This window comes from Melozone crissalis, unplaced genomic scaffold (assembly GCF_028551555.1).
Source record: "Melozone crissalis strain CALT ecotype California unplaced genomic scaffold, PUWL_Pcris_2 ptg000123l_1, whole genome shotgun sequence".
Lineage (NCBI taxonomy): Eukaryota > Metazoa > Chordata > Aves > Passeriformes > Passerellidae > Melozone > Melozone crissalis.
Window position 1 is genome coordinate 187,273 of NW_026535899.1, and position 72,089 is coordinate 259,361.

The 72,089-nt window shown below is 43.6% G+C and overlaps 1 protein-coding gene across 1 annotated transcript; it reads right to left on the reverse strand.

Moving 5' to 3' along the window:
* Positions 1–23,146: 23,146 nt before the first annotated feature.
* On the reverse strand, positions 23,147–36,438 carry LOC128948352 (kinetochore protein NDC80 homolog). Its single transcript, XM_054293035.1, has 16 exons — positions 36,338–36,438; positions 35,763–35,849; positions 34,885–35,008; positions 34,585–34,757; positions 33,290–33,392; positions 32,381–32,470; positions 31,019–31,112; positions 29,791–29,897; positions 28,832–28,976; positions 28,329–28,534; positions 26,990–27,142; positions 26,628–26,717; positions 25,743–25,835; positions 24,117–24,247; positions 23,639–23,741; positions 23,147–23,284 (listed from the first exon to the last, which is right to left on the reverse strand). Exons 1-16 carry the CDS (start codon positions 36,436–36,438, stop codon positions 23,147–23,149), a joined length of 1,938 nt encoding a protein of 645 aa, XP_054149010.1.
* Between the last annotated feature and the right edge of the window lie 35,651 nt (positions 36,439–72,089).

The following is a 72,089-nucleotide window of genomic DNA, read 5'->3' on the forward strand; positions in this document are numbered from 1 at the left end:
TGTGGGGCAATTGTGGGGAAAATATAAGGAAAATTACAGGGAATTATGGGGAAAATATGGGGAAATTCGGGGAAATGATGGGGAAAATTTGGGGAAAATTCGGGGGAATGATGGGGAAAATTTGGGGAAAATATAAGGAAAATTCAAGGGACTTATGGGGGAAATTTGGGGGAATTATGGGGAAATTTTGGGGAATTATGGGGAAAATACGGGGAAAATTTGGGGAAATTATGGGGAAAGTACAGGAAAAATAGAGGGAATATTGGGGGAAAATCATGGAAAAATATGGGAAGAGTTGGGGAAAATTAGAGGAAAAATCGTGGAAAATCTGGGGGAAATTATGGGGAAAATTTTGGGAAAATTTGGGGAAATTATGGAGAAAATTCGGGGAAATTACGGGGAAAATTTTGGGAAAATTCGGGGGAATTATGGGGAAAATTCGGGGAAATTATGGGGAAAATGTTGGGAAATTATGGGGAAAATTCGGGGAAAATTTGGGGAAAATACGGGGGAATTATGGGGAAAATTCGGGGCAATTATGGGGAAAATTGGGGAAAATTCGGGGAAAATTTGGGGAAAATTCAGGGAAATGATGGGGAAAATTCGGGGGAATTATGGGAAAATTTGGGGATAATTTGAGGAAAATATGGGGGAAATTCAGAGAAAATTACGGGAAAAATTGGGGGGAAATTCAGGGAAAATGCTGGGAAATTCAGGGAAAATATGGGGAGCATTTGGGGAAAATACAAGAAAATTACGGGTAAATTATGGGAAAAATGTGGAGAAAATGGTGGGAAAATTTGGGGGAAAAGTCGGGGAAATTATGGGGAAAATACTGGAAAAAATTGGGGAAAATCCGGGGAAAATTCAGGGAAAATGACAGGGGAAATGTGGGGGAAAATGGGCAGAAAAATCGGGAAAATGTGGGGAAAATACAGGAAAAATCGGGGGAATATGGGGGAAAATTTGGGGAAAATTTGGGGGAAAAGAGAGGGAAATTATGGGGATAATTTGGGGAAAATTCGGGGGAAAAGAGAGGGAAATTATGGGGAAAATGCGGGGAAATTTGGGGAAATTATGGAAAAAATATGGGGAAATTCAGGGGAATTATGGGGAAAATTGGGGGAAAAATCATGGAAAAATATGGGAAGAAGCGTGGAAAATCTGGGGAAATTATGGGGATAATTTGGGGAAATTCAGGGAAAATTTGGGGGAAAATTGGAGAAAATTTGGGGGAAAAGTGGGCAAAAATGGGGGAAAATAAAGGGAAAAATTTGGGAAAAATTCAGGGAAAATGTAGGGAAAATATGGCGAAAATTCAAGGAAATTATGGGGAAAATTTTGGAGAAAATTTGAGGAAATTATGGGGAAAATTCAGGGAAAATTCAAGTTAATTATGGGGAAAATTTGGGGAAAATTACGAGTAAATAAAATGATGGGGGAAATTTGGGGAAAATGTGGGGGAAAATTTGCGGAAAACACTGGGAAAATCTGGGGAAATTTGGTGGAATAGTCAGGGAAAATATGGGGAAATTCTGGGAGAAATACCAGAAAAATTCAGGGGAAAAATATGGGGAAAAAATTGGGGAAAATACAAGAAAAATATGGGGGAAGTTGGAGAAAATTTGGGAAATTCAGGGAAAAATTCAGGGAAAATTTGAGGAAATTATGGGGATAATTTGGGGAAAAATTCAGGGGAAAATTCTGGGAAATTTGGGGAAATTATGGGAAAGTACAGGAAAAATAGGGGGAATATTGGGGAAAATTAGGGGGAAAATCATGGAAAATCTGAAGAAATTATGGGAAAAATAAGGGGAAAATTTGGGGAAATTCAGGGGAATTATGGGGGAAAATGGGGGGAAAGGTGGGAAAATTCATGGAAAATACAGGAAAAATTGGGGGAAATTGGGGAAAAATCGGGAAAACCTCGGGGAAAGTCAGGGGAAAATACAGGGAAAATTCAGGGAAAATATGGGAAAAAATGGGGGTAAACACAGGAAAATTCAGGCAAAAATTCAGGGGGAAAAAAAGGGGAAATTCAAGAGAAAATACAGGAAAATTTGAGAAAAATTTGGGGAAACTACACAAAACTTTGGGGAAAAATATGGGAAATTCAGGGGAAAATACAGGAAAATTCAGGGAAAATTTGGGGAAAATTAGGGAAAAATCAGGGGAAAATTTGGGGAAAACTGAGAAAATTACAAGCAAAAATCAGGCAAAAATCAGGGGAAATTCTGGGAAAATATGGGAGAAATACAGGGAAAATTCAGGGAAAAATAGGGGGTAAATATGGGGGAAAATTGGGGAAAATTCAGGGAAAATATGGGAAAAATATGGGGAACATTTTGGGAAAATACAGGGAAATTACAGGGAAAAATTGAGAAAATTACGGGCTAAAATCGGGGAAAAATATAGGGGAAATTATGGGGAAAATCTGGGGAAAAGTCGGGAAAATCATGGGAAAAGTATAGGGAAAATTTGGGGAAATTATAAAAAAATTGGGGAAAAATTCAGGGGAAAAACTGGGGGAAAATCGGGGCAAAACATGGGAAAATTTGGGGAAATTATGGGAAAAATGCAGGAAAATTAGGGGAAGCATTCAGGGAAAAGTCAGGGAAATATACGGGAAAATTATATTAATACTTGGGGAAAAATTGGGAAAATATGGGAAAAATACAGGGAAAAATCAGGAAAATACTGGGAAAATTCAAGGGAAAATACAGGGAAAATATGGGGAAATTCTGGAAGAATCGTGGAAAATTCAGGGAAAAATATGGGAAAAATACCAGGAAAAATCCAGGGAAAAAATCAGGGAAAAATAGGGGAAAATATGGGGGAAAATCACAGAAAATTTGAGAAAATAACAGGGGAAATTTGGGGATAATTTGGGGAAATTATGGGGAAAAATTGGGGAAATTCGGGGAAAAGTTGAGAAAATTACGAGCAAAAATCAGGGGAAATTCTGGGAAAAATATGGGAAAAATACAGGGAAAATTCAGGGGAAATTATGGGGAAAATATGGGGAAAAAGCAGAGAAAAATGGGGGAAATTTGGGGAAAATTTGAGGAAACTATGGGGAAAAATCGGGGAAATTCTGGGAAGAATCTGGGAAAAACAGGGGAAAATTATGGGCAAAAGATGGGGAAAAATATGGGGGAAAGTTGGGGAAATTCTGGGGAAAAATTGGGAAAAATACGGGGGAAATTCAGGGAAAATATGGGGAACATTTGGGGAAAACACAAGAAAATTATGGGAAAAATGTGGAAAACATCGGGGGAAAATTTGGGGAAAAATATGGGAAAATTCAGGGAAAACTTGGGGAAAATTCAGGAAAAATCTGGGGAAATTACAGGAAAATTACGGGAAAATTAAGTGGAAAAATTTGGGGAAACATGTGGGGAAAATATGGGGAAAATTGGGGGAAAAATCCAGGAAAATTATGGGATTTGGGATCAGGGATTACCTTGGATTTGGGATGGGAATTTTGGGAATTTAGGGAATTTAGGGAATTTGGAATTTCTCACCTTGGCCCTGCTGATCTCGTGTGCCCCCAGAGCGATGGCGTCGTTGGCCGCGGCCTTGCCAACCACGGCACCCACGGAGGTGAAAATCGCTGCCCACTGCCCACTGATTTTGGCCCACCTTGGGCGCCGTGGTTGCAATCACCAAAACACCAAAAAATTGGGAATTTGGGATGGCATCCACAGAGGTTTGGGGGTTTGGGGTCAGGGGAGTAGCTGCAATTCCCCAAAAAACTGAGAAATCCTCAAAAATCGCCAAAAAAATCCCCAGAACATTCACAAAAAAAAATCTGAAAAATCCCCAGAAATGCCCCAGAAAATTCCTAAAAAGTCCCTGAAGATTCCCACAAAAATTCCCACAAAAATCCCAGAAAATCCCCCCCCAAAAAAAAACCCAAATCCTCAGAAAACTCCGAAATATTCCAAAAAATTCTAAAAAAATCACTGCAAAATCTGCAGAAAACGCTGAAATATTCCCAACAAATCCTTAAAATTCCCCAAAAAATCCCCCGAAAATTCCCCCCAAATTCCCAAAAAATCCCCAAACATACCCCCAGTTACCCAGCAAATTCCCTAAAAATCTTAAAATCCTTCAAAATGCCCAGAAAAATCACAAGAATTCCTTTAAAAATCCCCCAAATCTCCATAATTCCCCCAAAATCCCCAAAAATCCTGGAAAATTCCAGAAAAGGGAAAACAAACAAAAAAATCCCCCCCAAATCCCAAAAATTCCCTAAAAATGAAAACCAATTTTTTTTAAATCCCAGAAAATGCCCCAAAAATCCCAGAAAATTCCCCAAAAAATGCCAAAAAGTCCCAAAAAAATCCCCAAAATTTCCCAACATCCCAACCTTGCAATGCACCCTCAGCACTCCAGGAGCTCCTCAGGATTGGTGGCTCCAAGGCCGCTCAGGGCCTCCCAAAAATCCCCAAAATCCCCAGAAAATTGCCAAAAATCCCCAGAAAATTCCCCCAAAATCCCAAAAATTCCCCAAATTTCCCAAGAATTCCCAAAAATCCCCAGACAATCCCCAGACAATCAGGAATTCCCACCCTGTGGTGCAGCCTCAGGAGCTCTGAGGGCTCAATGGCTCCACGGCCGCTCAGGGCCTCCCAGAAATCCCAAAATACCCAAAAAAATTCCCCCCAAAAAATTCAAAAAATCCCCAAAATCCCCCGAATTCCAGAAAACTCCCCAAACATCCCCAAAATGCCCAGAATTCCTAAAAAATTCCCAGAAAATCCCCCAAAATCCCCACCCTGAGATGCCCCCTCAGGCTCTCCCCGCAGTGCTCCAGGAGCTCTGAGGGCTCGGCGGCTCTGAGGCCACTCAGGCCCTCACAGAAATGCCCAAAAAATCCCCAAAAATTCCTTCTGCCTTCAAACTCAGCCTTGGAGAGTGGGCTGTACCTGGCCTCCTCCCCTTGCCTGGGACAGTGTTAGTGTCTTTGCTTTCCTTATCAGACAGGAGTTGTCCACTGGTGTCTGATAAAAGTGTCTGCAAAATTGAACGTTTTTCTTTGCAATGGTAGTCCTCTTTGTGTTCTGTAGTAAAGGACAAGAGCTTGTCCTCTGCTTCTTGCTGGTACTTAAGTGAATCTGGAGGAGGTTCTTAGGTGTTGCAGCTGAGGGTGGAACTTAATCTACCACCAGGCCACAGACCCCAATAGAGTCACCGATTCCATTTCAGCTCTCAGTGCAGGTGTAGAATGCATAATACATGTAATGTCATGTGGTTTTAAAATATGCAATTGACCTTTGAATATCATGTAGTGCTCATGTTAGGCAATTGCAAACATGAGAGATTAACAAATGGGGAGAAATTATTATTCTTTTTCTTAATCTAAAGTTTTACATTACTGTGCTTGTGGAACTCTGAAAACATAAAGATAAATCACATTAAGAAAAAGAACAATTCAGTTTCTCAAAATATGTCAGAGAGCCTTTGAAGAGCAAGAAGGATGTAAGTAGATAAGCATACATTCTGAAGTAGCAGAAGTACTTTTGTCTGCTACTGAGGTTATCTTGTTTGCTTCACGCGAACAATTCTCAGGTACGTTCCACATTTGTCAGAGTCATGTTTACAGAGCCCTTTTCTCAGAGTGCTTAATCTTCTATTTATAATGCTTCCATCAATTAAAAGAAAGGAGTCCTTGAAGTGTAGTCTACAGCTATTTGCTGTATGGAAGGAATAGTATATTTTATATGCATTTTTAGAAATCAGTTGACTCAGAAAATCTAATGTGATCAGAATCCAAATAAATAAGAACAAGTCAGCACCTAATTTCCTTTTCAGTTTGGTGTGTTCCTATATATCAGTTTCCCCCTGTAATTTCCAGTGATGAATCAATGAGAATAAATTCTATATATTTTATATTAGAGCAAATTGGTGATAATGGTAAGTGAGGTCTCATGGCTGCCTTGTGCAGTAGCCTTATGCTTTCCTGTCTGTACTAGAAATAGCTAATACATTTTAAATAATATTTAGCCTTTTCATAGCTGCAACATATTGGTAGCTCATAATGATTAATTAGTTGGCTCAACTCTATTTCCTGTCACAATGATGAACTCCTATACTGTAGCAGAAGTCCTTGCTGTTAATCTGTCCCTTCAATATTGCCCATCATACTTTAAGGCCTATATCCCGTAATCCAAGGGTTCCTGTTATTTCTGGCTGATACACTGATCCTCCTCTATATTTCACAAGACTTTCCTGCTCTGTATTATGAGTGAGGTGTTTAAAAATTTAAATCCCAGCAGTGCAATTAAAAAGATTTATGAAAATGCAGGATTAAAATCCCCTCCTCACAGAAATGTGCTGGATTATCTTCTGGATGGCATGGCTCACAGACTTAGAGATTCACATTTCTTTAATGAAAATAATTTTTGAAGTTACTTTTATAGGAAGAGATTTCAGGCTGCTTTTTGTTTTTACTCTCTCTAGCTGGACAAGATTTTATACAAATTCATATCCTTCTACTTGCCTCCATTTCTGAGCCAGCCATTGATCCTCTACTTGTTAGGGAATCATATGACCTTCATGTTGACTATTAATTTTCCTCACCTCAATAACCTCAGTAAGATTAGATTGCCACGTTCAGCTATGGCAACTGAAAAGAAGATATTTTGGTTATCATATCATGCTGGTTTCAGCTGGAGTACAGTTAATTAACTTCACAGTGGCTGCTGTGGAGCTGCATTTTGGATGTGTGCTGAATGGAAGGTTGATAACATCAAGATGTTTTTGTTATTGCTGGGTAGGGCTCACACAGAGCCAAAGCCTTTTCTGCCTTTCTGCCGCACTGGTGAGAAGGTGGGGGAGCATGGGAGGTTGGGTGGGGGCACAGACACGACAGGCGAGCCCAACTGACTAAAGGGATATTCCAGGCCATGTGGCACCACGCTTGGTGTATAAAGTATATAACTGTTCTTTCTGTAACTAACATGAACGTGGTAGAAAACACAGCAAGTTCAAGATTATGTATTAACATTTCTGTATTTTTAGGGGCTTAGATTTGGGGTTTTGCTTTTACATGAGGAGTTATTCCAAAGCTAAATTCAAATATCTGGTGTAGTAACACTTCAATGACATTTCTTATTGCTTCTCTCGATTTATCCATAGGAGGCAAATATTTTCTTTTGTTATTTAACTTCTTGTGGGAAGTTAAATATCTACAGAATATGTTAAAGAGGCTCTAAATGCAGTTTGACTGAGTTAAATGGTTTCTATTAGATCCCTTGCCATTATCTGTATCTCTTTGTCACTGATAATCTTCCACTTGTTTTAAGAGAAGTATTTTAGCATTTCATTGCAGAATGGAAAGTACAGGCACAACTGTATTTTTCCATTTTATTTATTTTTTTATATTTTGTCTTGATAAGACACAGGTAATTACTTAGACTAAGCCTCTTTCCATAGAAAGTCACTGTAGTATGACCCTATTAGAAGATGAAATAGGGCGGACTAAAAAAGAGAATTTTTTCTTGCTAGAAAATTTTTAGGGACTAGGTTGAACAGTGGAATTGTGTTTTGAACCATAAGCAAAATTAGCATATTGAAAAATCTATCTAGCCAAGTCTGGGAAATACTAGCAAGCATTGCTTGCTCCATAGTGAAAATTTAAAACTAATATGCCATTATGCATCAAATATATTAAAAGAAAGAACCCAAAAACTGTGAAATGCACAGGCTTCACCTTGACTATTTGTACAGGATATTGGAAGGAAAAAAAAAAAAGGTTGAAAGAAATCTTGGATGAAAAAGTGGAAAGGAAGTTAAAAACTGAGACTGCTGAAAAATGTTGCTGTTTTTCTTTTTTAATTAAGCTAAAGAACAGACATTAAAGTAAAACTTAAGAGAAACTATTATTTTACCAAAGAATCCTTACAAAATCTTTACAAGCTTTATAAAAACTCCTGTTTGTCCTTATCAACCCACCAATTCTAGAGTTTCTTAATTTTAATGCCTTAGACCAAGACATTAAATGAGTACGTACATAGTTAGATATGTTTCTGGGAGATCAAATCCAGTATTTGGATGATCAGATCAAAGACATGGTACAATATAATCAGTTGTGTGAAAGGAGATGGAAAATTAAATTATGTGGCTTAAACACTACTTTCCAAAACTTGGGTTTCTCTTATATTTTACTAGATCATTTTATATAAAATTCTTTAAGGAAGACCAATGATACAGTTGTTGTCAAAGTTCTTCTATACCTTAAATTATCTCAAACAGTTTGTTTTCTTGATCTATCAGACAGATTATCCACAAATCTTATTTTTCTTTTGTCAGTCTAAAATCTTTATCTGATTTTTCTTTGCCTCAGCAGACTTGCCACTTACTATGGGCTGCTTCATAGGAACAGATTCTCTCCTGGACAAATTGACTGTGATTCTGCAACTAGTTTCCTCCCATCTTGTACGTTAGTTTTATGTAACAATAAAGCAGCACTTATTATCTGTGTATTGTTTTTCACCTAGAGAGCTTTTAGAACATATAAGGATCCTGAAAGTTTCATGAAGCGTAAGATTTTACTGACATTCTATGGTTAATTTTGTTATTTAATCATATATTATGCATTAATTTTTATTAGTGCCTCTTTACTGACATTCAGAGGCTATGTCTGCAAAATTTACAAACCACTAGTATAGAAGTTCATAAGAGTTATTGTGAGATTTCTTCTTAAAATCCATAGCTACAGCATCATTGCCAGATGTAGACAAGTTTGCCAAGAATTTGAGCATTAATCAGCATTTTTTGTGGGTGGATGTAAAACACAAAAGGATGTTGTAGGCAAAACCAGAAAAATCACATTTTTCTCTGAACAGCTGTATAATAGCCACTTTCAAAAGCTAAATAGTAAACACAGAAGGAAAGAGTTTCACACCATAGAATGTAAGACAAAACATTTCTGGCTTCCATATTGTGGGAGTTATTATAGAGCAAAAAAAGCTATGTAAAAATTGCCTGTGTGCTTGGACAGCTGACTCTTCAAGAAATAAGTTAGAAATCAAAATCATTTTCGGAGCCATGTTAGTTGCCAACCATTTAGGCATTTGGAACTAATTAAGGAGTACACACAAATACTTTATAATCACTAGCTTGTCATGTGTCTATTTTGTAAAAGATTTCTTGTAATAAATGTTTTGTTCTGTGTGTAAAAATTTGAGTTGTTTTTAAATCCTGAAGTCATATTTACCTTAACGTTGATATATCATTCCTATGTATATGTAATGTGCGACCATAATTCAGAGTTGATAGGTAAGGATATCTTTTATTAACCAGTTATTATTACTGAAAAACACTGACAAGCTTCTGAGTAGAGAAGTTTTCTTCATAGCTGAAAGAGAAAAAGCATATTTGAAGCACAAAAAAAAAAAAAAAAGAAAAAAATTGCATAGAGTATCAGAAGCGCCAAATCTTTGAGAAGATAACTGGCACTTACAGTTAGGGGAGGTATTAATGAAGACTGGGAGAAAAGAAATGAGGCATATGTGTCCTTGGAGCAAAACAGATGCAAATTCTGATTCAGTAGCTGAACATGGATGGGTGTCAAGGACATTTTTCACTGTGGAAATACTTTTAAGTTTTAAAAGAGTTGTTGAATACCCATGTAAGGAATACATTCTAAACCCCATCTCAGTAAGACAGCTGTGGTAAGGTGTTTTGCCTGGTGAAACACCTCTCACCCTCAAAAAAAAAACAACCTAGCATTCCTAATTGTATCTCTGTCTTTAACATCTGAAGCTTTTGCCAGATGCAAGTTGCTGTTACAGGTTTTGGTTTTGATTTTCTGAAAATAAAACATTCAATACCAAAAAATTGTACGTTACGAATTGAACATTAAAAAGCTATATTAAATAAAGTTTTATTGTCCTATTGACAAAGAACATGAAAAAATTGCTTCTTCTTGGTCCTGCTTTTTTGTCAATGATTTTTTGACCTCCTGGTCCATTATTGCCTGATACAACTCTCTTGTGACTTTTGGAGATGACTTCTTTATCATCTACTGAGTATTGCTAGTAGCATGCTGAATGTCCTCAAGAAATACAAACCCCATCAATAAGGAATTTCAATGTCTTTTAATTCTTGTTATTTATTAATAATCACAATATTTAATTTCTTTTTGTTACCGAATTATTTTGTTATTTTTGAAATGTCTCAAAAATTGACCATGGTATATCCACAGAATTATATAATAATAGAATCATTGAGGTTGGAAAATACTGTGATGTCCAACTGTTAACCCAGTACCATCACCATGTTCACCACTAAACCATGTCCTCAAGTGCCATAGCCACAGGTTTTGAACACTTCCATGGTTGGCAACTCCACCGCTTCCTTGGGAAGTCTGTTCCAGTGCTTTACAACACTTTCTGTGGAGAGATTTTTCCTAATATCTAATCCAAACCTTCCCTGGAGCAACTTGAGGCCGGTTCCCTGGGTTCATATTGACTATAAAGGCATCTGATTTTCTTCTTGTAAAGCAAAAAGGCAATGAGAAAAAAAAATTATAGTGAAGCAAACAATATATGATGTTGATGAAACAGGAAATGTGAGTTTCCTTTGTCCTTCTCCTGCATGCTCCACTACTGGAACTTGATTTCTTTCACATCAGTGAATAGGTATTATGCCATTGCCCTTTTAATGTCCTGTAAGAGATCAACAATCAGTGCATGTGAGGCTGTGTTAGTATGTCATTGCACTGTGTCTGCCAGTAGTGAGACACTCACAGCAAATGCATAATACTTACTTTCAAGTATCAGTTCCGGTTAATTTTGATTTTCATGGATTGATCTCCTTCAACATGAAAGACGGAAGTCAGTAGCTAAGGTGTGCCAGACCAGGATTCAGATCTACTCAGTCAAGCAAGGATAAAAATGAACGATGGTGTCAAACAGAGAATTTCTACGTGCTACTTCCTGACTGTGTGATTTACCCAAGAATTGTAAAATTTAGTTCTTGGCTACTTTATTTCAGATTTCCACAGTTCAAGTGAGACTGCAATTTCTGTTCTGAAATAAATGGGTGGGATTTTGGTTTTGCTTAACCTGACAAATTTTATCCAGGATATTTGGAGCTTTAGCTTGACCTATGTGACAAAGCTTGTTAGGTGTGAAGAATCTTACCTGGATACTACCAAATCTCACTGGAAAAATTGGGCAGCAGCTTAGCAGTGCTTTAAAGATGGAAGTGCATTCTTAAAGAGATGGATTGGTCTCCAAGTGATTTGGAGGATCATATTCTTTTCAGAGAAAATTCATTGCTGTTGAATTACTTCTCAGCTGTATTCAGAGCTTTGACAGGCCATAAACAAACTTCAGTTTCTCCCTGGCTAGCCTGAGTGTCTGTGGTAGAGTCCTAATGGGTAAAAGAAGGAAAAGGGAAGGGAACTAGAGTGCAAAATCCCTCCATAGCTTGTTAAGATTAGCATACTTTGCAATTTAGGTTTGGAAGGAAATTCCTTTTAAAAACAGGTACATAATTTCTATACCTTTTCTTCACAGTAGAGAACCATGGAATTTCTTTATAATTCTGCTCTTGAAATTAATAGGAAATAAACTAGGTCAGTATTCAACAAATTAGGGAATTGTTGTACAAATATTGACTTATGTGCTGTGCTCACAGGATTGTTTCTCTTATTTGTTGTTTTGAGTGTCCAAGTGAAGATATAACATCAAATTTTTTTGAAAGAAGCAGAGTATTGTTCTTAAAAGGACTGGTTTGATTCCTGTGTAACTTGCAAAGTGTGTTAGCAAGAATATAAGAATCTGGTACTGACTTTTCAAAAATTGAAAATTTGTAGAAGTATACTAATTTTTATTTTCTTCTTTAGTTCTAATATTTTTGTATTTTAATATCTTGTCATAAACCATACCTATCATTCAATATATACTGCAGTGATAAAAAATGAATCATTTACTAAACATGCCTGTGTAAGTGGCATGAATTATCTGTTGGCCTGACCGCATTGTATTAGTACTGAAAAATTGAATTTATCTGTTTATTTATTTTGTATTTTCAGGTACAGATTGAAGAGCTGGATTATCATTACTTTCTGCCTTTGTTCTTTGATGGGCTTTGTGAAACGGAATTTCCATATGAATTTTTTGCTCGTCAAGGAGTCCATGACCTGCTGGAGCATGGTGGAAGCAGGATTCTTCCTGTTGTTCCTCAGCTCATTATCCCAATAAAAAGTAAGTGAACATGTAGGAGAAAAGTCCATAAATTGTATTTATCTTATGTAAATTTTTGAAAAGTTGCTAATTAAGCTGTAAAACATGACAGCCTGAACATCACATGAGAAATTACTGCAAATGTCAGTAAATTTCAATATATAAGGCCAGAAAGCTTATGCCTTCAATCACCTGATATGTGCAGTATTTCAGAATAGACTCTCTGGTTAATGTTTCTCTTATTACAGGGTTGCTCTTGGTCTTTGGAAACGTGAAGTGACATTTCCTTAGCTGATTTTCTATATTTACAATGTAAATCTGCTACTGTACAGACCAGTTCATCTAAAATGGCAGGAGAAGTCATCAGGTGGCATCTTAAAAATATTACTTTTGAAGGTTTTATTTTGTCAAACATAGTTTTTTTGCATAAAGAAGAATTGTAAAAACCAATGAATTATTTTAACACAAATTTAATACCACTAAACTTCAAGTGTATTATCACTAAAATTTATTTTCTTGAACCACCTAGTCTTTTAGATATACTGTTTTGTCCTTTCATTTCTTTAGGTCAGTACCTTGAAGAGATATTATTCTGAACCATCATCATTGTCTAGTTAGTTATGGTGATTCTTAAATCTGCATGCTACACTTATATGAATATATGCTCATTTTTGTTAAACTTGGCTTCTTTTTTATGATTAATCATTAATGGTATCATTGCTGCTCTTTTTCCTGTCCATGAGACAGTTCAGCATTAAATACAGTTTTGTAAAACAGGAGCTGAATATAGTTTGGAGCCTGATAATACTGAAATAATAGTGTGGGAAGGGTCAGAATTATGGTTTTTTCATTCAATTTTTTCTCAATTTAAAAAGATTGATTATAGGTGTCGCTATCTCTATCTTACCATAGTTTTGAAAATGTCAAAAGGATTATATAATCAGAATGCTTACTCTGTGACACTTGAGAAAGGTTATGAAAGCAATGTTACCATTTTTTCACTCTGAAGGGGAAACATGTAAGGAGAGGAATGATATCACTTCTTCAGAACTGTATTGCCAACATCACCCACATGTATTTGCAGTAGTATCATGTTTTTTGAAAGGTGAAATTTCTTTGGAAAAGGCTGCAGGTTTGTGACAGCATCTCCTCAGTTGGGATTTAAAAATCTTTCTAAAAACAGAATCTAGCTTAGATTTAATTACCTGGAAGCTTTAACTGTTACATAGCATTTAGAATTAGAAAGAGTTTTCTAGTTAAGGATATTTTTATGGGTTTGATATGTAGTGTTAAGTCATAATTTATGGTGCTGGAACACATTCAAGAATCTGCTAGCTAAATTTAATTGTTGTTTCTGCTTTATTTTATTCTAAAGTGCTTATTTTTTATTTTAAAAATGCTTCTCTATCAGTTTTAATATGTGGAGAGTCTAAGTGTTATCAATGATAAAGGCTTCTTCCTAATTAAAGCCATACTAATAGTAAAAGAAGACACCACCCGCCACCTCCAGGAGTCTGAAAATGTGTACTTTTAAGAGTTTTTTTAATTTGCTATGACTGTGTAATACAGCAGTGTAGTCGTAGCTATACATTTCTGTGACTCAGCATCCACAATAAACTCAGCTCTGTTTTACACAGATTACCGTCTCTAAAGTGTCCCACTGGGTGAGTTATTTCTGATTAACCAGTCTTCTTCTAGACCACTACCATCTTTTTACCGTGAAGAGTGAATCAATTGATTGTTAGGAAAGTTAATATATATGATCTAGGGCAAAAGGCTAAAAGGAGGTCAGAAAAACAACTCTACAGATAGAATGCTTTTAAAAGCAGTTTTCTCTCCTGCATAGACGTCAAAGGAATACGTTAGTAAAGACCTAAATGTTCTCAAAAGCCTTTAAATTAAATATTAGAATTCTGTATTATATTTTAATGATTTAAGGAGGAATTTGTCTTCCAGCCATCCTTGCTTAAAGAGCACACATTTGAACACTATATCATTAAAAATGAAAATAATATTATTTAATCCATCTGTGGGTTATTCTAAGCCCAAATCCTTTCATTTTTTTTCTTGTTAACCAAGCAGTGACTTAAAAAATGACAGGCAATTGAATTGAACAGGCATGGATTCCCTTCTAAAATACCTGAAACATGATTAAAATAATGAAGAAGAATGCATTCAGTTAAAAAAGAATTCCTTTTTTTTGTTTGTCACACTGGAAGGAACTTTTTTACTAGAAGGAATATTTTTACTGGGAATTCAGAGGAAGAAAAAAATCCCTCAGGTTGGAGGCATTAATTTCTGAGAGAGAAAAATGTTCAAAATACATTTTGAGTTCTCAAAATATAAATTAAGAATATATTGTATCACGCACTGGAAAAACATTATAAAATAGTTTATAAACGCAGTCATTGCATGACATAAAACTCAGAAGAAACAAATTACCTGTTTATGTCAAACTTGTAAGGAATCCAACTAAAAATAAATACAGCACAAACACAGAAAAACAGGATTACTTAAGATATAGGACTTTTTGCTCCCTTTCACAGAAGATATAGGCAAACCCATTGGCTGAGTTATTTCAGCTTCAGCAAAGATATATAAATTGAGATATATGGCAAATAGCAAAGTACTTTGCAGCAGTACCATGAAAGTTCTGACGCACAATAAACAGGCAGATATCTCCTTTGCCAGGAAGATCCGTATTGCTCTTTTCACATTACACACAGGTAAAAAAGCGGAGGAAGGAGGCTAATTTTGCCCCACATTGCAGATTGGATTGGTGGCAGAGGGCTGAACAGAACCCGGGCACAGCCCCCTGGGCTGGCAAACAGAAATGTCTGTAGGTTACATGAGGGTTCCTTTATTTGTAGGAAACAGAGGAGTCTGTCTAGCCTTTCGATGTTCTTCTCTGTGGTCATTATGGGAGTGTAAAATTCCCTCTGATGTTCATTTTTGGGAAAAATTATTACTTTTAATATTACATTTCCCATAACAAATGGATCGGAAAAGCCTGAAGTCCTTTTGCTGGCTTTTGTTAGGCTTCTGCAGCTCTCAGATTCCTGACTTCAGGGCTCCCAAATGTTCTCTGCGTGAGACACACGCGTAGACATAAACACTGAGGGAGCCAGAAGTTTCTGCACCTCTGTCTGCTGTTTCTGTGAGTGACATCAGCGGCATGCAGCGCAGTGCGTGGAAGCGCCTCCCCTGCTTTCAGAGGCAGCAAGCATGCTGCCATTCGCATTTGCTTTGCTTGCAATGTAGTTGTAGGAGTCTTCAACCCCTGCATGCTTAAAATCACCAATTGTTCCAGCTCCCACACTCTGATTTTTGCTAATGCAATTGTTTATGGAGCAACTTGGTGGTATTTGCATCTAGATGTGTAAAAACAACAACAACAAAAAATAGCTAAGGAACCCAACAGTAAAATAAACCAAAATTATTTTTAAAGTAGCATTACTTTTAAAATCAAATCATTTCAATAGTCTAATTTATAAATGCACTCCAATATATGAAGGAACAGTACATCAGAGCGCATTCATTGGAATGAATGGCTAGAAACGATCAATAGGAAGATCATCATATGGTTTTGCTAATGAAGATAATATTGTGAAATTAAACACTTGAGTATCTTGGGTCACTCACTTGCCAAAATCTTCTCTGTTCTGTGCTGTGAATCCTAAAACAGATATGTAGACAATCTGAACTTAGGCCTAAAGCTAGAAAAGCTCTCATCTTTGCACTTGTAACTTAGAAGGAAGTATTGTTTCTACACAGTTCCAGTCAGCAGACCGGTTCTTTTGATTGAGTCCAGAAAGAATAATCACCGTCCTAAGGAACACTGAAGTTTTCCTTCTTGAGACTTTTACCATGTTGTTAAACATAGCTTCTGTGATACAGTAAATCAAGGATACCTTAAACTTTGTTTAAAATATTTAATTAAGGTAATAGATATTTTTGTGAGTCAGATTTAGAGAATTGAATAGAGCACTCCTCTCTGTGTTACCTAGAGTCCTTTTTAATGTTTAATAAAATTCCAAATAAAACTGATTTCTCTTTTCTTATTGTTCACATTCTGTTTGCACTTGATTTCCATTTTCTTATTGTTCATTCTATCTGCATGAAAAATGTTGTCTTGGATTACAGTGTAGTTAATTCCTATTTAATGTCAAATCAGTGTCACTTTTGCATTTAGATATGTAAAGCTGGATGTGTTGCTAGCAGCTGTTCTAAGCATATTCGTAGTTCTCATATATTCACAGTATTTAGGAGTACTTAATGACTGTTAAATGCTTCCTTTCACAAAGTTCTGCAATGTTTTTATGGAATAAATATGGTTTTCTGGTCTGTTGTCATTTCCTTTCTCCAAATCATATAAGTTGATTTCTCTCACCTACAAAAAGTAAGTTAATACACTAACCTATTGTAATTTTCCTCCTGGCTGACTGTTCTTGAGAACCAGTACTGGTTATTAAGGTCACAAACTGAAAGATAAAAGCAAACAAGCCGGCTTTTATAGACTTAAAATGCTTTTAAAGAAATCAAAGATCTCTGATTTTTTTTTAAATTGTTCTGATATTCAAATACTAAAGCATTTCCCCTGCAGGTTTCATCAGCCAGTGCGAGTAGTTGCAATTAGGTTTATGTTCGATTCTTCTGCCCAAAACTGGTCATTCCAGGTATTTTCAACTGTTTTAGGAAGTAGCTCCTTTATTATCCTCTTTGCTCTTTTATATGAGGAGAAACCGTGTTCCTTATTCAATAAAGATAAATCTCATCCATGTTTGGAAAGTGAAATCTGTAATTAACATTTCTGACTTTTAAAGTTGGAGTTAGAGGTATTTATTCCTGAATTCATAAATGTATTATATTTAGCATTTATTAGTAATGAATTTCATCTGCAATTTTATCACCCAGTTTTTCTCTACAGTTCTTCAGAGTCAGCCCTTGTCTTTGGCATCTGGAATAACTTGATATTATCAGCATCTTTGTTATCATCAGTGAAGATTCTTCCAAATCACATTTGGATCTCGTGAAAAGGATGAAATTCAGCACAGATTCCTGCAAGGCCTTACTAGCGATATTCTTCCTCTGCCCACGGTTTCTAACTCTAAGTCAGTATTTATTTCCACGGATGCCATGGAGGTTCAGTGAGGGACCCTATTAAATTCCTTTTGAAAGTCTAAGAAAACTGTTTTAGCACATTCTTCTTCTTCAATGATCTAGAGAACATTTAGAATTCTAGATTGGGATTTGCAGTACAGATGCCTATACTTTGATTCTGCAGACCTTTTTTCTAAATGGCATCACATTTCAGTGATAGCAGACCTGTTTTCATCAGGACAGTCGATACTCAGTGCAGTTTTAGTATCTTAGCACAGAAAAAGGAATGTACACCTAGGAATGGATAGAAACTCTAGACTGGCATAGCCAATGAGCAGGTTTTTGGGACTCTCTTCTAAGTCCCAATGCTATATAATTAAACTGGGTCCACAAATGTTAATAGAATTCAAGCTTTATAGGAGCTGATGTAGTAAAATGCTACAATTGGAAGCACAGCTAAAGCTGAAAGAAGCCACTGACTGACTTTTCCTTCCCTATTTTGCTATATCATGTTTTTTGAAAGCATCAGTGTTTCGCTATGTATCTTAGCATTTTCTGTGCCTTAGATTGGCTTTACAAAAAAAGGTCTTTGATGACAAAACTGGCATAAAGTTTTCATGTCTTACCCCCTATTTATCCTTCCCATGGTTTCACTGTAACACATCATTCTTTCAGTTGTACAGAAAGAAATTTTTGTACATCTGCATTATTTGGATCAGGCTCTTTCTGGACTTCTAAAAGGTACGGAACACAAGGTTCTTATTCTGGTTTTTATTCACTCTTGATTGAAATGCTGTGTTTTGTAACAGTCTTCATTACTGTTCTCTAAGTTTAGCATAATACTATTCTGTAAGTACAGTTAGTTAAGTATTATGCACTTTGAAGATTTTGAACAAAATTTTCTAAACGTATGTATCACTTTAGTCACTTGCATTTTGAGAACATTTGATGTTAGGACTTCTTTGACCCTAACTCTGTGAATTTAAAATAGCACCTTAGTTAACAGGATTAAGTAGATCACAACAGTCAAGCATTTTCATCCTGAGTGCTTTTTACCTCACAGGACGGTATCTTGTTCTGCTTCAGGCAAAGAGTTGTCCTAAACTGTTGCCTCATTTACCAATTGAGTGAGAGATATGAATGCAAAATAAATTGGTTTTAATGTTTGCTTGCAAGACCTAAATGGAAAACGGAAATGTTGGTGCACTTCTAAGCATAGATTCACGTGGTACTTGAAAAAGAAGTTGAAGAGAAGAATTACATTATCAACATAACTTTTAACATAACGACCAAAATCTAGAGTTAGTAGTTGAGAAGAGACAGAAGTTTAGGCAAACTGATTCGATTCTGTAAAGCTCAGGATATCAATGTGCTATCTGGGAGAAAATGTTGTGATTTGCTCTGTTCTCTTCAGTGGAACTACATTGTGTCATGATAAAGATCCACTGTGCATTGGGAGAAATGCTGTCATGTTTCCTGACCTATAGAATCTATCCATTTTATCTGTCAGACGAGAACTGTGGCTTCTATTATAGACAATGTCTGGGACTGAGATAGGATTTTCCAAACTGCCGCATAAAAATAAAAGATATCAACTTATATAATTCCTAGGTCTTTGAGAGGTAAGGAGTTACTCAAGAAAAAGATTTGAATGTTTTAAAATAATTATTTCTATTGCTTTATATGTAAACATCTAGCTAAATGGATAAGCAAACAAGTGGCGTGTATCTTAAGGAAAGCTTTTGCTCTTAATGGAAATTAACAAAAGAAACACTAAATTTACATCAGTTTACATGAATTACCGATAAAATTTGTCTGAAATTAAAAATATAGTGAATTAACATTGATGCCTTGTGAAGGCTGACCTAGAACAGAGGCTAGACAGCATTAAAGTCTTCGCTGAAGTCAATGAATTGGTATCTTATGTTGTCTCATTGGCAACAAGCTTTAATAAACAGCACCATGGTGTTTTGAATATGCTTTCAAATTTCATAACTATCTCTTACTTTGGCTTTGAATAGTAGAAATAGCACAAACTCAGCTTTTAAATCAGATATTAAGCTGATATCATTGTAAAATTTTCTTTAATTAAGAAAGTTATTATGAACTTCAGAAAATATTTGTTTGGAAAAGCTATAGCAGTACGAAATAACGTATGTTTGAATGAAAAATACTTCATTATATACTTCAATTGAGCTATTATTTAAGCTGGAGGATTTCTTGGAAAAGTATATCCTAAATCAGAAGCAAAATCTTTAGTTCATACCATTAAAGTAGAAAACATCAAAACTACCAAGCAACAGAGTGAATTTATTGGGTTGGAGTTTTTTGCTGCTTAAGAGAATGTTACAGTAGTTAAAGGACCAAAGAAAAAGATGTACCGATGAGGGAGGAAAGTCCTCTCAAAATCCTTCAGGGAGCAGAAAGGTATCTTTAACTGAGAAGCAAACCAGTTGTGCACTTTGCAGTTATTGTGAAGATCCATGTCTTCACAATAACAGATCCAGCAGACTTCTAGGCCAAGAGGCAACAGCCTAGAATGCTTTCTAAAATTGAATACTTTGAATATTATGCGTCTTTCCTTCATTTGGGCTATGTAGCTGTAGTGTACCAAGATTCCTAAATGGTCTGCTTTAATCCTGTGTAAGGATACTTTCTTCAATTTATGTTAACCTCTAGATGCCACTGATATTTTCCCATGTATTGGAATATACTTTTTTCATATACTGCATTCATATTTCCTTCCTTCCTTTTATTCTTGTGGGAGAATGGATTGTAGTGATGGTAGTACACGTAAAATCATTACCAGATTTTAAGAATATAAACAGGTATTTGAAAGTGGTGTATCTTTGGGGCAGGGACTGCCTCTAATTGAATGTTTATAAAGTGCCTAATATAATCAAGCCAGGAGCTGGTTGGCTGCTATGTGGTGATGTGGTGGCTGCAGACCTTTTGGGCACAGTGTTCATGTAATGATAGACTTTTCAATTATCAGAGAAGGAAGGAGATAGGTCAGCAGACCTGCAGCCTTAGACTTACAGAGGGCAGACTTTGGCCTGTTCAGGAGTACATTTGACAGATCCATCTTTGGGATCTTTCTAAGCTGGGCTAATGAAGGCCCACTTACAATTCCCAACAGAGTATAGTTTAATTAAATTTGTCCATTGGAGGACTCCTCCCCCTCCCTTTACATTTTAGAAATTAATTCTGCTTTCTGCCTGTTGTTCTTTTTGCATCGCAGATGCACTGAACCTTCGTAACCGACAGGTCCTCTGCACCACGCTGAAAGTCATCCAGCACCTGGTTGGTGGTGTCAGCTGAAGTGGTGGGGGAGGCCTTGGTGCCCTATTATCGGCAAATTCTCCCAGTCCTAAACATCTTTAAGCGCATGAATGGTGAGTTATGCTAACAGACACCGTGTCTTTCAACTCCTAAGGCAAAAAGGGGCTTGAGGCAGGGTTAATTAACAATGTAGTTAAGATTTATTACTGCATATAAACTCAAATCCATTTGGAGCTCTAAATAATGTAAACTCTCCCTCTTACTATTCCCTAAGGATGCACTGAAATTAACAATTTCATTTATTACTCCTTGCACATACAGTTTATTTAACACAGTACAGAAGCAGTGAAGCAGTTCTATATTCTTCCAATAATTAAATTGTAAACTTTGTAACAGCCTTTTGAATACATTAATAAATTGCAAACCTTTTTTCCTCCCTCCAACACGTTAGTTTAGTCCAGCTGTTTTAGTCCACCTGGCTGCAAATGGTGAGGGAGAATTCCTGGGAAAAATGGGAATTACAAACTGGGAGAACTGGGAATTGGGAGAATTCAAACTGGGAATGGGGCTGGAGAGATCCTGGCTGCAAATGGTGAAAATTCCAGGGAAAAATGGGAATTCTGAACTGGGATAAATGGGAATTGTGAGAATTCAAACTGGGAATGGGGCTGGAGAGATCCTGGCTGCAAATGGTGAGAGGGAATTCCAGGGAAAAATGGGAATTGTGGGATGGGAAATTGGGAATTCAAACTGGAAATGGAACTGGGATTGGGGCTGGAGAGATCCTGGCTGCAAATGGTGAGAGGGAATTCCAGGGAAAAATGGGAATTGTGGGATGGGAAATTGGGAATTGAAACTGGAAATGGAACTGGGATTGGGGCTGGAGAGATCCTGGCTGCAAATGGGGAGAGAGAATTCCAGGGAAAAATGGGAATTGTGAGCTGGGAGAACTGGGAAAAGTGGAAATTCTGAACTGGGAAACTGGGAACTGTGAGCTGAGAAAAGTGGGAATGGAACTGGGAAACTGGAGTGGGAAATTGGGAAAAGAGGGAATGGACCTGGAAATGGAAATGGGAAACTGGGAATGGGACTGGGAGTGGAACTGGGGGAACTGGAACTGAGAATGGGAAACTGGGAATGGAATTGGGAATGGGAAATGGGGAATGGGAATTCAAACTGGGAAACTCGGAAAAGGAAACTGAGAAATGAACTGGGAATGGGAAACTGGGAATGGGAAATTGGGAATGGGGCTGAGACACTGGGAGTGGAACTGGGAATGGGGCTGGAGAGATCCTGGCTGCTCATGGTGAGAGAGAATTCCAGGGAAAAATGGGAATTCCCAACTGGGAAACTGGGACTGGGACTGGGAAAAGTGGGAATTCAAACTGGGAAATTGGGAATGGAGCTGGGGAAACTGGGAATGGGAAGCTGGGAATGGGAATGGAAATGGGAAATTGGATTTTTGCTGGGATCAGGGTTATGGGATTTATACAGTCAGGGTTTATGGGATCATTCCCATCCCAGGTCTGTTCCACGAGGCCCTGGCCCAGCACCGTGAGGAGCTGCAGCTCCCGCAGGGCTCGGGGTTGTGGGATATCAGGGCTATGGGGTTTGTAGGATCAGGGCTATGGGAATTTTGGGAATGTTGGGAAGGGGTTTGAAGGGGATTGGGAAGGGATTTGAGGAGACTGGGATTGGAATTTTGGGAATTTGGAAGTGGATTTGGGGGATTTGGGGATTCTAGGGATGGATTTGGGGAGTTTTGGAGAGGAGTTTGGGTGGGAATTTGGGAATCCAAAATTCCGATCCCAGAATTCCCAAAATTCCAATCCCAAATTCCCAGCCCCATCCCCAGCCCCTCTCCCTGCCCTGGCGTCTCTCGGACCCCTCAGAGCAGCAAATTCCTCTCAATTTCTCCCAATTTTAACAATTTTTTCCATTTTTTCTCACTTTTTCCTATTTTTACCAATTTTTCCCTTTTCCCCCCAATTTCTCCCAATTTTTTCCCCATTTTCCCAGCCCCAGCTGCAGCACCTCTCCCTGGGCCGCTCCCAGGGGGACCCCTCAGAGCAGCAAATTTCCCCCAATTTCTTCTCTTTTTTTCCCCAATTTCTTCCAATTTTCCCCAATTTTTTTTTCCCAATTTTTCCCCACTTTTCCCCATTTTTAACCAATTTCCCCCTTTTTTCACCATTTTCTCCCCATTTTCCCAGCTCCATCTCCAGCCCCTCTCCCTGCTCTGGCGTCTCTCGGACCCCTCAGAGCAGCAAATTGCTCACAATTTCTCACAATTTTAACCAAATTTCTCCCATTTTTTTTTGGTTTTTCCCCCAATTTTCTCCCAAAATTCCCAATTTTCCCCATCTTTAACCAATTTCCCTGTTTTTTCCCCCAGCACCAGCTGCAGTACCTGTCCCTGGCCCGCTCCCTCAGTGACCCTGTGGAGCAGGAAATTGCTCAAATTTCTCCCAATTTCTCCAAATTACCCTAAAATAGCAAAAAAATGCACTAAAATGGGGCTAAAATGGCAAACAATGGCACTGAATGGGACCAAAACCTTATCTTCATCTTTCTAGTGATAAGACACTTTCAGCCTTCTTTTTATAAGTGTCTAGGATGCTGGTCAGGTTTGACAATAGACCTTCAGGCATGAATTCTTCATCGTCTCTTTCTATTCTTGCATTCTGTTCTTCAAGGTATTTCTAGAAAAGAGGTACAGAGAGCTTTATTAGCTCTGTCATGGCCTGTATTTTACTGATTCTGCTAAAGCATTTTAAGCAGTCATTGCACAGGTTAACTGATTTCAGTTAAACACCTTCCTGAAAGACGCCTCTCAGAAGCAGGTTTAACCTGACAGGATGTTACTGCTGACACTTAACAACCAATTCTGATTATTTACACCAAAGGTTTTGTCAGAAAATTTAACTAGAATCCGCAGGCTTAGTAGCAGCTAAATAACTGATACTTCCTTAGAAAGAGTAAGCTCTAATTTCCAAGTGTTTAACTGCAAAATGTCTCTAGAGAGATTTAATTCTGAATATCAAATTTTAGCTTACCACTATAGATTCTATATGAGTAGCAACTGTTTCTACAAGACGACTCAAGTTAGAATCAATTTTTCTGTTCTCTTCTGTTGTTCTTTGCAAAACAACTTGATATCTAAAAGGTAAAGATACTCAGAAGGTCATGTCCATAATTGGAGAATTCCTGACATTTACAACAATCACTTCAAGTCTGATTTATCATCACGTTTAGCCATACTTTTTTTTCCATTAGTATTAATTTGAACCAAGTTACAATATATTAATGCTCAACTTAAAGAAAAACCCTTACGTGGAAAACAGGAGTTCTGATACAGCAGACAAATATTTTAGCAAAATACTGTTGAGGAGAAACATCTTTCAGTTGTTAACTTGTGAAATTAACACACTGAGATGGATACCTGATGAAACAACTGTATGTTACATTCCAGAAAATATCTTTATCCTTAAAAACCAAAATAAACAAGGCAGACATGGAAGTTAGGAGCCTTACTCTCTTTCGATATCATGCAATTCAGTTGCAGCTTCACTGAGCCCATCATAGACACCACTCTCAAGTAATTGTTTATGCTTCTTAAACAATTCCCATTCATTTGCATATTTCTTGTCTTCTTCTTCTATCTCCTGTTGTCATAAGGAAGGAGAAGAAAAAAAAATGGCCTCTCTCAAGTATAATTCGGATCTTTTTTTCTTTCTGTTACCTGATTATATCCTAATACTTGAATTCAAAATTCACACAAATAGTTCCAAGTTCAGAACTGAAAAAAGCCCCAAGGATATCCCTCCCAAACCTAAAGTTTCTGTATCATCCCCATCCCAGAATAAGCCTAACCATCTCTTTATTCCTTTAACCACATTTAAAGGCCTGTGTTGCAGCTACTTTCCCTTCCGAGTTAAAGCTCACAAAGTGTTGTTTAGATAGTCTAAATAGCTTAGAAATGGCACATTATGAACAACTGTTTCTAGGTTAAAAAATACAACCACATCTGAGTAAGAAAATAGCTTTTCTTTTTTGTCTGAAAGAGAGTATAATTCCAAATAATCATCTCTTCTAGGAGAATGACACTGTTGATGCTATACAGTCCACAAAACCAAACAAAATTCTGACGTCAACTCAACATGCAACTTCGGTAGATTACTGAAACATCATCCTTCAAAAATAATTTTAATACTTAAGACTTACAAACAGCATTTTAAATATTAGAAGAGGAATTAAATGACTAAGCGTCTGGTGGCAAGTGTGTATTTTATGAGCTTAACTTTGGAGAAAAGTATATGCAAGAGCACAGATCAAAAGGTAAATGTCATGTGGTTTTGAAAAATAGAAACTAAATTAATTGCCTTTATAAACCTATATATACACCTGCCTCAGCAGGTATTAGCAGCGAAATAGCCCTGTTTCATGGCTGTAGCACAGGAGTTTGGATTTACAGGAGCATATATGGTAAATATTGGTGTAGTTCAAAGAACATTTTTCTGCAGGGCACCACGGCCCCGCTAAAGCAGTGTTGTCAGAGAAGTTGGGAGCTACCAAAATAGCCACTCAGTTGTTAACAGAGAGGGTTATGTTTTGTTGCTGAACTGCAAGTGGGGAAAAGAATAGGGACTGCTCCTGTGCTGGCAAAGGAAGCTAAAGGAAGTAACAGTTTGAGATCATTAAAACAATTTAACATGCTTTTGGTCAATGTTTTCCTTTGTTTTTACAGAAGCTGATTAAACATGTTAACTAAAAACTGTAAAAATGTATTTATTATATACAAATCGATTAGACAAGACAGGTTCTGTTGATCCTAAAATTTCCTTCAAGCACATGCCCGGAGATATCCTGAGGTCAGATGATTGTTGCTGCTTTTATTACTGGATGCAGGAATTTATGATTTACAGGATCTGCTACAGTAGGATGCCAGATTCTCTTACAAGAAAGTGAAAATTGATTCAGTTAAGGTGGCAGTCAAATCACTTTTCTGAAAAGAATGAAAAAATCCTCTAAGAGGGAAGGAAGAAGGTAAAGGCAGAAGCCCAAACAAAAATGCAACCCAAAAATTTATCGATATATACAAAAATTGAGGATAAGGCTATCATTAAGGATAAGTTGTCATCAAGGTGTAAGAAGTTGTACCTTAAGCTTCTGCTGGTAAAGATCATCCAGCTCTTCAGCTTCTTCTGTCAGCATTTTCACACTGCGTTTCTTGTCCTCTAGCATTACATTCACCTAGGATGAAAACATAACCAAGGAAGTATGGTTCAAAAAGAATTCCAACATATAAATCCATGCCATCACAAACCACACCTGGTTAAACAGGTTAAACCATTAAACTAGGCTAGGCTGGGATGGCATTATCCTTCTTCATAGCAGCCTATGTTATGCTTTGTTTTGGATGAGGGGCTAAAACAGTGTTGGTAACACACCAAGTTTTGGCTACTGCTGAATAGCGCTAGCACAGCAGTCCAAGGCTTTCTGTGCTTCCCAGGGCCCCTCACTGAGCAGGGCAGGGACAGGCAAGAGACTGGGAAGGTGCATAGCGAGGCCAGCTGGCCAAGAGGACATTCCATACCGCAGAACACCATGCTCAGGTAGACGAACGAGGAAATAAAATTCTCCTTCTTTCAATCTGTCCCAAATCCAATAGTACTAAAAATCTTCCCGATGACAATTTGTCGGTGATGGTAAGCCACACAATCAACTGGAACGGGCAACTTATTAGAAACAAATACTTCCAATGGTTATGGTCAAGTATATGTAAGCTACATAAACTTTAATTCAGGGAATACACGATATTTCAACCAACAAAGACCTCAGTTCTTAGAAAAACTTTTAGGTTCCATTACAATAAAAGCAGTTTTCTCACAGTTTCTCCCCCTCTACTTGTCCTCAGAAAAACCCCAAGTAATTCAAGAAACCAACCCAACACATCACACTTTAACTATGCAAAAAGTTGAATGAAAGAGGCAGATAAGGTTTTGGGGTTGGTATCTTAGCGTTAATCTTCTTTAACTAACTCACCTGTTCCAAAGTGTCTTCCAGAGTAAATTTCCGTTGAGTGGCTTTACTAATTTCTTCCTCAGTCTCATTGATGATCTCCATGAGGGGAGCCTGTAATACGTATACAAGAAGATTGAACAAATGCAATTTGCTAATCTGAACCAAGATGCACCCCAGTACATCTTTCCCTTTTATTTTTTTTAGGCTACTGTATTCTCCCATACCAAATCTCTTTCATATACTGCAATGTCATTATGGTGACTCATCACACAAGCTTTTCAATGACATTTCATTGTGAGATTGAGAGACCTTCCCAGCATTCCCAAAGAAACACTTTTTTTTTGTGAGTGCTATCTAAAGCCTTCAGTGTTGATTCTACTTACCATGATCTGAGTTCTGTATTTGACTAGGAAATTTGGTCCTAAATCAGGATTAACGTGCATGGTAAAGTCGTGGCCTTTGGAATTCTCAGCACTTACTGGAATTAATTTCAGCTTTCGAGCCAGTTTATGATACTCTGCCAGTTGCTTTTCAATCTGCTCAGAGGAGAAAAGGGCACAAATCATAGAAGAGATACAAGTGAAAAGATGTGCAAGAAGTATTCATATAGTACTTTAAACAAGTTCCTGAGTTGCTCTCTGTAGCCATAATTCCTTGCTACCCCACAGTATTCAAGAGCTGCATGCAATGCCAGCACAGCAGTTTGCTGCATTAGGTACTGTTTTATGGTTCGTTCAGAGTTTGCACACTGAGGTTTCTTAGTGTCTATGGCTGAGAACACTGAATGCTTTCACCTGTGGTTTTTCCGTATTCATCTGCCATAATTTTTCCTGCCTCAAGTTTTTGAGAATTAGCTGATTGGGAACTAAAAATGTGCTGGAAAATAATACTAAACAAATGATCAGTTATAAGGTCAATATGCCTTCTCTCATTAGTTTTGACAGGAAATGCCACACAGCCACACATCCTAACAACAAACTAACTTGAGCATGCCTTTAAACAAAGCTTATTAAATGCTTTAATTTCTAATTAATGAGTGCTATTAAATGCAAACATTAAAGACCCCAGGGTTTTTTTTCCAGTTTTATATGCTTCATACTTGCACCTGAAGATTTAAGTTGATAAAAGTGCTTGATAAAGGGTGACCCTACCAAACATATTTGAAATTTTTTCTTTAGTTCTCCAATTGGCAAAGCAGAAGCTTTTAAATCCCATCACTTCCAGGACTATATCTTTTCACTCTGTTTGAAGGGATTGAACTTGGCCCTTGAAATATGTTACAACTGCTACACAAAGAACTAATCAGGCCCTAAATGCATGCAAAACTATTGATTCAAATTCACTAGTTTTGCCTTACTTCCTTTCTCTGAAATATTAACATTAGCCTGTAATTTCTTGTGTTATCAAAGCAATGGCATGCTAATGTTATCAAAGCTCTAAATGCTACAGCAGTGACAGCTTACCATGCTTCATATTCTAGACACATCTCTTACGATGCAGGAAAAAAGTACATTTCCACTCAGTGCAAAACAGAAAAAGGGGAAAAAGCGCAACATTTTTCAGAGATACTGTAAACAGAGGCCATTCTTGTCAGTTTTGCCTGGTTAGATACACGTATGGTGGTGTTCGATTATTTAGGAAAGAAATTATCAAGAATCCAATTTTAAGCTTGCATGATGAAAACTGGCAGCCACCTCTGAGTGTTGTGGGGTTTTCACATACCGCGTCTCTCTTCCTAGCATATTTCATCTCTTCATTCCACATCAGTTCTCGTTCTTCTTGCAGCTCCTTATTCAGCTTGTTAATGGTTTGCTGCAGCTCATTTCTCTCGTGATTTATTCTCTCAATGTCTGCAGCTGAGTACTTCTGGTTATCTAAGATGTGCCGGAGCCGGGCATTCTCCCGCTTCGTGGCTTCTACTTCTGCCTCTAAGTACATAAAACATTTGTGAAATGGACATAAAATACCAGCCTATATACATAAACCTCACCTCTGTATTGTATGAGTAAATGACACAGTTATTACATAACATTACCATTTCATTACTCCAGTGTACAGAGAGCTATCAGACAAAAAAAAAAATTTTATTAGCAATCCATTCTGGAAAGTTTATTTGTAGCATCGTGCTACTCCAAGTACCTTGCTCTGCTCTCAAGCTAAGAACTACAATTATTTGAAGACTATTTCTAGCTTCACTGTCCTGACTGTGATCAAGTCCTCCTTACCTGCTGCCTCAACTTCATCATTAACACTTTCCAGTTTTTGATCAAGGATGGATATATGAGATTTCATTTTAGCGAAATAAGCCTGGTAGTTCTGGACGTCTGCTTCAAGGGACGATTTCACATTTCGTAGCGTTGCTATACGATCCTAGGAAATGGGTGAAAAGAACAACCACTCTTAGATAAATATAAAATAATGACTTCACTTTCCAGATAAGACAGTAGAGTAATTGATCAACATCAACAGCACAAATATAGAATAAAGAACTTTAATAATTTTTTATCTCTGTGACAGCTAAGTCCAGTCAGGACACCTTTAAAATAAAAGCAAAGAAGGCTGAAAAGATTCTTGCATTTCAGCATTATGTCTCTCATTTGCATCAGACAGTGCTTTAGACAATTCTTACTACAGGTAGTCCACAACTTAACTCTAATAATACATGGAGGGCAGATGAAACAGGGGCATGGAAAACCAGGAATAAACTCAGCACATTTTGCACAGTTGGCAGGAATTTCAATTTGCCACCTGCACAGCCACTAACCCATTTTTAAACTCAGGATGTATTAAAAGCAGAATCCAGAGTTTCAAGCAAAGTATTTTCCATAAAATATATTTGTTACCACTGAATCCCATGCCTCATATTTGAATACCAACACACTTGAAAAAAACAATGTTGACATTTATATTAAAAAATTTGGTTCAAGTATTTTATTGATATTTCAGTCAATATAAGACCTTATTACCTGTAAATACCTGCACATTATCAAACAAATAGGTACTGAAGATTCCACAGAAAAAAGCCTTGTTCTCTAATAGTATAGAGTCTGTAAAAATCTGGCCTAATTAAAATCTCAAAGCACTGAAATTTTTCCATTTGTTATGTATCATAAGTATCTTCATTCAGAAATGGTTGATATTATAAAATTCAACTCCTCCATAAAAACAGACACAATTTACTAACCTGCTCACTTTCCTTTTCTTTTTCTAGTCTTGCAATCTCTTCTTGAAGTCTTTTGTTCTCAGCTTCTAAACTTTCCATCTGGAATGGATCTACATTAAATAAATCCTCTGTGGGAGAGCAGAAGAGAGACTCGAGTTACAAATTTATCTCAATATCACCACCTATTTTGAGTACCTGAACTTGAGCTTCAGCACAGTAAATACCCATTATCTAGATAATTATTTTTCACTAAAAAATAACTAAAAACAACCAAGAAACTTACCAGAAAAACCTTTCATTAAAATGTAACCAGGCAAAAACCCCAGAAGAAACAAGAAGAGAAATGGGTTTCTCGGTCCTCATGTCAGAAAGAGTTCTCATGCCAAAGTCACTCCCAAGAGGTAAGGGTTTCCAAACTCTCATGCAGCCCACACCACAGGAGAGTGTACAAGTCAGGACTACCTTGTGAAGCTAGAACAAATCAAACTTACTTAACAACCTCTTTCTTATCCATATACTTCCTTGCTTCTTGAGGCATCTTTTCCCCAACTTAATTTGGCTTTGCCAAAAAATGGGATCATTATTTTTTCCCAATATCCAGTAACAGTGTGGTATCTTGTTTCCTCTCCAATTGATGGCCCCAGTTTGCAAACAAAGGGCCCTTAGTCTGGCTTTTCATAGGAGAGCAAAGAAAGTAAGACATGTTTTTCTTCCTTTTCTCACATTGTGTTTGTATTTCTGCAGGTGGTGAAATGAGCGAGTCAAAAAAACCCAATAATTTTCTACCTCCCTGAAGACAAACACAGGTGCATGCTGAATCACATACAGAACCCTCACAACAGAGTTTGGAACTCTTGCAGACTGCTTTCAGATCTTCAAAAGCTGAACTTTCTTGTCAGCTGTGCATCCTCTGAAAATATTTTTCTTTTTTTTAATTGTTAGCTTTTCCAGACAGAAACAAGAGCCATCTGCATAGATGGAGTTCACATCTGAAGAATTGTATACTGGTTTTCTGTGACAAAGACATTAAAAAATCAGGTGACACAGCTACAGCTGATAGCAGATCATGACCTACCCATCTGTACTGCTCAAAATACACTTAAAAAAGAGAGCATTAAGTTGAAGTAACTGAAACATACTTAGGTGTTTCAGACTCCCTTAGATCACTTTCACTCATAAACTGAACAAACTGATGCTAGGAGAAAGGAAACCAGTAACACAATTGAATACTTAGAATTTAAAAACTTACTTAATTTTGACTGCACTTCAGCATCCAACTCTTCAAAGGTATCTCTCCCTTTCATGGAAAGATCATAGCACTTCACACAGTAGTCCATGAAAAGCTGAAAGCAATTTAAAATCTTTCATTTCAACAATTCCAAGACCTGTAAAATATCTGGATAGTCTAAAGCTACTCAATCAGTGGAATTAAACAGACATCAAAAATATCCTTAATGCTTCGATTGTACTTTTGTAAAATTAATTTTTTTTCCTCCCTTTGAACATAGAATGTCAACAGATTATATATTCAGGCAGAAGGAGACAACTATAATTCACACTAAGAAAGGTCTGGAAATCCTGTATTTCTTAAAAAGATATTTAACAAATATTGTAGATAGAATATTTAAGAATTTTTCATCTTGATGCATATGATTCTCTCAGGCTAGTTTATGGAAACTGCAGCTCTGTTTAACAGGCCTTTTCTATAAATATGACCATTAAAATTCAGATCTGCAGGTCTCAAAGTACTCTTATCTAGAATTAAAGAAAGGTTACCCAAAAAGAATTTGCTGGACACTAAGTCACAGATGCTTCAGAAGCAATTACACCAGTATTGTGAATTTTGTATCTATATATATATGCAGAAGTGCCAATGTAGAAGAACGTATTTCGTTTAAAAGCATTGTTAGTTGCCAACCATCATGTTGTAACCTTAGTCCAAAATTATGATTTTACTTTATTTTTGCAATTTCTAATTAAATGTTTTAGCTTATAATGCAACCCTCTCCAAACACCTGCTGTGATTTAACACTGAGTTAAATCTGAGTAGTTCTAATAATCCATGATAAATTAAAAAGAAAGCAAGCTGTTGGATTAAGAGCTCAAATTATACTGCCACCCTATTTTGTGGCTCAGAAATAAAACTTTACAACCAATTTTTACATAGTAAACTGAGTAGATATTGGCACAAGTCACTATATTTAGAATTAAGTCACTGTCTTTATACTGCACTGCAGTTAACCTCAGAGGTCTTGAGAGCTAAAGGAAAATATTTCGGAAACTCTAAAAAAATAAACAGCATAATGATGCCCTTTCTCTACAAAGGACAACAGTATATACTTGCAGAATAAGGTGAATATAAAATAAAGAGAATATTTTGTTTAATACCCAGTCTACACCAATAGACTGATCATCATACCTGCTCAGGAAATAGTTGATCAGGTTTTTTACACAATGCTACTCTACCTCCTAGAAAGCATTGTGAATATAAAAGGGAACAGAATCTATAAATACATGACCCAGCAATCTAAACTGTAATTAAATTGTGTTGTTACAGCACATGGCAAAATCCAGTTAAGCAATTCTGATACTAATTTCCTTTTTATGGTACCTTTTTATGTACAATTCCATCATCTGTCTCTCCTCCCCAGCTCTGTGTGTCATCGAACGATGGTGCATTTTCCCTGATCGCATTGTACAGCTGAAAAGCAGAGGTGCACACAACAAAGAGCAAACATGAAGACATCCATTAGTTTCCATGCTGGTTTTCGTGAAAAGAAGCAGAGTAACACTGGATTAGGATTTCAGCAGGCAGGTTGGAATGAACCTGTGTTGAGCTGACTAAACACACAGGTAAAGAGGCATGAGCTAGACAGTCAACACTGCCAAATTCTCTCGTGTCTTTTGAGCAGAAAAGGACAGGGTTTTCCTGGGCACTCAATTCAGCAGTGGTCAACTTCTGTCACAGATGCCAAATTTTGCTCAGTCCTGAGTTGGCAGCAACAACTGTTAGGACTACTAAAAAACCCAAACAAACCAAACAAAACCAAGATTAAATAAAAAACACCCCACTCAAACCAAAAACTTGCCACTCTGTATCAGAATCACAGAACATTTGAATCATTTCAATTGAAAATCCCATCCTTAGATTTCAAATTTAGGGGAGAATGGCAGATGTCACAACATTTGCGCTGGAGATACACGTTCCATTCGGTGATTATACTCATTAACTTCTCACGTTTATTGTATGTACAGATCAGCATTTTGCCACCTCCTTTTATACATTAATTTATCCAGTGCATACATGTAAAGAAAAAACCCTATCATAATATAACATGAAAAGCTCACTTTAAAAGTTACCAAAACATTAGGCCAAGGGTCAGCTCCCAGATGACAGCTAAGAACATATATGTTTACATATATGTTAAACAAAGATTTGTAGAAAATACGTACTGAATCTGTATTGAAACTAACATTCCAGCCTGGAAAGTGAAAATATTTATCTTAAGACAAACATTACCTTGACACAATCAATTAACCAAATCAAAGCTGCCACAATCTGAGGCCAGGTTCGTGGTGCTCCCACAGCGTACATGGAGTTTTTTGACAGAGCAAAGGGGTACCTGTACGGCCAAAGAAGATACACTTTTAATAGCTGTGGCAGACAGTGATGAAAACAAACCAGCACATTTTGAAAACAAAGCAGCATGTTTTTCTATGTAGATGAAAGCACAGAAGGAAGAGCAAACTCAATTCTACTGTACTTCAAAGGAAATTAGTTGAGTTCTGACAGTACAATTCTATTCAATTATCATGGGTTTCTCATTTTGCAACTCATGGAATAACATGGCCTGAAAGGGACCTGTAAGGATCTACAAATCCAACTCCCTGCTCCTCATAGGACTGCCTACAACTAAACCATATGATCCAGAGTGTCATCCAGATGCTCCTTGAGCTCCCAAAACTTCAAGTGACTTGTCAGAATTAGTCATTTTATCCAGAATTACACCCCTGGTGCAGCAGAGTGGAATCCTTTGCAACATTTTAAGCTATATCAGCAGTTTCAAATGTTATAGATTAAAACAAAACTTTATTAAAATGCTGAGAAGTGTGCAAAAAAGATTTGCACCTACATTTAAGGAGCCCTGGCACTCTGACACCATCATGGGTATACAGTCCCTGTTTTTTTTTTTAAATGAGACTGAAAATTCACTGTTATCAAGAGGCAGAGGATTTTCTTTCCAAGACAATGTTGGGGCATTAATGATTTCAAACACTGAACAAATTCAGCAGTAAACCACTCAGCTACTTAGTGTTTTTCTCCCCTCAACAGTAATTTTGTTATTTCCACATTCTGCTTTGAAGGCAGAATGAGAAAAATTGCAGGAAAACATATTTTAAACTAAATTAAATTTGTTTAAACTAAAATTAAATTGTCTTGATCCAAAATTCTGGAAATTTTAGTTCTTAGATTCTAACAAAATGAACAGAAAGGCCTGTAAAAGAAAATTGTGCCTTGTCCTCCAAAGTTCTATACAAATAATCAATTAAATTTTACATGACAAAGCAAGATTCCCAGAGCTTATAGTTCTGTAAATTCAAATATAAAATGTATAGCAGATGCTGAAAATCAGAGAGTAAATCTAGAGTTAAACAAAAGTGAAACAAAACAATCACAACATTGTACTTTTAGAGTCTCATCTGAATAAATAAACCTATCCATTCCGCCCAACTATCAATGCAGAATTCTTAGCTTTTAAATTTCTAGCCATAGCATATCTATTCAGCCCAGGAGACTAACAATAATCATCTTACCCAAGGGCTTTGAAAATTTTGGGAATTTCCTCTTCAAATTTTGAGTCAGGCAGTTCATAAGAAGGGCAGAGGAATTTGTAGATAAAGGTGAAGATCTTTAAAAAGTCCTTAACTGATGGAGATTGTAGTGATTTCACGGAAACATCGTGGGCATAAGCATTCTCAACAAGGAACTGTGCAAAAGAAACACGGAATACCAGTCACTAAATAAAATTTATAGTTGAAACCAAGGGAAATAACCACTTTGCCTAGCACATTTTACACCTCATAACATACATGCAGAACAAGTTCATATGTTACCTCATAAAGCTTTTGGATACATTGTTGGATGAATGTCTTGTCATGAAGGGGCCTGGGATCCTTTATCTTTTTTGTCCCAAACACACCGTACAGGCTGCTGCTTGACCCTCCAGCCCCGCTCGCGCTAGGGACAGACAATGAATACAGGTCTTGTGACAATACATAGAAAGAAGAACTCTCTTCATGTTTAAGGCACAACTGCTAGCTTTATGTTTTCTTTCCATTTGTTATACAAAGTGATACTTGAAGTTTTCTCTTTGTTTAAGGTCATTGGAAAAACATCATCACCCTGGAAGTCACAATGCCATAAGTACAACAAAGATTACTGCATCCTAGATGAATACTTTCTTCATTTTATTGAAATAAATAAACTTTTAGAGAGCAGAAAAATACCCCAAAGATGAAAAAAAATAATGTTGGTGACTGTAAATAAACTCTAAAAATATTTAAGGAATATTTAAAAGGAATAACCCCTGCAACAATGGGGTACTATCAAGAAGATACCCATAACACAGAAAGTCATGAGCTAAGTAGAAAGATTATAGAGTTTTGGAAAGTTAGTATCTTAGAGAGAGGAAACTAATGCAGAGTATACTTCAGATGTCTTTCTTCCTTAAACAAGAAAATGTATTGAGATACTCTTAAGGTCTGCAGTGCACATCATTCCCAAAAGAAAAAAAAAAAAAGCTCCCAAAGCAATTCCTGCTCCAGAGCATTATTGTTTAGCGACCAAGGACTGGAGGAAGGCAGACCTGAAGGTCTGCTTGCCTCAGATCCATCATTCCCTATAGTGAAAATCTGTCAAGAAAGAAAAATACCAAAATTAGAGGACCATTTTTGTTTTAATGTACAGTGCAGACAACAAAAGCTATCCATACCTGTTCCCCAAACAGCTGGCTTTTCCTTCTGAAGCTACAGATGTAGGTTTGCTCATGCTCAGCTTCTCAAAGGTGCTTCTGTCCTTCCTGAGGAGCAGAAAAAGATTCAAGTGACTACTACTACCAATTCATACAAGAGCTATAGTAAGTAGCTCTTATAGTACAGGACTGTAAATAGAATCTAAAATATTTAAGGAATATTTAAAAGGAATAGACATAGGAATAGACCCCAGCATAGACCATACATAGCTCATACAAGAGTGATACAAACAGTCATATATTCCTAAGCGCCTTCATCCCCCAACATCTTAGAAAGGTTAACTGATGCATCCAGCTATCTCCTCAGAAACATGTAACAAAGTGTTACAATTTGAAACATGACACAAGTACACAGAAAGGAAGTATTTTTGCAAAACTGGAGCACATGTGCAAACACCCTTGGCTGTAGGGAGCCTTCTTCTCACTGTCTTGTTTTTTTCCCCTCAGTTGCTACTCACACTCAAACACACTATGATAAATCTCTTCAGAATTAGTTTTATATACTTATTTTTAGCAACATGACCAGCCAGACTTACAGCTGAGGTGTCTGAAGATCCGTCTTGTTGGTGTCCTGCACTCTCAGTGCCATCTTAGATTGTCGACTGCTGCTTCCAGCAATACTCGAGCTTCCACTCATTGTGACTGCTGTAAACCACAATCCCTCAGTATTCCAGCAGTATCAGAAAATCCAGGACCTAAGGGTATTTTCTTTTCTAAATGCCACAATGATTTTCCAAAGGCTCAGAATAAACAAGTAGACCTGTACATTGGACCAAAAAAAAAAAAAAACCCAAAAAAAAGAAGAAAGAAAAAAAATTATGTTAGACTCCACAAATACATAAGAGCAGCCACAGCCCTTTAAATCAACCATTTTATTGATAAAAAGTGTTACTGTTTCCTCCAAACCTACTGTTTTGCCTTTCTTTATATTTGGTCATTTCAGACCTACAGGTCCCAAAAGCAAAAGAGCTTGAGAAATTTTTCATTTCAGTCCACTGGGAAAAAGGCCACACTACCACGAGTACACAAGTACTGCTTACAGCACGTCTGCTGTACATCAGCTCCTGAGCTTCTTGTTCTGAGCCCGCCCATTCCTCTGCAACTTCCTCATTTGTAACTAATACATATCCCTTATTGGAAAAAAAAAAAATTATATTTGGATACCAATTGCTAGTTAAAGATGGGACAGTGTGCTGGGAAAAGTGCCAGCATGAAGAGAAAAGGGAAGGATGTTTTTAAGAAAATACCTCCTAGTAGTCCTTTAGGTGAACTTTTAATAAATTGGGATACTAATGAGGGAATGAAGTATCTAGATAAGAGAAAAATGATAAGACACTGTACAGAAATATGGCCTAAAGAGAGTATTGCTGAAGGACCTTTTTATTGGCCCTGGTATGGGACAAAAGAAAGATGGCTATGTATAGCATTAATTAGATATGTCAATACCAGAATAGAACCTTGTGACGAAGAGATTAGATATGCTAAATGTTGGTTAGAAAGGGACAAACAGGAAGAGGAAATAAAATTATATAAAATATCCAGAGAAAAAGAAAAAGAAGAAACTGGGCTACCAGAACGGAGACCATCTTAGACCATCTTCCTCCGCCTCCCCCTCCTGATCCCTTAGATGACCTCCTGTTACCTCCTCAACCGACTCCTCCTATAGACCACCTTCCTCCTCCCCCTCCAACCTTGTACCCCTCAGTACCATCTCACGAGGTGGATGAAATTTCAGTATCTGCTTCCACAGGAGTTTTAAAATCACCTCAACCTTCTAATTCAAGTTGTCCTGCTCCCAGCATCCCCTCTTCTGTATCATCTCCTTTCCCAAATATACCAGAACCTGCCCATTCTAGTACTCCTTCAGTTTTGCAGAGTCCCTCTGGTTCCTCAAGTACCCAGACACTGGTCTCTAGTACCACTCAGAGTGTCCATACCCCAATCTTGGCTCCCAAAACTTTCCAAAATACTCCTTTTTATTTTTCCCCCATATTTCAGCCCATAACCCAAAGTACCTCTTCCCCTATTCTTATTCCTGGAACATCACAAAACACTCCTTTTTATTTATCCCCTGTACCCCAACATACTGAGAGTCACAAGCAGGAGGAAAGTTTGCAAACAAAAGGTCAGGGAGTGAAAAAGGCCTGTTGTTGTAAAGATATAGAGGAAAAGAAATTAATTGAACCAGATGAGCTTGTAGCAAGCCATCAGTATAATACAAGATTCCAAGCAAAGAAAATTCAAGGTGAATGTGGGAGAACTGAAAAGTTGTTTCCTCTGAGAGAAGTGCCTATGGGGGGGGCAGAGGTGGTATTGGTTTTGTGAATGCCCCATTAACCGCCTCTGAAGTTAGAAATTTTAAGAAAGAAATTAAGACCTTATTAGAAGACCCAATAGGCATCTCCCAACAATTAGACCAATTTTTAGGGCCTAACATCTTTACGTGGGAGGAATTAAATTCTATCCTAGAAATACTGTTCTCTTCTGAAGAAATACAAATGATTCGTACTGCGGGTATGAGGATTTGGGAAAGAGAAAATAGAGGAGGTCCTAGAGGAGAAGATAAAATGCCTGTTAACCCACCTAATTGGGATCCAAACCAGGAAGAGGGAAGAGCGAGCATGAGACAATATAGGACACTAATTGTAAGAGGGATAAGAGAGGCAGTCCCAAGAACAAATAATGCAAGATTGGCACTTGATAGTCACCAGGTGTCGCAGTCGAGGCGGTCACGACATTAAAGCAGAGACCACAAGCACACTCAGTCTCAGTCTCAGTTGTCTCTAAATTATTAATCAAAATGGACTTTCACTTGAACTGTTTAGAAAATTAAAACATACAGACCTTACTCAGTGTCGTCTGTGGGGTGATCTCCGGTTAGGACTGTTTGCAACCGTTAGCAACCGTTGGCAACAGTTGGCAACACTTTATTAGTGAAAATGGCTGATACACTTTCCAGTCGTTTCCCCTCCAGTCGCAGAAGGCTCCCATCTTTCCTTCCTTGATCTCCTTGGTTCAGCTTCTTCTTCTTGCTTCTCGCTCCTTTAGCCAACAGGCTCGCTGCTAGCCTCTTCCACAATTCCCCCTTTTTTTTTTGTTTTTGAACTGTAAATACAGCTGCTATGGATTTTTGCAGGCCCCTTTGCAAAAACCCAAGCAGAGAGGGGACACACAAAATCACAATCACAACCATCAACAGAATTCCCACTCTCAATGCAATCGTTCCTGTCCTTCATCCATCTTTAATTACTGATATATGGTCTTAGCCAGTGTCATCCGCACGTTCTGCCTCAGCTGCGGAACCATCGATCCTGTCCTTTCCCGCACGGTCTAAGTAAGGTTTGACACAGCGAGCAGGAACCCATCGAGGACCATTATCTGTCAAAACACAAGCATAGGTTGTCAGGTTATCAGGTTATCAGGTTATCAATTCTACTGGACCAGACCATATACCAGTAATCAAATCCTTGACCCACACCTTGACATTTCCATAACTTCACTAATATGGTAAACGATGGTTTCTCTTGAATATTATTGAAAACTGGAAAAGCCATAGGGTTATCACAAGCAACATTTGCAATGGCACTGCTCTCCTGAGGTACTCTTGGAGCACCTAACCTTTCTATTATGTCCCAATTATTTTCTTCAACTGCTTTCCTCCTAACAAATTCCCAGAACTCCTGAGGGTGTTGAGGAAGCACAGTTACTTGACATGGAGGCAAAGTCCATGGGGCAGTAAGGCTAGAGCTCTTAGGAGATGAAGGGACCAGAGCTCCTTGCCCCAACTCAGGTGTTACTGCGGGCGACTCATCACTTGACTCGCTGTTGCTGTCACTGTCAAGTAACGGAGGATACGGCCTTGCAGATTGTTCAAGCCGCTCAGAGGGAAGCGGGGGGGCGGATGGCTGGACCAGAGAGGAGGGAAGCGCGGGGGCAGATGGCTGGGTTTCTCTCTCCGCTAAAGACATTTAGCTAACTGGCGTAGCAGTGTAGTATATACAGGCACCGTCGCGAGCTGCTGCGCAGGTGTGAGATAAGGAGGCTTAGGGGCCTGATAACAAGAGGCTAGGGCAGGTTGTCCAGAAGTTTTGGCAGCTTTCCCAGAAGCCTTGGCAACCAGCCCAGAAGCTCTGGTAGCCTTCCTGGAAGCTTTGGCAGCCTTCCCATCAGAGCCCCCTTCTAGCTCAGAGGCTCTCAGGGCTCTGCCCAGGGCCCCAGCTGCCAGGGAACCAGGACAAGCAAAACCAGATGGGATGGATACTCCAGGGACCTGGAGAACCATTCCCAGCAACTGGGAAAATCCTAGGCGCTCCATCCACCCATAGATGCGGTCTCCAAATTTGCCCCAAAATTGGGTCCAGCTTTTAGAGGCCGTAAAGAGCAAGTCCAAGTGACTGGATGACCTTTTTAGCCCAGAAAGCCCTGCAGCTGATGGCACGCTTCACAATCAGCAGGGGACACAGCTAGGCCAAAGCCCAGACCTCTGCTGGGAGCCTTTCTCCTCAAATACCCTTCAAACAAGCCTCCATGCAAGTCACTTGGGAAAGTTTCTTCCAATGATCCATTTCTGGCACATAACTACACAGGCTTATGTGAAAGATTCTAAAGCAATTGCTCTGGAGTCAAAGAGGCAGCACTAAGGGTCCTTGTCATCTCTTTGTAGCTAAATCCCACTCTGCAGGAGTTGAAGGAGTTTGGAATGAGCTAGAGAGCGGACCTCTGAGTTTTTTACATGATGCCATTGCATTTTCTTCACTTCTACACAGACAGGAAGGGTGAGTTTGGCTGACATCTGCACTGCATGGCTCACAAGGCCGCAAGACTTGTAGTTACAAGAGCTTTGAAGGATTTCTTGGCCAAGAAGACACTGCCAACAAGGATATTTGGGGTTTGGAGCTAACCCTTCAATATTTCATCTTATGGACTCATGCTACAGTGTAAGCTTTCTTAGTCAATCATGTTATGACACACGAACCTACAGCACTGCATCCTAAGCTTCTTGTTTTCCATTGTAACTACTTTTATTTTTTCTAGATCTTGGACTCTAAAACTCCAAACTTTCCTCCACTTCAACATTCGCCCCCTTGTCTCTGCTAGAAACTAGAAATCCTCATTCTCATTTCTAGCACCTAAGTTTGGAAGCCCTATCCAAGGTCTCAGATCAAATCCTGTGCTTAATTCTAAGCTTTGCTGACAAGACCAAAGGTCTGAGATTTCCCTGCATTTGGGTTTCCCACAACACTGATGCTGTTAGTTCCACAGTGCCCGGGATCCCTCTTGCAAGTCAACTCTGTCAGGATCAAGGCGGCTGCCGGGGGGCTGCTTGTGGCCTCTGACAGCCCATTGCTGAGGGCTTGCCAGCGCCCCAGCCCCTCAGGGGCTGCCCCAGCCCGGCCAAGCTGCCCGGCAGCAGCGCCGCAGCCCCACCGCAGCTCCAGAGCAGCAACATCCAGAGGCACCTGGGAGCCCTCAGCGAGGCAGCCAGCAGCACCCGGGCAGGAGGACACGGATGGTGCTTCCTGCCTGGCACAGGGCTTGTGGCCATCTCCAGGCACCGCTCTGGCAGGGATCCCTGCAGACCCGGCCTCTGCCCAGCCTCTCTGTCACCAGCACAAAGGCTTCAGCAGAACCACCAAAGGCCAAGGGGCTTCTGGCCATTGCCCCTTGCCCGCTGCACGCCTGGGCAGCTGGCTGAGCACAAGCACCTTTTTCTCCCTCCTCCCCTATGCCCTACTGATCCTGGGCAGGAAAAGAAAGATCCTGGGAGTCTGTTTATTGTAACACATTCCATATTTACATAATAAAGGAAAACAAAAAGAAGAAAAGAACAGTCTTGAACACAAGGAAAATCCCTGCTGGCTCAGGGCCCAGCAGACAGAGCCTCTGGGATAATCTCTCCATGGAGCTCCAGCAGCAGAGGCGGCCAAGCCCTGAGACAGGAAGCCTTTTCTTCCACGCCCTGCGGAGCCGATCTTCCAGGTCCTCCAAGACGGAATATCGAATTGTAGCTTCTGCCCTGAGAATGTGTAAAGTTTGAAGAGTGAGCCTTCTGACAGAAAGGCTGATGTCATCTGCCATTTCTTCAAGGGCTGCAAGAGAGAGGAACAGAATCACGGTCAGATCCCGGATCGGCGGGGACCCGAGAAGAGCCCCCTGCAAGGGCCATCCCAGCCGGCTCTTGCCATGGCCAGGAGGGAGCAGGGAGCAAGGGGATCAGCAGGGAGCAAGGGGATCAGCCCGAAGCTGCTGGCCACGAATGGCCCACGGGGCCCTGAAAGCTCCGTGTGCTCTGCCCACGGGAGCAGAGCCCTCCGCAGCCGGGGCAGGGCTTGCGGCTCATCCCCCGGCAGCCCGCGCTGCCAGCCCGCTGCCCTCACTCACCAGTGCAGATCAGCTGCAGCTCTTGCTGCTGCCCCCTCAGGCGCCGCCCGGCCATGCCTGTGAACACAGAGCCTGTCACGGCCCCAGCGGCACAGCTCCCTGCCAGCGGCGCTGCCGGCGCTGTGGCCACACGGGCTGCTGGCCAGGCAGAGCTCAGCCCGGGCCCTTGCCGCACGCTGCCGCCCCAGGGCACGGCTGCCAGAGGGCGGCAGCAGCAATGCCCGGGCCAGGCGGGGCTCCACGGCGCCCCAGGGCACGGCTGGCGCTGCCGGGGCAGCAGGCGGGGCTGGGGCCAAGCTGCGGCGGGCCGGGGAGGGGAGGGGCCCGAGCTCGGGACTCACCCATGAACCTGATGGCCGCCTCTCACTGGGGCTCGTGTGGGCTCTCCACGTAGCGCAGGGCCCGGCGCAGGTGCTCGGCCGCTCGGCTCCTGTCCTCTGCCAGCTGCAGAGAGCGGCAGGAGGGAAGGGTTGGTGCGGGCTCAGCCCCTGGGCCGGGCGCTGCCTGCGCCCAGCGCCGGCCACGCCTGCCCGCCCAGCCCTGAGGCGCGGCCAGCAGCCGCTGGCCAAGGGCTCCCGAGGGGAGGGGCAGAGGGCCGGCTGCTGCCCGGGGAGCCGCGGTGCCGGCCCGCCCCGCAGCCCCGCCGGGCCGGGGCTCCATGGGCACCCGGCTTGGGGCCATGGGAGCCTGGAGCAGAGTTCGCGCGGCCTCTAGCTGCAGCAGCGGGCAGGGGCACAGCTGCCAGCCCCGCACACTGAGCACCGCCCTCAGGGCCCTTCTCCAGGCTGAGGATTCTTGGCTGCTCTTACCAGGCTCTCGCCGAACCTCCATGTGTGATCCACCTGTAGCGTTTGTTCGAGATTCCTTCTCTTCAGGAATCTGGCTGCAGAATTCAGTACTACACAGGAGGCCTGGAGAGCAGCAGAGAGGCACAGATGGCCCCACAGGCCAGTGCCACAGCCTGCAGGAGGCTGCAGCCCGCAAGGTGCCAGGGCAGGAGACAGCCCAGCCCCTTCCCAGGGGGACAGCAGCCGGCCACAAGTCCTCACCTCAACAACAATCTGATTTTCATCATGGCAGTGGAAGTAGAGTGGGACCAGGCTCTGGCGCACGTGGGACTTCAGGGCCTTTCTTCCACCTTTGGTTAATGAGTCCAGCATCTCTTGAAAGACACACATGGAGCTCAGCTGCACCTAGCTATCATCCTGTATGAAAGGAAGGGCAAAAGACCTCAGCATCAACTGCTTCAGGTCCCCCAGGGCACAGGCCTGCATTTCCACAGGGCACCAAGGGTCCGGGCAGCAGCCAGTGGCCGTGGCTGTGGGCACAGGGCCTTACATGGTCAAAGAGTGGCAGGAGCGCCTCAGCCAGCTGCAGGGAAATGGGGATGGGTATTAGGGCACCATCATCCAGGAGCAAATATCTTAAAAGAAGAATGGTCATCCCGATCATGTCGCTATCATTTTCCTGCAGGAGCTCCACAAGACTTCCAGTCAGGCTCCACATTTTTTCAGCCTGTGTGGAACACAAGTTTGTGAAAGGCCACCCTGCTGCCGCAGGGCCCAGAGGCCAAAGGCCTGTCCCGAAGCACTGAGGCAGCTGAAGCGGGAGGCAGGAGAGCTGGGAGCAGCTGCCCCAGCGCCCGAAGGCCAGGCAAGGCCAAGCGACTGCGTTGCCCCGCCCCACGCTACCTGCAGGGCTTCAGCCACTGCCCCCTTCTCACCATCAAGGGATTCTTGCCCAGCACTACGAGGCCTCGGAGTGCCAAGTAACGCCCGGCCATGTGCTCGCTCTGCAGGTTCTGTGCCAGGATCTCCAGAACACTGTCACTGCATTCCCTCAAGTCCAGGCACTCAAGGACCTGAAAGGCACAGGGCAGTGACAGGGGAGCCGGCCGGCAGGAGCCCAGAAGCGCACAGGGCCGGGCCCAGGCAGCAGCACAGGGCACGGGCACTGTCCTGGCAGCTGTGCCTACGAGTGGGCAGAGGGCTGGGAGGCAGCTCAGCCAGGCAGCGCTGGCCTTGAGGCTCACCTCCACAAGGAATGCCAGGGCAGGGAAATCCCAGTATGGCATCTCTTCACCGAGCATGGCGAGCAGGTAGAATGCAATCCCGGAAAAAAAGTGTATGGCTGAATTGCAAAGTATCCTGAAGAGAGAAAAAGGAAACAAGACCCTGATGCAGTGGGGCAAACCTCTCCCAGGAGTGACTCACAGAGTTCTCATCTTTCCCCACCACCGTTCCAGCAAGGGGGCCTGGGCCATTTGGGAGTTGGTTGCTCATGGGCACCCTCCTGTCCCAGCCTTTTCCAGTGTGCTTGGCCGTCCCTCAGTGACAAGGCCCTCTGGCCCATGGCCACGGGGACTTTGTGGGACACCTGGGCACAGAGCAGCAATGTCAGAGGCAGTGGGGAGAAGGGGATCTCACCTGGCCAGCAAACCCACGGCATAGTGGTGGGTGTCAAGAGAGAGCAGCGTGTCCCAGGCACACCTGCGTTCCATTGCCACCACCACATCCTCGTAGTGGAGAAGGCAGAGCAGGGACTTCAGGGTCTGCACTGCAAACCTGTGTGCACAGCAAAGCCCAGGTCACACTGGCAGCACTGGCTCCTTGGCAGGCCACATGGTAGGGACAGGAGGAGTGGGATGGAGCACCTGTTGGGGCTGGTGGCAAGGCCGTGCTCTTCCTGGCATCCCTTCCAGAATGTATCGACCTCCTCTGCATATCCAGAGTGCTGAAGAACACTTGGAAGAGGAGACGCACAAATAGGCAGGGGAAATACACCTTTAATATCCGTGGCAGACGGGGCACCTGGAGGATCTTCCACATCACCACAGTTGCCTGCAAAGGACATAGCCCCCCGAGACAGCGCTCAGTGCCGAGGTGTGTATGTGGCAGGGCCCAAGCTTAGCAGGGAGAGGCCCCGAGAGACCTTGGCAGGGGGAGCACGGGGCCTGGTGGGGCTGAAGCTGCCCCTGGGCCAGGTTTCAGGCCAGCGCCTGAGGCAGGGAGATGCAGTGGGGGAAGGAGGAAGGAGAGCTGCTGGAGAGGCAGCCCTGGGGCCAGCAAAGGCCATTGTCAGAAACTCACAGTCAGGCCAAAGACACCCGTTTCGTCCCCATCGGAGGTGCACGTGCTGTGCTCTGGCCAGCTCCCCAGCACATCCAGGAGGATCAGCAGTGCTGGCTCTGCAATCCTGAGCGAGCACATGATGGTCTTCCACATGGCCATGGCAGCTCTGTGGGGTCAGAACTCTGTCTCAGGGGGGTCTCAGACACAGCCCTGGGCTGGCTGCCAGTTCTGCCTCTGCCCACTGGCCCTGGCCAGCAGCAGCCAGACAGCCCAGCCCTGTGGGGACAGAGCCCTGAGGGGCAGGGAGGGAGCATGGCAGCAGGCTCGGGGGCTGACATGCAGGGGCTGGCCAAAGGAGCAGCCAGAGGGCCCTGGAACTCTCTGCTGCTCAGACACCTGGGCCAGGCTGTACAGGGTGATGGGCTGGGGAGGCCTGAGCCCTGTGGGCAGATGGGCCCCATACCTGTCACAGGACGGGGCCACACGCAGGAGCGTCATGACTGCGTCATTTGGCTGTGCTTCGGTGAGATCCAGCAGGGTCTTGTCCAGCCTGTGCTCAGCACAATCATTGGCCAGGAGCCACTGGTGGATGAACCTCACCATGGCGGGCACCTGGATAATGCACCAGGAGACTTGGAAAGCTGCCAGAGGGAGCAATGTTCCCAGCTTCCCCAGAGGAGTGCTTCCCTTCCCAGCACACTGCCATGTGGCCCCAAAGGCTGACAGCAACCAGCATTGCTTGGCTTGGGAGGCCAAGGAATTCCTGGGAGGATCAAACCCTGGCCTCAGGCTGCTTACTTGGTTTGGATAGTAAAAATTTTCCTCTACAAGCATACACAGGAGGGCAGCGCTGGGCTTGGTTTGGAAGCTGGGAGAGTAGGGTCTGAGCCCAGTGCCCATGACGATGGTCTCTTCCTCCTGCATTCTATTGATGAATTTGCAGACAAACTGTAGGAGAAGGGCAGGAAGCCGGGGATGTTGCAGGGAGTGCTGCACACACGGGGCTGGGCTGAGCAGGGACAGCAGACCCAGCCCCGGTGGGGGTGGCTGCAGGTACTGGCACTGTGCTGCAGAAGCGGCCACGGCTGGACTCCTGCTCCTGTGTGCGCTCCAGGGCTGCATCTGGCAAAGAGCGAGCGCAGCCAGAGCTGAGGGGCTGCGGGAGAGGCCGGACAACACGGCCCAGCCCTGCGCTCCCCAGGCAGGGAGAGCCCCGGCATGCCCCAGGGGATGGAGCACGGCCCCTGCGGGGTGTCTGCCCGGCCCCTCTTCCATCCTGTCCTTGGGCACTTCCCCAGGGGATGGCATGGCATGGCATGGCATGGCATGGCATGGCATGGGGCCAAGCTGGCTGCAGGCACCAGTCCTACAGTCAGGCTCTGCCACTCACCCTCCTGCGATGGATGGAACGGCACCACCTCCTCGGTCTCCTGTGATGGGGCAGCTCCATGGCCTTCTTCCTCCTCCTCCACCCAGGCAATCTTGGGCACTACTGGGGGTCTCTGCTCCATATCTTTGACTGGGTTTGTGGCAAGTTGCAGGAGAGATGCCTTGGAAAAGCTCCAAGTCGCCAAGTCCTGCAGTTGTGCCTGGAAGGCACCTTGAAGAGAGAAGCCTCATGAAGGCTGCAGGACAGCAAGTCCTGCACTCGGTCTCAAGGGCTCCTGCCACAAGGACCGGAGACTCCTGTCAAGGACTGTGGTCTGGCCTCGAGCTCAGCTGCAGGAACAAGGCCTCATAAACGCTCCAGGTGGGACACGAACGAGCGTGCTGTTGTCAAGGTCCGCCCGAATGAACGGGTGACGGATGATTTTTTGGTGCAAAAAATAACCAACAAGGCACAGGGGGTTTGCAGTAACAAATCAACAAAATGCAATTTTTTTGATAATAACCACAGCTGAATATGCGTTTGGTTAGGGAATCTGGGGAAGAGAAGGGTAAGACAAGGGAAGAGGGAGGAAAGAAGGTCAGGGAGGGGCTATAGCTACCGAAAGGTGTCGTTGTCCTTCGGGGGTCCAGCTGCCGAAGCTCACTGGTGCACGTCTCGGGAAGATCTCAGAGGATGGTCGGATTGCACCCAAAAATATACCGTTTTTCATTGGGGGAAGGGTAGCCAAAACTAGGTTTCCATGGAGGGGAAAAGAATAGGAACAGGAGGAGGGGGATGTTTATTCCATTGTTTTCATCGCCGAATGCTCACAGGTACATTTTTATGGGCAGTTTTTCCCCCCCTCCCCGAGCTGGGGGGGTGGTCAGTCCCAGTCTCTGGAAGGGGGTGCCAGGGGGGTGCCAAGGGGGTTTCTTGTCTTGTCTTGGTTCCTTGATGAGAGGATTCGCATCTCTGTTTGTCTGTCACGGTGGTTGAAGGCAGGCAAGAGGGGTCTTCTCTTGGAGGGGGGAGCCACCCCAGAGCTCAGACCAGCCAAGTCAGGAGGTAAGGAGAAAGTCCAGATCCATTGTTCAGAAAAGGGCAGCATGCCCCTTTCGAGTACAGCATGGCATGTTCTGCAAACACCACCTGTGAACACACTGAATAAGCATGAGACTTTCTTTCCCAACTGGCTCAACAGTTTTTAACCTTTCGGTGGTCTTTTCTCATGACAATTGTGAGGCAAAAAATGAAAGATTTTCGGATAGACTTTCACACCCAGGAGCAGCCCAGCACTCTCCAGACCTTCCTGAGTCCAACATGTCGTGTCCTCTGCCCCCGAGCGCCCTGGCCATTCCCTCTAAACAACACAAACATTGACCCACCTCTGCAGGAGTAGCTGATGGCCCCTTCTCCTATTGCAATAAAGAGATGGAGCTGACAGCCAGTGTCCGGGTGGCAGCGGCAGCAAAGCCCAGCCGGCAGCAGCACTGGCTGAGCTCCATGGCCAGGAGCAGCCGTGGATGCCCACGGTGTGGGCAGGCAGGAGCCAGGCAGGGGCTGCTGTGACCAGCGGCGGGGTCCCGAGGGCTGGGGGAGCCCATTGGGCAGGCAGCAGCATGGGGCTCCCGTGAAAAAGCAACCCCATTTGCTTAGTTCTTCAGTTTTAGAAATTATAAATTGGTAGAAATATTTCAAAATATTTTTTCTGTAGAGAGACATCCCTAAATATTTCTTCTCATTTCCTATAGTCGTTAAAGATTTTTCTGAGTAGTTTTAGAATCCAGGAAAAGTGACCTCATTTTGTCTTCACTTTTCATCTTTAGAAATATTTAGAAATATCTTTTGTAGAGAGAAATCCCCAAATGTTTCGTTCCTGTTTCCACAACATATCTGTATTTTTGAAACTAGTTTTAGAGTTCTGGAAAATATTTTCCCCTTATACAATAAAAAATAAAATTGCATTTCAGTGGTAATCTTTATTCTAGGAAGAAGTAAGACCCCTTCATCCAGCCAGTCTGCTGCAGAGGCTCTTTTCCCGCAGGAGCTTTTTATCTGGTCACAACCAACACATATAAAACCTTTTCCCAGATATTTCCTGGGATTTTTGACAAGCTCCCGTCTTAGTCTTCTCAGACAAACTTTGAGCACAGAGGGAATCTCCTCAAGTTACCATCTTTGTTTACTTCTGGTGGAGCTCCCTCAGTTCTAGAGCAGGGCCTTCTCTCAGCTTCCTGCTGGCGCCGGGCTCTCCTCCCGGCCTGCTGGGCTTTGTTGGGTGGCACAGCCTGTGACGTTGCTCCCACATGTGACTGAGGGCACAGCTTAAGCAGAACCTATCCATCCTCTCTGCAAAAACATTTATCACTGAAAGACACCAGGTTTCTGAAATAATTTGGGGAAAGTCTTGGTCATGAAGCTTCTCCAACAAAGGTGGGCCTTTCCAGGTGATATCAGCACACCTTTCAGGGTTGGCAGGTGCCTTACTGCGCAGAGAACTGTCTCCCAACCCACTGGGCCTGAGGGGCATTTACTCTACCACAATGCCAAGATTTCGGCTGCAGCAGGAGAAGGAGCTGTTGTGAGTGAGAAGCTGAATCAGAAGCTTCAGAGTGCTCAGAAAGTCCTCACAAATAGGTACCTGTCAGTGGGGATGTGGATCATTCCTCTTGGGTTCAGGTGCAAACAGGGCATTTTGAGTAACATTTGCAGCCTGTACTGGCTCCCTCAGGCCGTACACAGGCCAAGGCAGCAAAGGAAACTTGGAAAAAAGCATTAATTCCATAAAAGTGGTGCTGTGAAAGCAGGAGATAGCAAAGCACGGCTGAAAGCACGCAGTGTATATGATGTAAAATTATTGTTTATTGATATACTGCAACATGTTGTTCTAATGGTGGGAGGGAAAAGAAATAATGATCAGTTATCTCATTAATAATGTTCATTTTCTCTTCCAGTATTGCCAGCGGGTTGAGTTAATTGTTAAGCATGACAGTTGGGCTTTAATATCTCAGCTGTAGATTTCAGTCACAGCAGTCTAGTTTAATAATTGGGTTTCTTTCTCCCTCATTTTGACTATAGCATACTTATAGCAATTATTAAAATTCAGCATAGCACAAAAATAAACCATTTGAAACCTCACCAAAAATGGCAGCACAACAGAGCTCTGCTTAGCATTTAGTAGAGAATTCAGAACAGTTTCTTGGAAAACAAGGAACAGCTTCTCTGATCATTCAACAGCCACCATGTGAACGTGGGCACTCAGTGAAAGCCAAGAGTGCTTCAGGTGAGCCAAGGCAGTGTTGAATAGGTTGCTGTCACTAAAAAAGCGCATTCAAACTTCACGGGAAATTCCCTCTGAAAATGCAAATTCATATGTGGTTCTTTAGCTATAGGTAGTTCAGCCAAGCCATGGCAGTTTACCAGCACTGGCAGAAAGTTATTTCAACACTGCATCATCAAACTATTCTGGAGACTTCACAGTCTGCCTTGGAATGGCTGTAGGTGCCAAGTGGACACAGCTTCTGCTGTGAGGAACTTAAAATCCTCCTTACTGCTCTTCCAGACTCTTTAAAGACAAGGTTTAACCTCCAGCAGGAGCACAGCTCTGCATAAGCTCATTGACCCCAAAACCTATAGGCATCAAGGCACTCAGCCGAAATCCTGCACATTCCCACCATGCCAGAGAGAAATGGGGCTTATTGCAGGACTGACAAATAGGCAAGACTTTGAGGGGTGAGAGTGGAATGAAAATAGAAAACTTGAGAAAAGCCTGGTGTTTATAGCTTTGGGAGAAAGGGCAGCAGGACTGTAAGCTGCGTGCTCACCATCTCCTCCTCCAGGTGCACACAGGGATGGAGCAGCCCCAGTGAGTGGTTTCAGGCTTTGAAACCACTGTAGACTTTGAATCAATTCACAAGTGAAAATAAAGACAGAATAATCACAGAATCCCAGACTGGTTTGGGCTGGAGGGACCTCAAAGCCCACCCAGTGCCACCCCTGCCATGGCAGGGACACCTCCCACTGTCCCAGGCTGCTCCAAGCCCCAGTGTCCAGCCTGGCCTTGGGCACTGCCAGGGATCCAGGGGCAGCCACAGCTGCTCTGGGCACCCTGCGCCAGGGCCTGCCCACCCTCACAGGGAGGAATTTCTTCTCAACATCCGACCGAGTACCTGGTTACACAGACACCAGGAACTGTCTCACTCTGCAGCAGGCTGCAGTGAATGTCTGCTGAAATATGACACACAGAATCCACCACAGGTTCCTCCTGCACGCATTGCCTGCACTCCTCTCAGGACACAGCTCTCAAAACCAGTCCCAGAGTGCTCCTGCTGCCCAGGAGGAGATGGGAAAGGGCTGTGCCCTGGCTACAGCCTTGGCAAGAGCTCAGCAAGAGCCATCGATGTCACTGCAGCCCGAGAGACAGAACAGGGAGAGAATTTCTATTTGCCCTTTGAAGCTGAGAAGGGACTAGTTTGTGTCTGAACAGCATTCCTTCACGCCTCCCCATATTATCTAAAAGTAGGAGACTTAGCAATTAAGCAACCCTCAGATGAATAATTGAGGAAAACCAAAGACTGGAAAGATACCAAAGGCTTCCCTCACAGGACTGCAGAGTGATGCATTGCTTTGGAACTGCAGATAAACCAGGCCACAACCAACCTCATTCTCTGGCCACTATTTAAGAGCCAGGAGGAAAAGACTGGAAGCAAGAAAACACCAGCTTACTACAAGTTTTGCCCTGAAACTCCATTGGCACAGGAGCCCCAGGCTTTCCTGCATGATGCTTCGTGACTCCACGATGCTGTTACAGCCACGCTCAGCTGCTGCACAGCCCATGCGTCGTTCACTTGAGCAGCCTGAGCCTGGGAACACCAGGGAGTATTATCAGAGCACAGGGAATGCTGCTCTAATTGTTGGTTTGCAGTGTTATGTGGATAAATGATCATCTGGGGAAAGAAACATGGTGTATGTATAGCTAATCTACTTAGAATTTGTTGTAAATTCATAATCTTGAATATTAAAACTATTCCCTATTCTCACGTTAAAATAACTCCTCAGTATTTTCATCTGATCTTACCAGAAATGCTGGACTTTGCTGTCCACCTCTCCCATTCTTACCTCTTGCACTGCCAGGAGAGTGCTAAATAGATGAATTGCCAGCTCCCTGCAGCAGAGAGCTGATCTTCTGGGCCCTGTGACACACAGATGAGGTAGTCAAACCACAGAGGCCTTTGGAGGCTAAAATCCTGTGTCTCTGTGGTGCTTACAGCAGGTGGTCCCAGGCAAGAGGTGAGCAGCTGCACAGGTGACCCGAGGGCTGTAGGGAGTTTGAAATCCCACATATTTTGTTCATGTGTCAAATCTGGGCTCTGTTTCCTGTGCTCACCCCATAAACTCCATAGGTGAACTCACTAAAAATGGCATCCCAGAGATCCCTACAGATCAGCTAAGTGCAGATATCAGGTCAAAGACTGGACTCACTCACCTTGGAGATCCTTTCCAGCTTTTGTGATGCCTGACTCTAAAAACTGAAGCTGGTGTTTTGCTCATACTGCATTTTTGTCATAGCTTCTGAATCAATCCCTTCAGAACATCAGCTGAACAAGTATTGCTCTCCAGGCAGCTTCTCACACAGTAGAGTGACAGGCAATAGAAACCACACCATTTTTTTTACAAAGGTGTCTTTGTTCTTTTCTAGGACAATTTTGGAATCAAGTGCTGTAGCACAAACATGTTTCTTCAGGTTTAAAATAGCCACTCACCTTTACTGGTTCTGCAAAGCAAATTGGGTGCTGAATACCACTCACACATTAATTAGTGGCCAATGTGCCAAAACTCCTCTTTCTTGTCTCCAGCCCAGCTTTAGCCATGACTCTGCACACTCAGAAATCACAGGGCAATGGAAGATTTGTCCTCTTAACAGCAGTAATGCAAGATGACTGCAGATGAAATTTTACATTCTAATTAATACTTGGTCCCCAGTGATGCTCCTGAGTGCCCTGGCTGTTCAGAGGTGTCCCAGCTCCCTCAAACACAACTGCACCAGCCAGGACATCTCATTTCATGGCCCGTGGCAGCAGAAACGCACTGCTACAAGGCTCTGAGGCCAGTGGGCCGCACTACAGAGCAGACGATCTCCAGCAGGGGTTGGAGGAAGAGTTCTGCTTTGAGCTCACCTGAAGATGATCAATAGATGCACCCACCCAATTTGTGTTGTTGTTGCCCATCAGAACTAAGGAGAAGAATTTCTCAGGAGGTCCTGCCAACCATTGCCGTGAGCTATTTGAACTCATGTCCTTGTCCCTTTCCCAGGTCTGCTGTGTGAGGAGCCACCTCCACAATGCTGTCAGACACCCTGGGGCCACCAGCCCCTCGCTGGAAGGGTTCCAGCCAGGTACTGCCAGCTCTGCGTGTGCTGGGGATGTCACCTCCTGCACACACACCTCGTAAACGCCCTATAAACCCCCAGCACCAGAGTGGTGGCTGTGTATTACTATCAAGCTATGCCACTGCTTCCATAATGAAATTATTTCAGTGGGTTGTAAGTCAGCTATAAAACTCTCTTTGGGCTAAAACTTGGCATGTCCACATATGCAAACACACTCACACAGCCTGATTTCTGGGAAGGGGAGAGACTGTGCATTACTCCTGAATTCTGCACAGGGGCAGAGGGTATTCTCACGGGGAGAAGCTGCAGAGCACCCGCCAGGCCAGTGGGGGAAGGCAGAGACTGCTGGAAATGGGGCGGCCACAAACCCACCCATCACTGCCATTCCAGCCTCCTTTCCATCGCCCAGCTCCGGGAAAGGGGGACGGCATCTTGTCTGCTCTTGGGCACCGTGAGCGGAGGGTTACACGTTTTCCCAGCTCTGTCTGAAACTCGGAGGGTACAGGGACACTCAGAGTCCCCCTGCATAGGCTGCTTCAAAGGAGGAGTCCTTGGAAGCTCACCGGCACTAAACCCATCCTTTAAACAAGCTTTGCTTTGCAAGAGTTTGGATGCTCCTTGACTGTTCCTGCAAACTGCAGAGGGAAAACATGTTTGCAGTGCCAGGACTGTCCTGGGATGTTGTGTTGTTTCTGCAGAAGTTGGACTTTTCTGTTCCCCCTACAATGTAATGGTTCTGCGCTGGTTATCTTCCCCTTCCCTTGTGCTGCCAGTTATCCCAACTCCTTCCCAGTTGCCTTGGAGACTAATGTATCCTTTCTCAAATCCCTCCCCGGTGCCCTGTCCATCCCTCGGCGCTCACTCCCTTCTCTCTAGAAACTTCCAGCCAGAGCGTTGAGTGATTGGTTCAGGGACCAGGGCCCCACCCTCACGTTATCCCCATTGGGGTTCTCCCTAAGTCAATCTTTTGTATCCCGCTCCCCTCTGAAACTCTATTCGCCAGAGGGTCGACTCCTCCCCTGTCTCCCTCCCTCCTTAGAAGCTGTTGCAAGTGTCTCTCCCCTTCCCTGTCCGGCTGTCGGTTCCCCTGGGACCCAGTGAACCTGGATTCCCCGCAGCTGGAGAGCGCTCTCTTTTTTCTGCTGGCTGCAGCCATAAGCCATGCCACGTTCCACCGCAAGGTGTGGCTGCTGTCACAGCACAGGGCGTTTGCCTTAGGCGCTGTCCCGAGCCACGGAGATCGGGCCAGTGCTGCCCTGCTGCGAGCGGTGCTGGATAGCTGGCCGGGCCGTCCGAGAAGGACAGTCCTGGCCCAGCTTGACCGCTTCACTGGGACATGGCTGCTGTTAAAGAGTGTAAATCCCACTGCTCACAGAGGTCCCTCCTGCAGGGCCCTGCGAGCTTGGCACTATCACAGCAAGAAGAAATCTGCTGCAGGAAGCTGCATCCAACAGTGCCTGCACAGTTGGTGGGAAGAGGGGAGGTGTTTTTAAGAAGCATAAAGAAAAGGGGAGCATAGAGAAAAAGGGAGCCTCCTGCTGTCTCTTGAAATCTCCCCCAGCCTGAACAAGCTCTCTTTGGGGCTAAAGACTCCCAGAAGCAGAATGGGGCAGTGCCTGCTGTAAACACAGCATCTTTGTGATGTCTGCAGCTGCAGGTGTTCGTACACTTGACCTTTTGTGATAAACAGTAAGGACGTTTCCTTCATACTTACTTTGCAAATCTTCTAGGGAACACACCAAACTCCAGGCAGTCATTTGCTGTGATGTTTTGTTCCCTGAATAACACAAAACTCCCCCTTTATGTCAGTGTTGCTCTGGTTTGCTGGGTCAAAATCCACGTCTGGCCTGAGGGAGATGAGTCATTTGCCCGGGTGCTTCCACTCCTGCTGCACATATAGAAACAAGAAATATGGGGAAAGTACTATAACAACATATATCATGTAATCAGGCGGTAAAAAAGGGGAGTGTAATTGAAAGTAAGGGTATTCTTCTTTAATTTAATGCAACTATATTTAGTGATATTAGTGGTTTGAGCATTGCTGTACCTCCTCCCAATGTCTAGACATTATCTGGTTCCACCATGTGGACTCAGGAGAATGTAACAGCTCCATCTTTTCAGGGAGGAGGCAGCACTTGGACCACAGTGATTGTTTCACACAGTAGACCTGAGCACACAGTTTGCTCCAGCTCGGAGCATGGGCTCATCCCAGCCTAAGAACCCCTGAAGGCTAAATTATTAGAAATAGCATTACCACAGGATCTACAATGGCTATCATGAGATAATCATCACACATCTGGATTTTTAAGACACAGAGCATAGTCCGGTGCTTTCCAGTCCCTGGTGACATGACCTAATAGCAGCACGCCCCTGGAGCTGCGCTAGTGCAGCACTCTGTGCTGGGGGAAGGAGGCACTGCTGGGCTGGGAGAGCACACAATTGGCAGCCCATGGCTGTGATTTACACAAAGCTGTTTGTGTCTTGTAAATAGATTTCTTTTCCTTCAGTGGTAGGGAGCCAGGAGATGCATTGGTCAGCAGCAGAACAGAGAACATCTTGGTGCAGAGCCAGGAGCAGGGGAAGGACTGGAAGAAGCCTTCCAGCACAGGGTACTCACATGGCTTTTGAAATGAAGAGCTGCAGCAAATGTGGAAGGGTAAACAAGGCCAGGAAATCTGCTGCTGTATGAATGAACTCCCTGCTATTTATGATGCAGAGTTTCCAGGGATGTTGCTGTGGAGCTGGGCTCCTGCTGGGCAGATGATTCTTCCCAAACTGAGGTGGGTGCCATGTTATCATTCCCTGGCTCTACCTGTCCCTGTCTGGCTGCTCCTCAAAGCTCTGGCTTCAGCCCAATCTTCTGCCTTCTGAGCAGCAAGATTTAAATGGTCCTTATCATTCAAATGACTTGACTTCAAATTGAAATTTTAACAACTGATTAAATCAGCTCCCTCTGAAATAATGGTGTTGGTGTCTGGGAACAGTGCAGCCAGGACTAGAGATGCTCAGTACAGGCTGCAAAACCTGCTGGAAATGCAGGACAGTATTTAGGTTGTTTATGACATTCACCTCCCATTTCCTCATGCTGTTCTTTCACCTGTACTGGGTGGCCGAGGCTGTGCATGCCCTTGGAGCTGAGATGAACTTTTGGGGTCAGCTGCCTAATGGCCAGGAGGTGCCAAACTGTTTGGGTCACTGGTGTCCTCTGCCTGCCCTGCAATTCATTGCCACCATTTCTCTCACCTCTTACTTCTTCTCCCTGGTACCTCTGCCACTACTTCAGCTTCTCAAGCCTTTTTTTCTGTTTCTCCTCCCCTCTGCAAGTTGTCGGATCTTCTCTTCTCTTCCCAGGGAAGTGATGTGGGCTCATTTTCCTTCTCCAGTCTTCACACCTGGTTTTTTCCTTCCATGTGCTGGCAGATGGATGTGGAGAAAACATCAGAGAGTGAACCAAGTCATTTACACCAAGAGAGATTAGATTATGTTATCACTGGGTTGTTTAGAATCATAAAATCAGAGAATCCTTAAGGTTGGGAAAGACCTTCACAATAATCGATTCCAACCATCAAGCACCACCATCACTATGTTCACCACTAAACCACATCCCAAGTCCCGCATCAACATGTCTTTTGAGCTCTTCCAGGGATGGTGATTCTACCACTGCCCTGGGCAACCTGTTCCAATGCTTTACAACCTTTTCCAAGAAGAAATGTTCCCTAATTTCCAGTCTAAACCTCTCCTGGTGCAAGTTGAGACATTTTCCTCTTGTCCTGTCCCTGTTCCCATGGGAGCAGAGCCCCACCTGGCTCCACCCTCCTGTCAGGGACTTGTGGAGAGCCACGAGGCTCCCCCTGAGCCTCCTTTTCTCCAGGCTGAAACCTGGAGAAACTCAAACTCACACTTTGAGTTGATTCAGAGGAACCAACAAATCTGTTTTAGGTCCTGTTAAATTATGCTGGCTGTTCTTAGTAGTAAAACCCAGAAAACAAAGGAGATATGCCCAGCAGCTCAGTGTGGTGAGTTGTGCTAGGAAAGAGCCCACTCCAGACTCCAATGGCACAAGCATCAGCACCAGATTCTGCCTGGGATAACCTCTGTGAATTCCTCCCTCAACTTAGGCAGCTGAAATAATACCTGATCCACATGAACCAAATCTTGACAGTGGGTACAATTTTTCCCTACTGTTTCCAAACAAATATCAAACATAAACAGTGAGAAATTATTTCATCTCTCCTAATGAGTGGCAGCATGAGAACTCAGCAATATGTTAAGAGAAAATCTCCCTGGTACTCTGAATTACACTTCTCCTGGAGTGAAGCAAGAACCCTTGTGATTGAAAAACTCCCTTTCCAGACTCAGAGATTGTTTTTATAAAGTATTAAAAAAAAAGTATAATGTTCCAAATCTCAGCCAGGAAAGCAGCGGTAATAATTCTTCCCTAATGCCTCTGAAATTAAGCTACACTTGGCCTGAATTTTTTCAATTTGGAGTGTATGTACACACAATATTGCTAAGATATCCCTGCAGTAGATGTGTGCAGTGTGTGCTGCACTGCCCAGCTGCTGGCTCTGTCACACCAGAAACTGCTGCTCCATCCCCACGGGCTGCAGGCCCCCATGGGCAGGGCTGGGGCATGGGGGCTGCTCCCCTGCATGGCCTCCCCTTCACCTCCCTGCCAGAGCCATGGGCAGCTGCGTGTGGCCCCTGAGCACGCTCAGGAACTGACCACTGCTGCTGGAGGTCTGGGTGCTGAGCCCCTGAGTCATCTCTCACTCGGACATGCTCACAAACAAAGGAGGAACAGGGCCTCAGTGGCCCGAAGAGCTGCCCACAGAACCAGGAGGACCTGGATGAGTGGGATTGCAGAAGTGGCGCATGGAGAACATCCAGGCAGGAGGCTGCCAGGGACTGAGGCTGGGGCAATGGGAAATCTGCAGTGGGAAGGAAACAACACAGCATCTGGAATTTTGAAACACAGCTAGAGATTTCCTGTGCATTCTGACTGAGTCACCAATGGTAGGCTGTGAAATTCCTTATACCTGTGTGGCCCTTGGGGCTGAGCTGTGGGATGAAGCTCTGGAGGGAGACCTGGGAGAGATCCTAGAGTGAGCCAGGGTTCCCCATGACAGAGCAGAGCCCGGAACAGCAGGAAGGGATCCATGGCAGCCTCGCTCCCCCTCTGCCCTTTCCCCACCATGGGCCAAACAACATCCTGAAGCACATGGTGAGAGAGCTGCTCAAAGGGAAGGGTGGGTGCATTCCCTCAGCCTTGTCCTGGGGCTCAGCAACCAAAGGCTCTGGCTGCATGTCTGGACACACCGTGCCCGGAGCAGCGGGAAGGGAGCCATGGCAGTTTCGATGCCCTGCTGCTGCTTCCATGCCCTGCAGGGCAGTTTCCCAGCCTGGCCTGGCTGCAGCTTCTCCCCAGCCTCTGCAGGAAGGCATTGGGCATCAGCTGCCATGCAGCCCAAACTCACCAGGGATCCCCTGCATTTTCCCGGTCCCCTGTCACATCCTGAGGTGTGGCTGCTTGGAAGAGGGAGGGCCATAGCCAGCCCCAAAGGCCTGGGGGGATCAGGATTTTCCGGATCCTTATCCATGTCTTGGACAAGTATTGCCTCCTGAAGAGGCCACCTCCTGGATGTGCAGTGATTCCATCTGATCCAGCTGTGCCTCTTCCTTTCTCAAGGGATGGACAGAGGGGCTCTATGGAAGGTGGCATTTCCTGCAGGAAGGGAGGCGATGCCAGGCACAGCCACAGGAGGTAATTGCTGTGCCTCCGGGCCTGAACCCTGCTGAGGCTTGAGCTGCCCTCTCCGCTGCTTGGCACTGCGGGCACAGCCCGGACAAGACGGGCACAGCCCAGAGGAATTATCCCGAGCAGGCTCAGGGCACTCGGGTACTGAGCTGTCCTGCTGGGCTCCCTCCGTGGGAGACACGTCCGGAAACCTGGGAGCGGCTGCACGGGGTGCCCATGGTGGGGAAAGGGCAGAGGGGGAGAGCAAGGCTCCAGGGTGTCCTGAGAGGGCCTGGCCATGTGCCCCTTGGGCTGTGGGAGCTGTTCCATGGGCAGGTGGGCAAGCAGGAGGGAGGGACGGAGGTTGGGAGCGACAGCTGTGGCACTGCAGATTTCCCCAAGCATTTAGTGAGGGTTTCCTGTGTGGGAGGGAGAGAGCCCCAGGGCCCTGGGCTACTCCAGCTGCCCCTCCAGGCATGTTGCACAGGACCTGCAAAGGGCATGGAGAGTGACCAGGAGGCACAGCACAGGCTCCCACAGCCTTACCGGACCCCCTTGCAGTGCCCAGTTCCCCAAGGCAGAAGGTGATCCCAGCACACCATGGAAATGCTTCTGTAGGATCTGTGCTCCCTTCTCGACTGGCACGTGACTTGGATTACTTGGAAATGCTGGTGAATGGTACTTTGAAGACCTTGCCAGATGTTGGAGGCAGGTTCTGAATGTACCTTTCCTGACAGAATAATCCGTGTCAGTGTGGCAAGAGCTCACTCATGAGCCAGTTCCCTTACATTTCACTGAAGGTTGATCAGTTCTGGAAACTTTGCCCTGCTCCCTTCTGGAGCCCTGAGTGATCCCACAGGATCGCTGTCAGTGGGAGGAAGGAGCATTTAGCTGTCCATCCTCCTCCCGTGTGCAATGCCACTGTGTCCTTCTGTGTGCTCTGTGCAGCCACAGAGAAGAGCAGAGAGGGAAGGGCCCAGGGCTGTGCCCCGGGGCTGAGCCTTTCTCAGCTCATTTGCTGCCCCCAGGGAGCCTGAGCTGCTCCTGCTGCCTCTGCCAAGCCCTGGCCCTGCCTGGGGCTGGGTTTAGAGGTGCTGGCAGTTCCAGGGAGTCCTTTCTGCCCCGACTGCCCCGTGAGGGGCTCCTTCCATCCCAGTGTGGGGCCACTGCAGGCACGAGGTCCCCCAGGCCCTGCTCCTGAGTGGAAGGCAGAGCCAAGGGAGTGCCTTGGAGGGCACCAATCACCCAGGTGCCCTCACTGCCACTCAGGCCTGAAGGAGAATCTTCAGCAGTGCCATTGGAGCTGTTGTGTCCTGCCTTTCTTTGCAGCTGAGTCTGTTGGTAAAGGTGATGTGGCTTCCCAGCCCATATTCAAGATTGAGCCTCTGGGAGATGGTGAGGGTACGTCAAGGCCTTTGCCCTGGGAGAGCTGCCAGCTCAGAGCCCAAAGCTCAGCCAGGGGGGCATCGCTGCAGGTGCCAGGACAGAGCCATGCACATGTGTGCCCTCGCCCTGCACGATCCACTCACAACTTCTGCTCAGCACTGGCATCTGTTTGGAGGAGGGTGGGCCCTGGCCCAGCTGAAAAAGACCCCATGATTTGTTAATTTTACCCAATTTTGCATAAGCATGAAGTCCTGAACATGCCATCAAAGTAATGGAGAATAGTTCCGTCTGTTAAGGTGTACTTTTTGTTTCTCAAGTGATGGGCCAAAAGGCCGGACAGAAGGAGGTGTTTCCACAACGAAGCAGAGGACGATTGGCAGCCCCTGCTGCAGGAAGGAAGGCCAAGCCAAACACAGGCATGGGCACGGGCACAGGCTCAGAAGGTAATTGCTGTGCCGGGCTCAGCAGGGCTCAGCCCTTGGCAGGGCTGTGTGGCTGCAGCTCTTCCTCCAGGGCCTGCCCTTGCACGGCCCAGCAACAGCCAAAGCTATGGGCACCTCTGGAGGCCTTGAGGCATCTGGAGCTCGTTCACAGCCCCGGCAAAAGGGAACTCGTGCACCAACGTCCCTCCCGCTGCAGCTGCTCCGGAGCTGGGCCTGAGTGCCCAGAGGCCCAAGGCACAGGAGCAGCCCCGAGCGGGAGCCCTGCCGTAAGCCTAGGGCCAGAGCCAGCCCTGGCCCTCGACTGGGCAGGGGCTGCGCTGGGTCCTGACAGGGCCTGACTCTGTGTCCTGGGGCTGGGGGAGCCGTCACGGCGCAACAAGGGCCAGACCCAGAACCATCAGGGATGGGTTTGGCCCGTGTCCCTCCGAGCAACGACTGCCCAAGCAGCCGCACAGCCCCTGGGCTCTCCTCCCGGCCTGCTGGGCTTTGTTGGGTGGCACAGCCTGTGCCAAGGGGCGGCAAGGTGCCTGCAGGCCCCAGCTCTGGGGGAAACGGAGAACGTCCTGCCCGCATCCACCGTGCTGCCAGCTCAGCAGTGCAGCACAGCACGGGCTGACGCTCCCCATTGCTCCCACAGGTGCAGCTGGAACCACAGCACGTGTTCCTGATGCCCAGAAGGGCCTTGGAAGGGGTTTCTGTCAGGGAACAGGCTGCTGGCTGGGGTTCCTGGCAGGCCTGCTTGTTTTGGAGCTCATCTTCATCTTATGCTGTGTCCGAATTTGGACTTGCTGGAAGAGAAAAGGGTGAGTGTTTAGTTCACCTTTCCCTCAAACAGCTTCTTTTGAAAGTCTACTGTACATAGGAAACATTCCCAGTGAGGCTGCAGGGTAGGTGTGGCCAGTCCTTGATTGTCCAAAGAACTCTGCTGAGGGTTCTGCTGCTGCCCAGAGCTTTCACTGGCCTCCTAATTGCTGGGCCTTGTCCTGGGGGGCCCGCTGGGGCTGCAGCCAGTGCTGGCTCCCACTGAGGCTGCCTGGCCAGGAGCAGCCCCAGGGGCACAGGGCGGAGGCAAAGCACGGTGGGGAGGAGAAAGAGCAGGGATGAGATTGCCCTTGAAGGGGAAGGGAGAATGTCGCTTATCCGAGAGAGCCCCAAAGAGCGGCCGGAAGGGGTGCCGGCTGATCAAGGACCCCCGAGGAGCGGAGGGAGGGCGTATCGGCTGATGGAGTGTCCCGAGGAGCGGCTGAGGAGAGTGTGGGTGTCCGTTGGTGGGGAGGAGCGCCGGAGCGCTTGCGCGATGCGGTGGTGGGGAGGCCGGCGGGGCCTGTCGGAGTAGGCTCAGCCCGGCCGGCGGGTACGGCTAATGCCGCCCGCCCGCAGGACCATGGCGCAGTTCCTGTTCGAGGCGGACCTGCGCGGGCTGCTGAAGCTGGACACGCTGATCCCAAACGCGCCGCATGCATGATGGCAGCGCAAGGCCAAGGAGAGCGGCCCCAGGCCCAGCCCCGTCGGCGTGTCCCCCGTGAAGCCGGCCAGTCGCTCTCACAGCTCCAGCAAGACGCCATCCAAGACACCCGGTGAGCGCCGGCCACCAGCGGCAGGGGTTGAGTGCGGGAGCCTCGCCCAGGCTGCTTGTCTGTAGCCATGGGGCTCTGGGCTCCCTGCCACGCTGCCCTACCGGCTGCTGCTCAGGCAGGAGGAGCTGGGCTGTGCTCCTGGCAGCCACCCACCTCCTTGCCAGCATGAGGGGCAGAGCTCTGATCACTGGGGCTGGTGAGCTGCTGTTTGCCCAGCTGAGCCTTGCTGGCACAGCTGTATGCTAGGACGAGTGTGGGCAGGACTGTTAGCTGACAGCTTTACATCCTGTGAGCGTTTTTGTATCTTCCCCTTATCTCTGGACTCTGGAATTGTTGCACTAGACCCAAGTGCACACAGTCCCTAACCAACTTGGTTGCAGGGAGGAAAATATAAGTTAGTTGTGACTGGGTGGCATGAGACCTCAGAGTCCTACTTGTCTGGTGGGTGTGATGTGGAGGAGTGTTGGGTTTGCTCCCATGAAAGCTCTAATACAGGCTGTTAAATAGCTGTAAGACAATATTTTCATATGTGAATGCAGGTAAATCTGGATCCAAAATTCAAAGCACCCCCACAAAGGCTGGGGGGGATCGCTACATTCCCAACCGCAGCACTATGCAGATGGAGATGGCAAATTTCCTCCTAAGCAAAGAGAGGATGACCCTGCTGAGGATTCCCCTACCAAGAAGGTGAGCATGTTGCTAAGTTACAATTACTTCAACAACCGCTACTCCTTCCTGCCCCTTTACAGAGCAGTAAACTATAGGTTCTGTCAAGGGGGCACACGGGACTGACAAGTCCCAGCCATCACTACTTGCAGCTCTGGGCTTCAGGAGCCTAGGATGAGATTGAAGCTGTAGAGACTGCCATGCACTCCAAGCCTATGCTGCTTCTGGTAGCAAAATGTAGCTTTTGACTAATGAGGCTTTAAAATGTAGCAGGCAACAAAAATGCAAAGCTGTAAGCCTATGCGAAGTGAAACTGCTGGTGGTAGCTATTCTAGGACAATGTCTCCACAGGCACACTTCTGGCAAGTAGCAGCAATTGACATGTTTGGGCCCCCTTTCAAAGCAAACTAACAAAAACTCAAACAAAACACAGACACACACACACTTGTCTCTGCCGAATTCTAATCACTGGCAGGAATAACAACAAAAACAAAATCCCAAAGTCATAAAAATAACATCATACTGCTGTGTAAGAGCCATGCATACTACAGAAATAATACACATCTACCAGTGGGGCAAGCAAATTTTTTTCCTTCTAATGGCCTGTATTTGCTGTTCAAATATCAAATAATAAAAGGTGAGGCAGTTCTCCATTTCACAGCTGTAATATTCTAAGTAGATATCTTCAATAAAGCAGCACCCAGAGCTCAAATAACAACCTGAAATGGCACCCTTTAACAAAATACTTCTGTAAAACAATGGCGCTGCTGCTTTTTTAATCAAATTTCATTTCCCAGCAATAATTTTAATAGCTACTTTAAACCCACCCCACTCCCTCAAGGCAATGTTGGGGTCTGATAAAACCAAAGCCATGGACTTGTTTTCTTCTATGAGAGAAAAAGCTTTAGTAGTAGCTATTTCTTTTATGAACACCCTGCTGGTTAGTTTATTAAGTATATGAGATAAGTGAAACCATTATCCCTCACAGATCAGGTCCACAAGCAGGGTTAACCCTCACCTCCCTGAAAGTGCTCAGCAGAGTCTTTTTATCAGCCTCCGGGCCTGACAAAGATATATGTATGTACACACATACAGCATGTATAGATATACACAGGTACTTTAAAAATAGTATACACATATATAAAACCACAAGCACAAAGAAAGGTATTACCTCACACCTCACCCAGTGACACAGCCAAAAGCAAAGGAGCCGCAAGGGGAGGCAGCACGGATGGGCCGTAAAGAACCCCTCACAGTTCTACTCCTCTTAAAACACAAAATTTAACTTTCCTGAGGAAGAGGAGGGAGGAAGCACCCCCCAGCCACACCGCACTCCCAGCCTGCAAAGACCCACCAAGCTACGGAAGCCCCGCCGCACCCTCACAGCCCTGAGCAAAGGGGCTAAAAAGCCTCTAAAAGGGCAGGAACGCCGCCCCCTCACAGCTGCCCGCCCTCAGAAGTCCTCAAAAGAACGAGGAACAGCTGCGCCCCACAACTTCCCACCTTGTTGAGGATTTCTGAGGGAGAGAAGCCGTGAGGGGCGGGCTCGGCTCTTCCTGCTCTCAGAAGCCTGAAAAACGGCGGGAAGCCGTGAGGGGGCAGCGTTCCCGCCCTCAGCTTCGCCTCAGGATCGCCGAACAGGTGGACACGGACCGGCGGAGCTCTCCAGTTGTCTTGTCTGCGCTTGGTAAGTTCATTTTTTGCCGTCTTTTTTGCGCATTTTCTTTCTGCGTGTTTGGAGTTTTGTTTTGTTTTTAAGTTTGGCCCCCAAAGCCCCCTCAGAACCCTGTGAGGGAAGCCAGGTCCATCTCCTGACTGGGCTGTCAGGGTGAATCCGCCCTTCCATGGGGTGCTTCCCTCAGACCCCAAAGCAAAATAAAACACCCTCAGAAAGCCCCATTTAACACACAAAACAGAATAGACTTTTCAGTGTTCCTAGAATATTTAAGGAGAATCTTTTCCAATGTTCCTCAAATAACAGAACTGTTCCTCAAACGGTAGAAGGCCAATCAGCACAAAAAGTGTTTTAAAACCAGGTTGGCATCATTAGATTCTCAGTCTAAATAAGTTCTGAGGAAATATAAGGAGAGTGATAACAATGATTTTCGTTGCTTGAGGAAAGTCCACTAGAACAATTGTGAATGGATTTCTTTGTTATAAATAATTGCTGAAATGGAAAAGAGAAATACCGTGCAGCATTGGCATGAAACTTAGGAAAGAAATGGATTGATTTATAGAATGTGTGCAGGTGTTTATTCTGAGGGTTTTTTTATAAAGCAAGTTATATTTTTAAAGCATGAATTTTATTTTCAAAACTTGAAGAAATGGGGAAAAGTAGAAACTGACAATCTGCTTTAAATCTAACATAGCATCTCCAACACCAAGTGCTATCTTATGCAATGTTTGCTTTCTTAAGTAATTTAACCAATACATTTTTAAATGTGCCATCTATTATCTATCTCCTGCACGTTTAACGACTGCTACATAGTTAGAAGTTTGGAGGATTCTAGGAAATTTCTTCTACATGGCTTAGAAATCATCTTACTCAAACCACAATTGTTCCCATTTTCAATCTGAACCACCAGCAGTCTGTGGAAGTCTCATGGCAGAGCTGCTTTGCTGCAGTCTCACAGTATCTCATCTCTAGTAAAAGAAAAGGAATTGTTATGTGTGTCCCGTTTTTCTCTGATAGTGTTGCAAGCAACTCCTTTTTACTTCAGTCTGGCTGCTTTTCACGTATTTAAAAATCTGCTCTTGCTTTTGATTGCTCCTCAAATATCTCTGTTAGTGTTTCACCCATTATATTCTGCATTTGTGATATTTCCCAATTCAGACCCAACTAACTTAACTTTTTAAAGGGGTATTTTTATTCATTATTATTGCCAGCCAGATGTAATTTCCTGACCTAAGCATTCCCCAGCACTTTTTAGATTTCCCAGATATTAATAAAAGTGATATCTCGGTATATAAAATTCACACTAATTTCTAGCAGCTGAGGTATTAATGATAGATGGAGTAGATTCTTTTACCCCAAGGTGTTGCTCTAATTCCAGATAAATGTACACTGGGGGTTTTTTTGTGCTGTCTCTTCACTTTTGCACTGAGCTCCTGGTCTAGGTCAGGAGAATGAGCTGCAGTGCTACCCTGACAGATCGTTGTGTCTGACAGCAGATACAAAGAAGCTTTTATTAAGTCTAAAGCTTCCCTGTCGTTCAGGGCATCGTTTTTCCTTGTATGTGTCACAAACATGGGAAACACAGCTGGAAATACCATTGTAGGAACATGGGAAGCTTCTACCCAGCCATTTAACCAGTTTAGTTTGGCTCTGTGCTGATGGAACTGTGAGATGTGTTCTTTTTGCATTCCTAATGAGCACAGAACAGATGGGAAGGCTGCTAGTTTAAAGCAAAAAGCCCATAATATGATATGAGGATATGGCTCATCTTCTGTCTTTTCCAGCCCTTCCCTAAGGAGTATAATGGCTACATATGGTTTTGTGAGACTTACTCCTCAGTCCATATGGAGAAACTTCTGAGCATGTGTTTACAAACAAAACCACACTTTCCTCAGGGCTGTGAGGGAGACTTCAGGATAACTGCCTGTCCAGGTCTTACTTCTTTGCCAAAACAGATGTTATCATGGGCATTTCCTGCAGCAGGTTTTCCTTTAAACAGCGTTTCACTCCCTCTCCTAGTGAATGCCTCTGCATTCATTAAATAGAGTTTCAATATCTCAATATCATGTAAAGGTAAAGCAAACAAACAACAAACCTCATGCGTTTTCTCATGGTAGTCTTTGGTTCAGAAAGCAGAGTGGCCCAGGGATTCTGCCAACACCTCCATAGTTCACTGTGCATCCCAGTGATCAAAGGATGCAGCTCTTGTTCTGTCAGTATTACAGGTAAGGGTGGTTTGATTACAATGGATTTGCTTCCAGAAAAAGTGAAAACCCAGTGAAGTACCTCACACAGACTAGATTCATCAGCCTGGGAAGATCTCATTCTGCTTCTTTGCACTGCATAACATTTACCTTACTTTTTACAGTTGAGTGCTATCTAATAGACTCTGTTTAAATGAAAAAAGTGTCAATTATTCAGTATATGAATAGTATTACAATAGTCCATGAGAAATAACCCAAGAATAATTTGTACTGGACAGAACTTGGCAGAAGTTGGCGAAGCCAGTATTTTCCTTGAAAAGCATGAAAGATAAAGCCAATGATAATTTTTACATTATTAACAACTTACTCATGTTTTCTATGAGCACAGTGTAGGTGTATGACGTTAAGACTATTTCTCCTGCATGAAAACCTGGCACTCATATATATTTGCTTTATTATGACTGGAAAAGTGAAAATGAAATGAGGCAAGTAAATGTCCTGCTTGTTTCTCACATCTCCCTGTGCAAACAAGACAAGCCGCAGTTTGCAGCACTTGGTCTCTCTTTCACAGAGCCTTGTCTTTAATTGTGTCTCGTTGAATACAACACTGAACTGGCACCATGCTGCTCCTCTGTAGCTGAACCATCTGGATTTATGGAGGGAGATGAAAAGTTCTGAATGACAAACCTTGCAGAAGATTTGAGTCTGTTACAGTACAAATGTTGCAGCTGTAAAAATGACATATTTTGCCTCTTTTGAAGCAGGCCTGTAAAAGATTTTGGGGTGAATCTAAAGAGTTACAGGAGGATTACTACCTAAGTTATCCAGGCACCATTACAGGTTGCCTAGAAAACTTGTGGCTGCCCCATTCCTGGGAGTGTCCAAGGCCAAGCTGGAGGGGGCTTGGAGCAACCTGGTCCAATGGAAGGTGTCCTGGTCCATGGCAAGGGAGTGCAACAAGATGGTGTTTAAGGTCTCTTCCAACCCTACCCTTTGTTCTGCAATTCAAAGTTATTAGTAAGCAGGTGATTTCTCTCCTTTTGGAAATACATACTTCGCTTTTATTGAGATATGGGAAGAGATGCAGCTTAAAAAGAAGCAAACACATGCATACAAAACCCACCTCTCCTCAATATATGTATCATAGAGAGAAAAGCAGCAGGAGTTCATTTCCCTTTAGAAAAATAGCAGTCTCAAATGAAAGGCATTGAAAGCACAGAACAGCTCTGGAGGTACTTGACCTCTCACTAGATGATGATGGTCCTGTCTTTAACTTACTGGCAGTATTCCAGGGACGTTTTGAAGGTTCTAAGGGCAATACCACAGGAGTATAAAGGTTAACTGTGTGAAACCTAGACAGAATAACCTGGGTTTGAACAGGAGAATCTCAGACCTGTCAGCCACCTGAGGGCAAAACTGGGTCAGAGCTCTAACTCACGGTCCACGAGTGTTAAGGGCATAACAAATCTGTTACGTGCTGAAGGTGTTTATTGCAAATAGCAAGTAAAGCAAGGAATTTTGTATTAGGACTGGTAACTGGGGTACCCTGCATTTCCACCTGGGTCACTGCTGCGGTGTTCTCAGGATTCCTCTTTGCTTATTTTCAATAGACCTATTTGTGTTGATGTAAAACTGCTGTAAGGGTTCTTGTGCTGTGACTGGGAAATCTGGCCCTTAAATCACAGAAGTAAAAGAAATAAGCTAACTTATATTGGTAGAATAGAAATTTGTGTTGCGTATGAGGTTTGTATGGTTCTTTCTTCCTCTCACTGCTTTGGAGACACAAGGAAAGGATGCATCTGTGCTCATATTTCCTTAAAACCAGAGGTATCAAGTCTAATTCTTGCAGCAGTGCACCATCATCTCCTTTGTGGTGCACACATAGTGCATTGCCTTTTATGGTGACATCCTTCACAACATTAGCCAAGAATATAGTGAACTTTTTTCTATACTATATTTTCTAAACTATATTTTCTAAACTATATTTTCAAGTGTTCATTCTGGGATTTTTGGAAGGGTAGGTTTGAACAGAGGTACTTTTGATGAGTAAAATGTCTGCTCATCATTATCATGACTAAATTCCTGGAAGATGAGGCAGACAGGTGTCCATCCATTGCTGCCAGCTATGAAGAAATGCAGTGAGATGCCGTTGAAAGTACGTACCCGCATGTAGCAGGCATCCATTAAATTCTGCATAGTTATATTTAAACGAGTGCCTCAAGAGCAAGTTGAGAAGGAAGAAGTGTAGTTAGGAAGCAGAAGGAAACAGCCTCACCTATTATGGATCCTCTGGATGCCCTTGCTTACCCCTGCATTCTAACAGAACTTTGTTTACCAAGAGAAAAAGGCAGCACAAAGGGGATTCAGCAATGCCCATGAAGCATCCTGGTGAAATAGCCGTGTGTTTGCACAGGCTTTATTGGGTCCATGAGATTGTAAACTCTTTGCCCAAGTAATTTCAGCTCTGGGTTAATGTTGGGCAGATTCTGGGAAGGGGGATGGAACTGAAGGTTGATCTGTGCCTTGGCAGTCTTGAGCAAGGCTTAGGTTGTTTTTCTCCTCTATTCCCAGTTGGCTCTGTGTGCATTCCCACTTGAGTAGCCTGCTTGATTATAGACTTTATGATGAAATGGCTGAGCCTTACTGTGAAGGTTATTTGGCATTTTTGTGGCTGTTTGAACTCGGCAATAGCAAACAGTCTGTCCCCTGCAGGGCGCTGAAGGCTGTAGTGTCATTTGAAATGCCTGAGGACAATTCCTGCAGTGCAATTCCACTGCAGAGAGAGCAGCAAAGCCGTGGAAGCCCCGGGGCACCGCGGCACGGGGGCAGCTCTCCCTCCCTCTGAGCAGAGGGAAATGTCAGCGTGCTGATGCACAGTGCTTTGCCAGGATACGCTTCTGGACTCCTGGGAGTTGTTCCGTGGGCAGTGCTGGAAGTGCTCAAACATCAAATGCCTGCTTTTGTGGGATGTAGCCAAGCCCTGCTCATTGATGGCTCAGTAAGCCTTGGTGTGTAACCAAGTGGCAAATCCATTTCAGCTGGGATCTTTGGGAGGATGGAAACTGGGAGGAATGTAGGGTGGACAAAGAGGGAGGTGAAAAATTGATGTGTTATGTTAGCAAGGAGGCAAGTTGCTGAAATCTGCTGAGATTCCCTTGTGTGTAACTTAAGTATTAGTGAAGTGTTCTGGGTGAAAACCCAAGAGGGATTAAATGGGACAGGAGGACCGGCTGGAATTCTTTCAACAGGGACTGAAAGAAATTGAGGCACCTGAAGTGTTACAGCTGACTCCTCTCTATGGGTGTCCTTAATTGCTCTTCATGGCTGCTCTGTGGAGCTTTAGGTGAGCAGAGACACACATGAAAAAAAGATTCATAATCCAGTTGATTTATTGGATCTTTGAAAGCATTCATTTTAATAATTTCACACTAACAGAAGCACTCTAGCCCACATCTTAAATTGGTTTGATCCTTTCATTTCAGCTCTCTGCTTCCACGTGAACAGCTTACATATCCTTTTTAACCAAACTGTACTGCTGTGCTCTAGCAAAACCCACAGACCAACTCTGTAGATGCTGCTGATTAAGGGTTGTGTTCAGTTCCTGCTCCTGACCAGAGATAACACAAAAATCCCTTTTGAAAGGTGCTCATAACAGGAATCTAGTCACTTGTATCTGTGTGCGTTTTCCTCATTTTGATTCCATCCTTGAGCAGTAATTGGATAGCTTAGGTCCTCTGTGGAGTATCCCTCCCAAAACTATCAGATGAAGTAACAGGAAAGGGATTTTTAAGGTAAGAGTTCTTAAGGTGGAGTTTCAAGTGGGTTCCTATGGATTGAACAGCTGTCAGAACCAGCAAAGGGTGATATGGAAATGGGAAAAACCCTCTGAGAGGAGTGGGGGGACAGGGCAAACTGCAGGGGAGCGTGTAAAACTTATTTCCACTGAGATAATAACAGGAATGTCACAGAAATAATAAGAATAAGATTGTGGCTGATATAAGGGTCAGGCTTCTTTTCATCAGTCCAGAGGTCAGTGTTCTTCCTTGTATGAACCCAGACAAGGATTGAGGACATGGGGGATATACATTGTCACACTGGTGTTATGGCTTTATCTAAATATTGTGTCTTTTGTCTTGCTTCTTTTTAATTACAACATTTTTTTTAAACAAGTGTGTGAATGAAAAATAAAATTCACCAAGAACAAAGTATTTCAACACTTTAACAACAATATTTTTTAAATAGCCCCCCCAAAAAATATAAAAGATGTTTTCAAGTATATTTTGTAAATGGCACACAGGTAACATTTGGAGAAAACACATTGGAGGAACTTAAGTCTGAGCTGTAAGTGATTTTTGGATACTGATAACATCTACCCTTTCACTGTACCATTAAATGTGAAGTATAATTTTTTATTTTAGATATTGCTTATTTTTTCCACCGCTATCTACTGTCTTTTCTCATAGTTTTGACAACACAGATGACATTAAGCATTCCAGCTATCTTTGGTCGGTTACCTGGCTGGCCAAAGCTCAAGTTGAACCTCAAATCCCTGTTCTGGAAATATGGGACCAGTAGCATTGGATTTGTCTCTTTTGATCCAACTATATACAAGCATAGTTTTCTTAATTAAAACTGTAAATATTTAATATAATGGGAGGGTTAACAGGGTAAACAGGTCTTTTCCAACCTAATTGATTCTGTTATTCTAGAAGCTAATTGCTTGCTATGATTGTGAAAATTCATTCTCTCTGTGGTTGGTCCCAGTTAAAGTAATGGAATAATGCAGATTCTTCCCCAGACACAGTGAGAAATGCTGCCCTATGAATTGAGCTTGAGCTAAACTTTTGTGGTTTGTGAGTAATGGAACTGGAAGCAAAATGAAGCAACGGTTTATATTAATAATGTGTTTTGGTAGCATCTGTAATAGAGGGACTTTTTATTAGTTATAATTCAGTCATTTAAGCCCATCCCACAAATAAAGTAGAACCTCTGTAGAGGGCAGAAGCAGGCAATTTTTGTGACAATGTTTTGTGAGATCTGTTTACTTCAAATTCCCCCTTAATGCCACAGTGGGGATAATGGGCTTAATATTCCAGTTTTATTTATATTCTGCATGCAAATTCTGAAGAGAGCCATAATATTATCTCAGAATAGGTTTTCCAGTTATTGTGCTGTAATACTGGGAGATCAGTTGCAGAGGAATGGGCGGGCTCAGAACAAGAAGCTCAGGAGCTGATGTACAGCAGACGTGCTGTAAGCAGTACTTGTGTACTCGTGGTAGTGTGGCCTTTTTCCCAGTGGACTGAAATGAAAAATTTCTCAAGCTCTTTTGCTTTTGGGACCCGTAGGTCTGAAATGACCAAATATAAAGAAAGGCAAAACAGTAGGTTT

Bases quoted from the DNA above. Each gene is read 5' to 3' on its own strand.
- LOC128948352 (XM_054293035.1), bottom strand. From the start codon at position 36,438: ATGAGTGGAAGCTCGAGTATTGCTGGAAGCAGCAGTCGACAATCTAAG. The intron at 35,850-36,337 runs GTAAGTCTGGCT...TCTGCTCCTCAG, and splicing joins GATCTTCAGACACCTCAGCT to GAAGGACAGAAGCACCTTTG. The intron at 28,535-28,831 runs GTAAGGAGGACT...TTATGTACTTAG, and splicing joins TGATGAAGTTGAGGCAGCAG to AGGCAGAAGTAGAAGCCACG.